At 40.9% G+C, this 72089-nt stretch overlaps 1 protein-coding gene across 1 annotated transcript; it reads right to left on the reverse strand.

Moving 5' to 3' along the window:
* Positions 1-25590: 25590 nt before the first annotated feature.
* Positions 25591-52907, reverse strand: TBX18 (T-box transcription factor 18). The gene is made up of 8 exons (XM_042937347.1): positions 52601-52907; positions 51229-51433; positions 48954-49055; positions 45565-45736; positions 37269-37436; positions 34224-34288; positions 27862-27956; positions 25591-26315 (listed from the first exon to the last, which is right to left on the reverse strand). The coding sequence occupies exons 1-8, from the start codon at positions 52905-52907 to the stop codon at positions 25591-25593; spliced, it is 1839 nt and encodes a 612-aa protein (XP_042793281.1).
* Positions 52908-72089: the final 19182 nt, after the last annotated feature.

Here is a 72089-nt window from a genome sequence, read left to right on the forward strand (position 1 = left end):
AGCCAAACAATCAAGAAGAGGTAATCAGGAGAGGCCATTTTGTCCTTCATTCTGTTGGAGGCAAAACCGTGTTGACGTATAAATGTGCCTCCTGGTTTCCAACTGTTGTTCTCACTCAGCAATGAGGCATGAAGCCTGAGAAACCACAGATATTTGGATCTAAGAAGGTATTTTATTTCCCCCTCTCCAGGGCTGAAGAGTGGAAAATACACAAGGGCACTTTATCTTAGTCTTACAAGGTCTCATAGACCTATAATCCTCTTCCTCTGAGCTCCAAGTTCATCAACTTGATCTGTACATAATTCTATTATCAAAAGAGGTTCCCTGGTATATACATCCCAGGCCAGGAAGAAGATGAGTGGATTTCTTCCCTCCTCATAGACCATACACCTTACCCATCTAGCTCTTCGGTTGCCAGAAACAGACCATCTTAAAGCAGCAACAATCTCTTTGTCTAGTTATTTAGCCTTCATATGCCTTGTTTAAGTTTCTCACTGAAAAGAAGAAAAATGGTCCTCACCCCATCTAACACACATTCACACACATGCGCGTGCGCGCGTGCACACACACACACACACACACACACACAATTTTTCTAAAATCTCCATATCATCTTAATTCCTTCAGGACTAAGTCAATCCCAATCTCTTCCAGGGGGCCAAGGGGCAAGGGAGTGAGATAAAGCAATGAATTCAGGGTTTCCCAGCATGGTTTTTACTTTCCTGAATCCTTAGAGACCTCCCTCCCAACTTTTTTCCCAGCTGTAGTTGGAAGCTGTAACAGATCCAGAGACCATTTTAGAACCTCATTTGTATTGTCCTGACACTTAGGAATCCAGTTTCTGTTACAGGGATGTCATCAAAGTTGGTGGGCTCAAAACATGACCTACTTTTTAAAACCCATCTGTTAGGAGCCGATAGATTTTCTTGGTTTGTTTGTTTCTGGCTGTCTCCAGAAAGAGCAACAGCAATGTTCTTACTTTCCAAGCCCACCCCCCAAATAACAATCAACTGAATGTGTACCACACGGAGGTAAATACCTTCCAAATATGCAGTAGGCAAAAAACAAACAAACAAACAAACAAACAAAAAACAGTGATTTCCCTTACTCTGGTAGGTGAAGAGTAAGGGCAGGAGGTAGTGGTCAGTTTAATTTATGCACATCTAGGCTATTTCCCATTAAAAACTCACTCCAGACCAGACAGCAGTATTAGAAAGCAGAACACAAGTTCTACCACTTAGCCTGCCAAGCTTTTGCCACTGTTGGGGTCATGAGGTTATGGTGCCCTCTAACAATGAGGTTTGCAATACCATGTGGCCAAAGGAGAGGGATTTGGGGACTGTAGGCTAAAGTTAATGTACTCCTTCACATAAGCCACTATTTCCCTCTGATAGTAGCTCTTAAATTGCTCTCTCAATTGATTTTACCGTAGCTCAATGGCTAAATGAGTGCATGTGTGAACACACACAAAATGAAACCTCTATGTTTCTCAAAGATAACCATTCCTGGATTGGAATAAAGCTATAAATAGGGAAGGTGAAAGGAATGAGGGAGGGAGGGAGGGAGACAAAGAGGAAAAGACACAGTGGAAGAGGGAGGGGGGTAGAAGAAGGGGAAGAAGGAAAGCAGGAATTAAAAACAGGACATTCATACATAATGGCTATTTAGCTAAATCCTGCATCTCTACCTAAAATCAGATACCAGCTTCTATTAATATTCAATTTCATGTCAAGCAGACCCCAGCCCAGTTTTAGTTACTGACTCAGTAGTTCACTGTAATATGGTTCAGGATACCATTTTACAGTCTTTTGATTAAAGCCCAGCCTCCTCACGATCCTGTCTTTAATTTGCAATTCTGTAGAGAATCTTCCTTCTCTACAACTGACCCCATACTCAACTCTACTCTTGCCACTCTTACAATTAAAACCTGCCAGTGGCTGGCTCTGCCTGGACCACTGGAAAAAGTTCAGAGTTCATGGCCTGACATACAAGGTCCTCCGCATCTGGCTCAAATCTTCAATTTCAAACTTATCTTTACTATGCCTCAATGTTTGTGCTCACAAAATGGCTCTTCCACCTCTCGGATTTTATCTGTATTTTAAGTAAGAAGAAGAAAAGTAGAAGGGAACAAGAAGTGAAAAAAGTTTTCCTGTACCAGGAAAATAAAAACTTTTTAAGAAATCCCTAGAGTACATCAATTTATACCTTACTGGCCTGAAGTGTTCACAATGTCACCAACAGCTGCAAAAGAGTTCAGGAAGGCAAATAATTCTCAAAAGACAACTGAAGTTCTGATAGCAAGGGAGAAAGGAAGGATGGTTATTGGGTAGGCAACCTGCAGAGCCCAAAGCCAATAGTGTGAACAGGTTACAATGTATTTTGGTAACAAAAATTAGACAAATACCTAAGTGGTGCAGGGCCGAGCTCTCCATAGTAGCGTATGAAGTTACATAGGTTTTTGTTATAACAAGTCAACTCTAGACAGATGGGATATAAAATTGTTATATCTAGGTATAAATATTACACCTAGATATTACATCCAGATATAAATATTTTTATATTTACTACATCTATATGTAAATTTTTTATAATCTTTTTGTTCTGAGTTCTGAGACCAAATTATGAATTGTTAAGAAATAGAAAGTGATGTATCAAAAGGGTTAAGTCACCAGAACACTGACTCCTCAACTATTCTTTCTAATTAAAAGAAACTTAAGGGCGCCTCGATGGCTCAGTCGGTTAAGCGGCCGACTTTGGCTCAGGTCATGATCTCGCAATCTGTGAGTTCGAGCCCCACGTCTGGCTCTGTGTTGACAGCTCAGAGCCTGAAGAGTGTTTCAGATTCTGTGTCTCCCTCTCTCTGACCCTCCCCCGTTCATGCTCTGTCTCTCTCTGTCTCAAAAATAAATAAACATTAAAAAAAAAAAAAAGGAAACTTAGTCCAAGGGTAAAACTGAATATCAAAATTATCTAGCATTTTAGCAAGCAGCTTGAGCCCTGGCACATTAAGGTGACTGATATTTTTGTGTTGAGTCAACCAAAAATGACACAAACATTTACATAGCATTGGTCCAAAGGGAAAGAATCAGAACTGGTATAAATCAGTTTCTACTTGGGAATTTACATTAAAGTGGAAAATAAACACATGGGTGGTATTTCTATTTTATTTAAAGTTTATTTACTTATTTTGAAGGAGAGAGAGAGCAGGGAAGGGGCAAAGAGAGAAGGAGATAGAGAATTCCAAACAGGCTCCATGCTGTCAGTGCAGAGCCCACCATGGGACTTGATCCCACGAACCATGAGATCATGACCTGAGCTGAAATCAAGGATCGGGTGCTTAACTGACTGAGGCAGGGTAGTATTTTTAAAAAATTATCCTTAATCGCTTTCAGACAGATCAACTCTAGGGATGAGGATGGGCAGGAACAATTGTGTCTGCAATCCAACTGGCAAGTCGAGTGAGTCACATTCTCTAAGAACTCTGGTAAATGACGCTGAACTGTTGCCAGGTGAAGGAAATGGAGTTTTTTCATAACTACACTGAACTGTGTGGCAGAGTTCCTTTAAGGAACTAAGGAGAAATCTCTCCTGGGCTTGGCACCATCAAAGAAGTCTCCCTTCTTTCTTTCACTCTAGTTGAGTACTGATTTGGGCAGGCATCACTTTTTGTCATTTTACTTTTGACTTCTGCACTATCTTCTCTTTAAAACATAAGCTCCCAGAGTTCTGAGGTTTTTGTTTTAATTTTAGCATGCTTCTGACCAATCCCAAAGATAAGCGTCCCATGCCCAAACCTGAAGAAATAGTAGAGTTCAGGGACAGTTCAGGGGCTCAGTCTTCCAAGTTGAGACTGACTTGCCATGTGGGCTTCAAGGCAATTCATCTCTCTCGTTCCATTCATTCATCTCTGAAGTGGGAATAATAGTAGCCATCCTCACTTACAGCACCGTTTCCTTTGTCATTATTTATTAAGCATCCACATGCATGACACAAAGTTGTATAGGCTAAACCGGACAGATGCTCTCTCTGGCTTTAGAGAGCTCTCATGATGCAAAAGATAGGCAGAATCTCAGCACCTAAGTCCAGGGCAGGAGTGTGAATATTCACGTGAGTGAGTGTGTGTGTGTGTGTGTGTGTGTGTGCGCGCGCGCGTGCACTGAAGAACAAAAGCTGGAACCACATCTTGTTTGTCATCTTTATAACCTCAAGCATTTGCCTTGATTTTAGGTTATCTTTAACCATTAATATTTGGAAATACATTTGAATTTCAAAACCTTTGGGTTTCACACTACAGCATAACCAGATTATATCTCCTTTTCTATTTGCACAAAGGGCAGTTGCTACCACATGCCCAGAAGGTATTCACGTAACAGGTACACAAGATAATCCCCACAGAAGAACAAGGAGCAAACATTCATAGCACCAATGAGATTCTCATGCATTGGTGTTACATGCATTCTCATAGCACTAGGGCATTATTCTTGATGGTAGAGGTCAACACAAGACTGAATTATAATGGTTATTTCTGCTAAGAAAACACTTTCTCCGGGAGAAGAAAGCATTGAGAGAAGTGGTAACTGAGAGGGTGCAGAATGAAAGTTACTGTGTATAATATGCATCCAGCTATGAAGCTCCAGCCCTTCCCATTAACCTTGTGTCAATCTGTATTATTAAGAGACAGTCAATTAGGCGAGGTACATTATAATTTTTTTTAAGCAAGCAATAGTTGGACGTTTTCATCTGGGCCCTAGCTGAGTTTCCCTTGTTTGCTTAATCTGGGCTTTCGGTCTTCCTGAAAGATGAAAGGCTGCCATTTTAGCCTCAATGCCTCATAATATGTGCGTTAAACTCAGCACTGCCTCATTATTTATTAATGTCAAGTTATTATACTTCAGGGGAGGATGGGGGCCAGAGCCGCAATGGTGACAGATGTTCCAACAGATCAGCTTATATAATGAGAAGTTGGGCCAAATCTGTCGAAAGAGGTGTTTTTTTAAAAAACACACTGACTTCAAAGAAATGAGTTGTGGCATCTGTAACATCTATGGAGCAGTGCCAGTGAAGGCGAGTGGGTCTGCAGCCGGGGGGCACAAGTCATGCGATTATTGGAGCTTGCAGTGCAGTGACTGGAACAACATCTGGGCTGCAGCAAGCTGGCCAGGACATTTAAAAAGAGCTCCTGCGGTGCCTCAAACTTTGATTTTACAGAGCTGTGGGGAAAGAAACAGGCTGCATTCAAAAGCTCATGTGTTTTGGCTCACACATTTTGTCCTCGGTCACTGTGGAGGGCCCCACTCAGCTGGGGGATCTCAGGGACATTGTTGGACAGTCATTCTCTATCTACTCCACTAGCTCTAAGGGTTTGTGCTGGGGTTGGGCAGGTGATCCCCAAAAAGAGGATAAAATAAGAAATACCTCTTGCCAATCCATGAATATGACACTTATTCTTTCACAGCAAGAAACTCTCAAGGGACGCATTTGTGCAAGAACTTGACACTTATCAGTTGGTTTTGGATAGTATGTCAGTTGGAAACTAAATAGCGTAGCGTGTGTGTGTGTGTGTGTGTGTGTGTGTGTACACACGTGCATGTGTAGTGAGGGAGTGAGATTATATACTATAGCTAAATATTAAGAATATCCATTTCCAATATCACAAGGTTCAAAAAAACTTTTTCCCTTTCCCCTTCTAGAATATTCATTTATTCAACAAATATTATTGTGAAACTACCATGTGTGACATAGAATAGACAGAGCACAGGACAGAGAAAAGGTCTGAGAATGAACTGTAGTAAGTGAGCCTTGCTTACTGCTCACATGTTTGGAAAGCATTTATGAGGTGCTCTGGAAACTCTGAAGTTCTCTAGCACAGTGCAGGAGGCGGGGTAGCAGGGTGACGAGGAGCATGGTTTCTGGAGCCAGAACCCTTGGGTACAAATCCTGACTTTGCCACTCACAAGTTGTGCTACCTTGGGTACATTATTTAATCCCTCTTGGATACTCAGTGTCCACATCTATAAGATAGGGGTGATAATAATAGTAATAATAGGTTTGTTGTTAGGAGCAAATGTGTTAAAATAAACATGATGCATTTAGAATTTTACTTGGCACATACAAATGATAAGTAATTGCTCCTTTAAGACACGCATGTGCTCACACACACACAAACATGAAAGGTGTTATTTCAGAACTGAAGCCATCAAATGTGAAAACCAAAACCTCCCACTCTCATTTCTGCATCCTTCTCTTTTCAGCCCTCACTTGGCCAAACTCTGTCCTGGACTTCCTGATTCCCTTGTTTTTCCAACTTTCTGTGTATGTCTTTTAATCAACGTAAGCTTCCTTTGCCAACCTTTTATGTATTATAAAGTTTGGAAGCTTTCTACTCCCAAAACACAAGCAGCAGCAGAGCCCAAAGGGCGTGTTGTACATATAAAATAGAAAAGGAAAAGTTAGCAGGGGAGCCTGGAGAGAAGTCACTAGGTAGAGGAAAGCCTGGGGCTAAGGATTCTGAAGTTAAGACTCTGACTTACTAGTGCCAATGAACATTCAAGAACCCTTGATAAAGTGGGCTTTGGAGCAAATCAGACCCGGTATGAGTCCTGCCATGAGTACTCACTAGCTGTGTAACTTTGGTAAATCACTTAATCTGGTTGAAACATAGTTTCATGTAAAATGGGGATCATAATATTATTTCCTTCCTAGCACATTTACATAGACAATATGATATAAAGTAGGTAAAGGATTTAGTAGAGTATCTGCAACATCGTAAGTGCACAACAAAGAGCAGTTGTGATTATTACCACTGGCCACCCACTAGTTTGGGAGGAGTGTGGGGAAGGAATGGCCTGCACCGGAAGAAGGAAGAGAAGAAACCTCCCAGCTCTCTGCCTTTCTTCCTTCCAAGTCACAGATGCTTAACAGTGCCTGACAAAGCCTACTCCTCACTGCTTGATAGAAAAGGGGATGCCAACAAGAAACCCGAGGCTGTTTACTCAGGAAAAGAGACATACCTATAACAGAATCAACACGAAGACCAAATATCAAAGAACTTAGGAAGAAGATGCCGTTTTTTAAAGGTCAATGAGCACAGTTCTCTGTACCTGAAAAAAACAAGGCAAATACACCAACAGAGCTGGAGGAATTAAAGAATAACTTTAATAGGACCATAATCTTCATGGGCTAGTGCATTTGTTCCGATCTCTAAAAGTGACATTCATCCTGGTGGAACAGTTCCATTCACATATTTTAGGAACTTTCAGAATCCTCTCAATGTAGAAGCCCATAAATGAGTCACTTTCAAAACAGCACATTTTTTTTTTCTTCAGCACATTTTCTTTTCTTCTTATAAATTCAGTAACAGCAGAAAGAGATCATATTCTCTGGAAGCCACAGTGATAATCCTCCTTATCCAACCTATTTTCACTTTGGTAGGAAAGATGGTGTCAGGGCCCAGCAGATTTTTCTTGAAGTTATGGTGGGTCAGCTAAACAGACACTAAGTCCAGCTTCCTCTTTGATAGCTCCCTTTTCCCCTTATCTAACGCCAACTCAACTTTGCTTTTTATTGGATTTCCGTTACTTCAATGTTCTTCATGGAGACTCAGTTTCTGTAACCATTACAGCTGATGGTAGTTTAGTACTTTAAACGTCGTTAATTAACTCGCTGCATCACACAGGCCAGGCACATTTCCATCAAAAGTTGCTATCTTGTCCTTCCAGCCTAGAAACCTTGGCAAGGTGCCCTCTTGGAAAGCCTAGATTGCATCTAAAACCATGTGGCAGAGAGAGAAGCCAAAGATGTCCGTCCTGGGAAGACTCAGGCTGGGAAGCAAGCTATACTGTCCAAGCAATAGGGGACCAGCCACACTCAGAACTGCTCCACTGGCCAGCCCACAGGTCTCCCCACTTCTCTGATCAATTTTACTTGCCTCCACACCGCTTGCCCCATCCTGACCCCCTCCACTTCTATTGCAGTGACAAATAAATCTAAAATCCAATTTCAACTGTGTCTTGTTTTCAAAATACATGCAACTCCAGCACACCAGGTCTACCTAAGGCTCATCATAAACCAATAATCATTTTCATAATATATAAAAGAAATTCCTCTTTTCTCCAACAATTATCCAATGATTGTCTTTACGGGAATTCATCTTGAGTCACACCATTAGCTGCCCTTAAGGATAAATAGACTTGTTTTTATCCTTTAACTGATTAAGTGTTATATGGCTACTACAGTGGATATGAGGAAAGAAGTAAAAGATGTTAACACTAAGTACCTGTTATGTGTTAGTCCCATTATGTGACTTCAAAAACTTTAACTCATATCGTCAATATAAGGCTAACAAGTTCATAACAATGGCTGCTACTTTTTTTAACTGATAAATGATATTTAATGATCTCTGAAGTAATTTTTAACAAGAAGCTAAAGATGTACTAGCAATTAGTAAGTATGTTGCAGTAGGTGGACTTTTGCTGTTTTATTCCTGTTCATTGCCCTCCATTCTGCTGATGTGTTCAACAGATTCTGTTCCCTCTTACTCAGCAAATACTCCCAGAAGGGCAGCAGAATTTCTGCTAATATCCCAATTTGTCTTTAATTTATAGATAAATAGTACTTTTTAAGAGATTATAGTGATCCCGTGTTCTGGTTCTATGAGTTGCTCTTTTCAGTCCTTAACTTTCCTAAACGGAGGATGTCCTTTTACCTCCAAGTCCCACACAGGTCCTTGTAAGGATCTCCATGCTCATACTTCTCCTCTTCCCGATAATTCTAGAGTAAGACTGCATATGTTCAAGTGTTTAATAGAATTCAATTAAATCCCCAAATCACGGGACTCTGGTTCTCACGGATTGAGAGCCACGCTAATGTTGATAGCCACTAGACCCTTGCAGCCGAGCACTTGAGATGTGGCTGATGTTATTGCAGAAGCTCAAACTTAACCAAAGTTTAAATTTAAAAACAGAAACAATGTAAAATATTTTTCCATTAAATAAAATTTTATTGTTTTGGAAGGACTACGCTGAAAATTTGGCATCCAAATTGAGATGTGCTGTTAAGTGTAAAATCAACACTGGAGTTCAAAGAATTAGTCAAAAAATGTAAAATCTCCCATTAATAATTTCTATATTAATTATGGGGCTCCTGGGTGGTTGGTTAAACATTGGACTTCGGCTCAGGTCATAATCTCACAGTCTGAGTTTGAGCCCCACATCAGGTGAAGCTCGAGCCCTGCTCTGTGTGAGCTTAAGCCCCACTCCAGGCTCCACACTCTCTCTTCCTCTCTCTGTACCTCATGGGATTCTCTCTCTCTCTTTCTGCCCCTCACTCTGTGCTCTCTCTCCCAAAAATAAATTAATTAATTAAAAAATTAATTTTTATGTTAATTACATGTTTAAATAATAATACTTATGGGGTGCCTGGGTGGCTCAGTCGGTTGATGTCTGACTTTGGCTCAGGTCATGATCTCATGGTTCATGAGTTCGAGCCCCACGGGGAATGTGCTGACAGCTCACAGCCTGGAGCCTGCTTCAGATTCTGTGTCTCCCTCTCTCCTGCCCCTCCCCCGCTCGCACTCTCTCTCTCAAAAATAAATAATAAAACATTACAAAAATTTAAATAATACAACTTAGGATATATTGAGTTAAATAGAATATTTTATTAAAATTGAGTTCACCTGTTTCTTTTTTTTAATTGGCCACCACCCCACATTTAAATTTACATGTGTGGTTCATTTTATATTTCTATTGGGCCGTGATGTTCTAGAAAATAATTATAAAGAGAATGGAGAGTAGTTTCTACACTGAAATGCAGGGAGAGAAGGATAGAGGAGGGAAAGATGAGAAACTACTAATTTAGCCCATCTAACCATATGAAAAGAAAATAATTTTACCTGAGATTAAATCCCTGGCCTACAATTTCCTATAGGTTTAGTTTTCCACTCTGTGTTCCTAATTAAAACCCTGCATGGGCTACTTCCGAGTGATGAGATTGCTCTGTGAGACCCTGGCTACTCGGTGGCTGGACATGACACACACCCCTTCCCCGTACGAAAGTGCTTAAAAACGGTATAATAAATGCAGCTTACAGCAATGTCATTAAACGTTCCCCTCCATGGTATCTGTGTGGAGCTTAATTAGATGGAAGGATTACAGAAAAGTTTGTGTCATAATGATTCCTTAAAGTGAAACTGTAGATCAAAGTTCACCACTGCCAAATATACAACTTGAGAACAAACTCAAGTGCTGCTATTAATCATGGTTTCTGGGGATTTGATGACACAGATTAAACTGCTGTAAAGAATACTGCTGTGCATCACATTCTTGCAACTGTCATCAACACTTCTGCCAAGTGTTCACAGAGCAGGAAGGAAAGCTGCTCAGCATTTACTGGAGGTGCCTCTTTCTCCGAGCTTAGTCAAAAATCTGGGCACCAGGTTTAAGTTCATGACAACACCTCCGAAGTATCTGTAAAGCCTCTGTTTTCTTAGAAGCTAAGGGACGTCTTGGAGAGACTGAGAGAGCATGGGTCGGGGGGAAGTAAATTGAGAGCAGATATCACCATTAATTTCATTTCCATTGAACTTTCAATCAGATATAAGACTTTTCATAAAGATTCTGTAAAAATATTTTAATAATTTATAATATACTGTATTTCAAAGATTTGAGGATATGTGACTTTTTTGTTACATTTTTAACATCTTTCAAACAGAAATGTTTCTTAGAGTTGATGGCATCTTACAGGGAGTGGCTATAATAATAAGGTCATTGCTGCCTGCATGTTGTGTGCCCATTTAGCCATGCTGCTCCTACTTTAATCACTTTCTTTGAGTTCTGTGCACTGTTCGAACAACAAAGGTCAAGTTTAACTGCAAATAAAATGTCTTTAAGATTACATAGGGATACAACATTGAAACAAAAGGCTATTGTGCACACAAAAAGTCACACAGACAGAAAGGTGGGGCATAAATTTGACATTAGTAAAGTCATCACTGGAAGAATGACATCAATTCCACCTGTCCTTACAAAGCAACAACCAAGTGTTTTATGGGACTGAACAAGTAGAAGAAGCCACCTTATAGTATGTCGAAGACATGTTAAAAAAAAAATAGCCTATTGCATACCAAACAAAGCAATGGACAGCAGAAGAAACTGCCAAGCAACAAGAGACTGGTGTGATCGATTCATGTGTTGTACAAGACTGTTGATAAGGCCTTGTCTCAAGTTTCATTAGCATCATATTTTTGTTCGTAGTCATTCAAACACTGACATGTTAGATTATGAAAATTTAGATATAGATTAGATATAGGTATAGATAGATATAGATATAGATATAGATATAGATATAGATATAGATATAGATAGATATAGATATAGATATAGATATAGATATAGATATAGATATAGATATAGAGGTAGATGGGGGCAATAGTAAAGAGCTTGTGCCCTCAGTTTGGGCCCGAGTGATATGCTCATAAAGGACTTATTGTCTTTGGCAAATAATAAGTTGTCTCCTGCTCTTCCTTCTGACACAGAGGATGCTTGTATGAAATTTATGTATTTCCTTATTTAAGTAATTATTTTAAAATATTAATCATGTGGTTTTAAGTTTATTTATTTTTTAGAGACAGAGCATGCATGCAAGTGAGGAAGGGGCAGAGAGAGGGGGGAAAAAAAGAATCCCGAGCAGGCTTTGCACTGTCAGCTCAGGGCCAACACAGGGCTCCGACCCACTATCTGTGAGATCATGACCTGAGCTGAAACCAAGAGTTGGACACTTAACTGACTGAGCCACCCAGGCACCCCTGAATCACTTGGGTTTTTTATAGGTGAGCAACACTCAGTTACAGAAATGATGAAACATCCTGTGCTCTCTTGCCAGTAAATAAAATAGTCTTCCTTTCTTCCTTACTTAAGATCTAATAGACCATAGAAACTTACTAAATAATCTTGATAAGCTGTCATGATTGCCAGGAGAGTCAGATGCTCGCTAGTAGATGACAGATAAGAATCAAACACACACCAGTTGCATGTGTGTGTCAGGCTCATTTGTTCAGCCGGCTATATTTGTTTGTTTGTTTGTTTTAAATTTCTTTAACATTTATTAATTTTTTTTTAATGTTTATTTATTTTTGAGACAGAGAGAGACAGAGCATGAACGGGGGAGGGTCAGAGAGAGAGGGAGACACAGACTCTAAAGCAGTCTCCAGGCTCTGAGCTGTCAGCACAGAGCCCGATGCAGGGCTCGAACTCACGGACCGTGAGATCATGACCTGAGCCGAAGTCGGACGCTTAACCAACTGAGCCACCCAGGCGCCCCTAACATTTATTAATTTTTGAGAGACAGAGCTTGAGTGGCGGAGGGGCAGAGAGGCAGAGAGAGACACAGAATCCGAAGCAAGTTCCAGGCTCTGAGCTGTCAGCACAGAGCCCGATGCGGGGCTCAAACTCACAGACCACGAGATCATGACCTGAGCCGAAGTCGGACACTTAACCGACTGGGCCACCCAGGCACCTCATCAGGCTATGTTTCTAATGCCACACTCTGGCAGTCGCACAAGAAACATTCCCCATGCTTTCCTAGTAAAGCAATTTCACAAATGTACTTGGCTTGCAATGAGACACTTGGGAAACCAGTGCAATCCCCGTTATGTGAGGGGCAGCAGTATAGTGTGCCCAGGATGCAAGTGAGTGTGTTTAAGTTTTAAACTTAAAACTTAAAATCAAGACCACTTGTCTTCCCTCCTTCAATTACATTCTTCCTGGTTATGCTCTCAGAGCACCACTCTTTTCATGGAGAACACTTACACTGTGGTGATTTTTATATTTATTTGAGTTGATTAATGTCTCTTTCCTCTGCAAGGTCATACGCTATGTGTTCAGGGCAATTCTGTGCCCTATTCACCACAGTATTCCTAGTTCCTAGAATGATGCCTGATTCACTAATGATGTCCAATAAATATTTGTTAATTTGTAAATTAAAATAGCTAATGGAGTTCTGAGGCCACAATTCATGTTAAAAGAAGATCAGGCAATGACATCAACAATCTCAAGATTTAAATTTCAAGCTGGTGGAATTTTCCTTCAGCTAATACAGCTACAAGATTGGACAACTTTGGCACTAGGTATTTTCCTTCAAGAATCATGTTGATACTGGGGTGCCTGGATGGCTCAGTTGGTTAAGCATCTGGCTTCAGCTCAGGTCATAATTTTATGGTTCGTAAGTGTGAGCCCCCACTGGGTCCTCTGCTGTCAATATAGAGCCCGCTTCAGATTCTCTGCCTCTTCCCAGCTCAAGTGCATGAGTGGACTCTATCTCAAAAATGAATAAACATTAAAAAAAAGAAAGAAAAAGAAACAAGTTGATACCATTCTTCTCTGATTTTCACTATCTCAATATATATGATCCCTCTTGTAAGAGGCGTAGAAAAAATAATTTTCTCAAATGAAGACTTGACCATTAATATTATTTCCCACAGAATTTTGAAGAACATGAATACATGTTTCCAGGGGGATCATTGGAGGGACAGCTGGAAGATGCATTTCTCTTCTTTGCTAAACTCTGCTAACTAAAGAGGCCACTGGACTAATGTGGCTCGAAAGCTGTTGTAGCTATACACGTAAACCAAAGTCTGAGCCTGTAAATGCTCTAAGATTAGGAAATCAAAATGCTAAGGACAACCAATCACAAACAGCCAACAAGGCTTTAAACTATATTCAATCAATAATTTCCTTTCTTTGCCTCTGCCTCTTCTCTATAAAAGTCTGTCCCTAAGTTCCCATCCACAGAATGCTCCCAACCGTTTCTGATTTGGTACTGCCTGGTTAGAATCGATTTTTGCTCAGATAAACTCAAAATATTTAATATGCCTCATTTTATCTTTCAAATGCTCTTAATATAACCAAGACTTTCCCACTAGCTTTGCCCTAGCTCTGAATCTCTCAGCTACCAATTCATGATGGCTGTTCATGGGAAGCAGGTGGCAAGAGGAAGTTATACTGAAGGATATGTTTTGGTGATTGTTCCTGTCAACCGACTGCTTTCTCTAACAAGAGCTTTGTGTTTTAGTTAAAATCAGCACGGAGCACCTCCTTCTTTCCTCTTTTTTTTCTTCCTTTCCCTTCTCTTCTTTCTTCCTCCCCTCCCAGTCGGGAATTTATCCTCAATCATTATTACTGCCCTAATCGCCTTTCTTCCATGTTCTCAGACACAATTTAAGCATCAGAAGACTAAGGCTGAGCCCCAGCCTGTCGCCTGATGGGGGTGACTGTGGGCAGCTCCTAAACTTTTATGAGCCCTAGTTTCCTCACTTACATATAACGTGAGAACCAAAGCATCTCACAAGATTGTTGCAAAAACTAAATGAAATCATGTATGTGAATAGGCAGTACGTATGCTGCACAAACTCTAGTTGTCTTTTTATATCTCACGTGAAGAAAATTCTGCATTAAGTTTCCCCATCTTCCCCGGAGAGTGTCTTCTTAACCCATCTAATGGAAGTAAAGCAAGAGAAACAATCTCATTCACCAGTAAATGATTATCCGGGTACTGCACCAAGGGTGGGGAAGTAGAGCAAGAAGAAAGGAGTGAGGGTGGCGGAGTGACCCCAGGCAGGAAAGTTGCCACTGATCCTGCAAACCACCTTCCCTGTTTCAGACTTAATAACTGCTCTTCCCTAAGCAAACCTTGTCAAAATGAATTACAACGTGTATACTCCCCAGAAAATACCCTGTTTGTGTCTGCCTAATAGAAGGGAAACACCCTGAGGCCTGGGTCATCGCTGAGTGATTATACAATAAGACCAATTGCTTGGAGGACAGAAGGAGAACTGCAAAGGTGTTCATAAATGAGTTGCCTGACAGAGTCACACAGAATTAGTCAGCTTTTAGTGACCATAGTGACCACAGAGTCATGACCTACTCATAATAACCCTCCAGAAGCATCATCCACACAAGAGGTGAACTACATACTGAAGAAGCTATTATGTCCATTGCCCACGATCCATACTTCTTTGAGGACATGCACTACTTTCTGCTTTGCAGAATTTCCTGGAGCTTTGCTGTCCAACATGGTAGCCACTAGCCACATATGGCTATTTAAACTTGAAATAATTAATATGGAAGAAAATTTAAAAATCAGTCCTTCATCATATTTGCCTCACTTGAGGTGCTCAGTAGCCACATGTAACTACTGTATGGGACAATGCAGATAGGTAACATTTACATTATTACAGAAAGTTCATTGGACTATTTGAGTATTCTGTTCTAGAATACTCATCCCCCATTTTTCCCAGTCCTCCAGGCCTTTGTCAAACAGAGCCTCACCTCACAGCTTTCCTTGATCCCTCTCCTCCCACTGCCACCATATAATCTTAATCACATCTTCCAATGTTCCCTTGGAACTTGGTATTACCTCTTGGTACTCTTGATACTACCTCTATTTTAACATTTACTGTATTGTGTCTTGACTGTGTATTTGCACATGTGACCCGGTGATGAGGCACCCCCAAAAGAATAAATTTTTCTTGCTCATCATCACATTTCTAGCAGCAGAATCAGTCATGTGGCAAATGCTTAACAAATTCTAAGTCCAGAGATGAATGAATGCTTGAACTTCATGTAAATAATCAAACACATGGGTTAAGAACTCAGGATGTCAAAAAAAAAAAAAAGGGGGGTGCCTGGGTGGCTCAGTCGGTTAAGCGTCCGACTTCGGCTCAGGTCATGATCTCTCAGTCCGTGAGTTCGAGCCCCGCATCGGGCTCTGTGCTGACAGCTCAGAGCCTGGAGCCTGTTTCAGATTCTGTGTCTCCCTCTCTCTCTCTCACCCTCCCCTGTTCATGCTCTGTCTCTCTCTGTCTCAAAAATAAATTAAAAAAAAATAAAAATAAAATAAAAAAAAAAAAAAGAACTCAGGATGTCATGCACAACCTTCTCCCTGGGGTTCTGAAAGATGCATCACACACACATGGAAAGTAGAAAAAAAAAAAACAGGCAATTAATACAGAGTACAGTTTTATCAATCTGGGCACATATCTGGTAGCCCCAAAGCAGAGCTATGGTAAAAGATACTTCGTGAACTCAGTAGGGCCTCCTTCTTTATATATATTCTTTCCCCCTATATATTACTATTTCACCCCCAAGCTCTTGGTGGATCTTACCACTAGACTATGAAATCAAGCAAACCAACAAGCCAAAGTACTATCCTAAATTCCAGAGATAAAGGATTCAACAAATAGCAATAAGAAGTATGTGTGTCCCAATATACAGTGACCCACTCATCTAAGATGCTTGCCCCTAAGATGGCACCAGCTGCTGGGTCAACAGCCATCATTATGGTTTCTCTCATACAAAGATTCTCCCCAAAGTGTCCTGGGTCTCCACCAAGAAAGAAAACATTTTTTTTCTTGACAGATCACCCCTAATCCATGGTAGATGGAGAGATCTCTAGGTCCTCTTCTACAATTTTATATTTTTATATTATAAAATAAGTGCTGGGGCGCCTGGGTGGCTCGGTCGGTTAAGCATCCGACTTCAGCTCAGGTCATGATCTCGCCATCCGTGAGTTCGGGCCCCACTTCGGGCTCTGTGCTGACAGCTAAGAGCCTAGAGCCTGTTTTGGATTCTGAGTCTCCCTCTCTCTCTGCCCCTCCCCCACTCATGCTCTGTCTCTCTGTCTCTGAAAAATGAATAAACCTTAAAAAAAAATTTTAAAAAATAAGTGCTTTTTCTAGATGAAATAATGTTTATTACAATATCAACTCACTTGCACAGACATACAACTAATAACTTAGAAGTCAACATGTTAGTAAAACCTAATACAGCAATCCCTTTAAAGCCACTGGGCCCATAACTCCCAGGATACAATATGCCCATCTCTTGTGAAGCCTGGGCTGCTCTATCACCCTGACTATCTCGCTACAATCAACAACACGTCTGTGACTAGCTGGATGACAGGATGTAGAAAGCCTCACTTTCCCCCCTGTTATTTCTAGACTAGACTCTAGGAGGTGCCTGCAACAGAAACAGTCAATTCCTGAAACCATAACTTCAGCCCACTGAAGCTCCATACACTAAATGATCTCCAAGTTGCATGTAACACATTATTCCTGTAGTAGTGTCTCCCCTTTGAATTCACATAACATCATAATAGCTTTCAGAGATATTCATAATAAAATACCTACAGTTTGGGGAGGAGCATCTTATTTAGGTGTTGGCCATGACTCTCTCTTCATACAATTCAGTTCAAGGAGAGGAAGGAATGAAGGGAGGGTGAAAGGGAGGAGGGGAAGGAGGGAGGGAGGGAGGAAGGAAGGAGGGAGGAAGGAAAGAAGGAAAGGATGGAGGAAGAGAGAAGGGGTGGGGAGGAGAGGGGAGGGGAAGGGAATGGAAAGGAATAATAGAAAGAGAGGAAGAATGGAAGGGAGGAAGAAAGGAAAGAAAGAAGAGAGGAAGGGAGGGAAGAAGCAAAGAAGGAAGGGAGGGAGAAAGGAAGAAAAAAGAAGGAAATAGAGAGAGGAAAGAGGGAGAGAAGTATTCTTTACCCTATCTTTTTATGAGGAAGCTACAGTCCTCTGTGTCTTCATTAATAATGGCAAATGGCAGCTCACCAGGCAAAACCTCCAGACTTACCAAATTTGAGGTCCCATTCTAGGCTTACAAAATGCATTCATTATTTTATTCATTTATTGACACATTTATTCATGTATCCACTCCTTCATTAATCATTTTTTATCTTTACCATATGCTGTGGCAAAAATAAATGAGATACAGCTCCCTCCCTCACAGATCTCCCATTGTAGCTGAGCTAGTTGACCTACATGAAAAGCATATGTTGAGGTATATTCCTTTAAAAGAAGAATGCAAAGTACTGTGACAGTATTTTAGAGGGAAAGTTTATTTCTACTGGGGAAAGGAAAATGGAAGGAATGTAAATTATTGAAGTTTCATTGAAGAAAGACTAGAGTAAGTTTTGAATAATGAGAATGTAGGTTTGAAGGACATTCAGGACTGAAGGAAAAACATGAGGAACGACAAGGAAGTTTGAAAATGTCTGATGTCATTGGAGACTACCACCAAATTTGCTGAATATCTTGTCCAAAGCTTGTGGATGAGTCAACATGGGTTACCTCTGAAGGTCACTTGCTTCTCCAAAACTATCCTACTTGGTCTCTTAGGATCTTCTGGCTCTAAATTGTTATATTTCCTTAAGGTAAAACGGAGCAGATAGCAGACATTTAAACATATACCATTTCCAGTTCCTTTCTTCCCCACACACCAAGGTTATCACATTTGGAAAAACAAAATGAGCAGAAGCTATAAGGGACCCACCATGATGTTTGTTCGTTCTGAGCCAATCTTCCCTAAGGCAAGGCACTACTGGAAGCATGTAACATTCCTTGATAGATGTTCCTTTAAGATTCTCTTTATTGTTGCTGAGTGAGAGATTCTATTTTGTTTGAAAAATGTAGTTTAACTAATTTTCTCTTGAAATTCATTTAGACAAATTAATAAAAAGGAATCTGCAAATGTCCTGCAATCCATTTCATCAAATGCCTTCAAGAAAAATGTGCAGGAGTTTTCCAAAACCCTAAACAAGCAAGGTTTTCCCTTCCTGCTATTAATAGAGAAATATCTTATTACAGTTCTATAAACAGAGCCAAATTGAAAAAATTGCATTTAAATGATGTTAGGGTTTCCAAAGAAAACCACAAAACAAACTCCAAGTTAAGGCGATAATGCATCCCTGTTGTACCTTGGCACAGGAGCAAGCATTTTGCAGTGACCATCTGGGATATGTAACATCATAATAAGGGCAAGGGCACCAACTCATAGAGAAGCCAAGAGGCAACACTTTTTTTCCTGCCAACTGTGATATATTCTAGTATGAAGGTTTTTCCAGGAAACCAACATTTCAACTTTTACAAGACATTTGAAGACACCAAAAGTTTTTTCACTGCTATACCCCAAATATTTAATGCCAAGCAAATAGAAGATGCTCAGTAAATATTTATTGATTAAATAAAAATTGAGAGTGCAAAACTTTTTCTATGATAATAAAAATTTCATGATGCTTTGGGATCCTTTAACCTTACCCTTAAGACCCTGAAGGATGTAGGGGTTCCTGGGTGGCTCAGTCGGCTAAGCATTAAGACTTTTGGTTTCGGCTGAGGTCATGATGTCATGGTTTGTGAGTTTAAGCCCCACATCAAGCTCTGTGCTGACAGTGTGGAGCCTGCTTTGGATAATCTCTCTCTCTCCCTCTCTCTGAATAAGTAAGTTTTTAAAAAAGACACTGAAGGATATATCATTATCTACCTAAGAACACTCCAGGTGTGTTGGGAGGAGGTGTAATTTAGCAAATACTATTAAATTTGTAAACCCAAAAATCACTTTAAAATGCTACTACTACTATTTCTACTAACAATGTGAAAAGGAAAATTTTAAAAGTTCATTAAAATGTTTTGGCCCTCACACTAAAAGCACAAGCAACAAAAGAAATAAATAGGTAAATTGGATCTCTTCAAAATTAAAACCTTTTGCAATGCAAAGGACATCATATGTAAAGCTAAAAGACAAAAAGACAGCCCATGGAATGGGAGAAAAATATTTGTAAATCATAGATCTGATGACTCTAAAATCTAGAATATATGAAGAACTCCTATACCTCAACAGTTAAAAGACAACCCAATTAAAAATGAGTAAAGGATCTAAATAGGCATTTCTCTAAAGAAGATACACAAATGGCCAATAAAGCACAGGAAAAGATATTCAGCATCATCAGTCATCAGGGAAATGCAAGTCAAAACCACAACGAGATACTACTTCACACCCAGATGGTTATAATCAAAAAGACTGATAATAACAACTGTTAGTAAGGATATGGAGAAATTGGAACCCACACACATTGCTCGTAAGAATGTAAAATGGTGCAACCACTTTGGAAAACAGTCTGGAAGTTCTATGAAACATTACAGCAGGACCCAGCAATTTCATTCTTAGGCATATACCCAAAAGAAAGGAAAACATATGCCCACATAAACACTTGCACACAAATGTTTTAGCAGCATTATTCCTAACAGCCAAAAAATGGAAACAAGCCAATGTCCATCAGATGAATGATAAATATAATGTGAAAAATACCTACAATGAAATACCGTTTAGCAATTTAAGATATTTAAATATTAATCCATGCTACAACACGAATGAACTTTGCAAACATTGTAAGTGAAACAAGTCTGTCACAAAGGACCATATATTGTATGTGGTCCATCCATTCACATTAGATGTCCAGAACAAGCAAATCTATAGATAGAAAAATAGCTTAGTGGTTGCCTAGGACTTTGGGGTAAAGAAGGGGTAGAGGGAAAGGTGGGGTGATTGTTAATTGGCACAGAGATTTTCGCAGGGTGATGAAAATGTTCTAAAATTGATTGTGGCAATGGTTGCACAACTCTGAATATACTAAAAACCATTGAATTTCTCACTTTAAATAAGTGAATTGTATGGCTTGTGAATTGTGGCTCAACAAAGCTGTTATTCAGAAAAATATTTCGCCCTTATTAAGTTATTCTAGGACCTGATCACTATAATGTAAAATGTGGACACAGGATGTGTATGAAGATCCAGCCTTGTATAAATTCTATGAATTAGAGAATAATCAACTGTTTTATATTATTGTATGTGAGTCTCAGCATGAATCAAACCCTTCAAAAAGACACATTCAAGTGTTTTCTGGATGATGATTTAAATTTATTTTGAATGTACTTGAAATGATCTCTAGATATTTTACTACTTATTCCAAATTGAAATAATTTTATGCCATTCAATAAGAGCATCATGAAAAAGAAATTTTATTAACATCTTTTTCTGTTCACTGTAAAGTAGCAAATACCTTAAGTTCAGATTCTTTCAAATACTAAAACATTAAAGTATGCCCTACATATTATAACTAACAAAGGATAGTTCCATTTAAAAGGTAAATTCTAAGTAATCCAATAAATTTAAAGTAATCCTGCCAGGGGCGCCTGGATGGCTGAGCGTCCGACTTCGGCTCAGGTCATGATCTCGCGGTCTGTTGAGTTCAAGCCCCACGTCGGGCTCTGTGCTGACAGCTCAGAGCCTGGAGCCTGTTTTGAATTCTGTGTCTCCCTCTCTCTCTGACCCTCGCCCGTTCATGCTCTGTCTCTCTGTCTCAAAAATAAATAAACCTTAAAAAATAAAATAAAATAAATAAAATAAAATAAAATAAAATAAAATAATCCTGGTTATGGTATGTTCTTTGTAAAAATAGATATACACAAATATGTATTTTTTTCCAAAAGACCTATATAAAGATATATTTTTATAAAACTATTTTCCTATTATACAGCTGAATGTTTTCTATAAACTGTCATATGAATTTAAAACTGAAAGGAACAGTAAAGTTCCTCATTTCGGCTACCCCTTTCACACATAAAAAAACTGAGATCTGAGGTGATGAAGTTTTTGTCCAAAATCATGACTGGGAAGTCCATGGTTTGAAACCAAGCTCCCTAATTCCCAAGGAATGATGTTCTCACCATATCAAAATTCCAAAAAAAAAGAAAATTTATTATTTGAAAGTCTACCAGCATGTAGAAGGACACTATGTTTATATATGTCTTGGATGTTTTTATGCTTGAATATCTATTATTTGCTCATTTCCATCACTAATGTTTTTAAGCTTTGAGCTCTTAGAAGGTTGCATTCATGTATGTCTACCTAACTGTTCACATAGTCAACCTTACTCTCAACTCAGCATGTATTTTTTAAGTTTATTTTGAGAGAGAGAGAGAGAGAGAGAGAGCACACAGGGGAGGGGCAGAGAGAGAGGGAGAGAATCCCAAGTAGGCTCCGTGCTGTCAGCACAGAGCCCAATGCGGGGCTCTAACTCACAAACCATGAGATCATGACCTGAGCTGAAGTCGGACACTTAACCAACTGAGCCACCCAGGCATCCCTCAGCACGTATTTTACAGAATGACTGACAATCAAGGATATTAAAACATAATGTGGTAATAACTTAATAAAATTATTTAATTTCCAATGGAAAGCTTTAGAAAACCTCCATGTAAATGAGTCAATAAACTCCCCATGAGGAAACCCGGCATGGTTGCACTTTGAAAGGATTCTTTACAAACCTGTCTAATTAGAGACAGCATCAGCATAGCATCCACCAGCTCTGCCATGACTCCTGAAAGAAGCTCATGAAATGATTATTTTTAATGGCTTTACACCAAGTTTGGTTAGAGAGCCTTCTCCTTGCACCTTCCTCTTCCCTTCCAAATCTTTCCAGAATTGCCCTACTCCAAAAATTGCTCTTTTCTTCTAATCAAACTTCTGGCTACCTCCAAAGCTTATGTTTATCTAATTCATAGTGAGGTGCAAGTTGCTGATTTAGGTTTAAATCTGGGGAGTGATGTCTCAAGAAGAATTCACATTTTTTTAAAATGTTTATTTATTTTTGAGAGAGAGAGAAAGAGAGCGGGGGAGGGACAGAGAGAGAAGGAGACATAGAATCTGAAGCAGGCTTCAGGCTTTGAGCTGTCAGCACAGAGACCAATGCAGGGCTGGAGCTCAAACTGCAAGATCATGACCTGAACCGAAGTCGGGTGCTCAACCAACTGAGCCACCCAGGCACCCCGAGAGGAATTCACATTTTAAAGTGAGGTTTCTTTTGCTCAAAATTCCATTAATTAATGTGAAGAGTGAGGGTGATCCTTTGCTAGATCAGCAACCTTGTGCTCCAATCTCTTCTGGGGACTGTGGAAGTCTCCTGACCCCCTACATTCCAGAAATCAGGGGTCAGCAAGTGGGTGCCCTGCTTGTGAAAAGCTGTTGACCTCTGGGAAGGAGCTTGTATAGAAGCAAGTGTTAATTTTCAAAATGTGACTGGCTGTGATAGCAGCAGCATCACCTCATCACAATGTCCCTTGGAATGTTTTCCAGTCAAGGGGTCTAGAAGTGATCTGTCATCACTGGTCAGTGGTAAAAGCGCCTCATTCTTGTATGCTTGCCCTTCTCCCCTAGACCAGAAACAAAACATACCACCATGTCCTTCTCTTCTTACATTTGAATTTTCATGTGTTCAACATTTGTCAGGGCTTCACCTTCAATGACATGGTCAGGGCACCAAGAAATTATATTTAACATATGAAAAATGAATGCCAGACCCATTTTGCCATGCCTTGTAATCGAAAGCTACAAAATTTGTGTTTGGGGTGTTCATATGTGTGCTTGTTCTTGGAACAACATTTATAGACACTTTAAATGATTACCCTCCAAAGTCGTAAAAGGGTTTAGTAACACACTTTAATATATAATTTCTTAAGCACTTTTTTAATAAAATACAGATATATAATTATAATTATCAATGCATGTATGTCATTTAATATAATGATAAAAGGCTAGTCTTTGAAGTGACATGGTGATTAATATTTACAGTAAAGCCTAAAGGAAACAGCAATTTGTACAATATTGCTAAATCAAAAAAAATTAATAAAAAATTCTACTCGTATTGTGGTATCATTTCATATCACCAACAGCAAAAAGGAAAATGCTCTCCCTATTAGTATATATGGGGATGGATCATTAATTAATTTCCATGTCTTCTTAAGATAGAAAACTCTTGTTCTTGAACTGTACTAAGCATTAAGGCTGGGATGTACTCATGAGGACTTTTCCTAAATCTCTGTCAAGCAATCAACACCACACACAAACATCTTATACAGATCTACCTACTGGAAATAGTTTGTGTCCCTTCGTGCTAATCTTCAATTTAAAAATCAATACTAATTTGATGAATTGTTACAGAATCCATGGGGAAATTTATCAACATCCATAAACAGAGTCATATCCTGTGCAACTACTTTTCAAATAGTTATCAGCCTAAATATTTAACAGCCATGTTGTGTTAAAGTAAAGAAGCAAATCAGGAACTACACCCTTTCCCCATCTAAACTAGGGAAGAGTTAAAGCAATTCTGTTTACAAATGAAAGGAAATCACACTGCTTTAGCTTGACAAATATATGAAAGGTCGTTAATGAGTCAAGGAACAGACGTATTACTTTAGTTTCTCAACAGACAGATGGTAATGCTCCTCACCATGCATTCTTAGCCTTTCTGATTCATCTCATAATGTGCTATCGAAGTTACTTGTTTTGAAATCTTCAACCATGTATACATTATTTTAGGGATTTTTCAAAAACTAATTCTGTTTTCATTTTTCCAGTTTTGAGGTCGAAAATGCTGCTGAGGTTAAAAGTTTTATAGATCCTTTATCATAATTAGTATCTTCCTCCTTTATCCTGTAAGAGGGTCTTTATAGTAATGGGCTTTGGCCTTTGCACTACAACCCCCAAAAGACAGATTGCTGGAGATAACCCCCTGAAATTCCTCACAGTGTTATTTAATACCATAAAAGCCTAGAATCTGTTTCAGGAAAGACTCAGAGAAACAAAGTTAAGGAGGAAGGGAGGTTTCAATTTGTAGGAGTTACGAGACGTAAATAAGTAGCATAAATGCCTTTTTCCTTATAGACCATGGATCAGGAATCTCAAAGCAAAATGGAAAAAATATCCTGAATGAAAAACCACACTATAAAAATCTAAGGGACAGCTGACAACATTATTCCTCTTGATTTAAAAAGACAGACACTTCTCATTTGAATCAAAGAATTTGAGGTGGATTTATTTTCTTTTTACCATTCCACTCATATCATGTGTTCCTTCCCTGGCAAAAACTGGAATCTAAAAATGTTTACTAGAACATTCTTTAACGGTCTACTTAAACGAAATAAAATGAGCAAAAAACCCAAAATACTAGAAATTTATTCTCTGCAGATGAGTAAGTACCTCTTATATACCCAATGGAAAGTGAAAAGAAAGTACAAGCCTCTCTTCCACTTTACTTAAGTGAAAAATTATCATAGGTCATGGATTTTTACAGAACCAAGGTCATCTACTATCTGTGACAAACAAGAGCAAGCAAGAACACAAAAGCTAATCCTTCATGATTACAAATACCTCAGAACTAATACCAAGACCTCAACTGGCTTTTGCATTTTAGGTTCTCACATTGTGCCCAAGAATAACAGAAATCACAAGACTCCATGTGCTGGTTACTGTTAGTTATCAACACTCAAGTATGAAACTGTGTAGAGCATTTTTCTGATAAATTAAGTTATAAGTCTTGGTCTGGTTAGTATCACTGCCAAGTTTTAAGTTTGCTGTTTGGTTTTTAAAAGAGTCTGAGAATTTTGGTTAAACATTATTACTTATGCCAATACTCTGTGCAACTAGACGAAATGGGTGGGGAGGGGGGAGGATGTGGTTTTGTAGGCTGCAAAACTCCACATGCTATATACGGTATATGTATATACCATAGATAATTACAATCTCACCATGAGAAAGTCAAAACACTCAGTGAGCCTTCACTTCCTATTATATGTAAATCTTACAAGCTACTGATAGTTTCTTTTCATATCGCTTTCAAAAAAAAAAGAAAAAGAAAAAGAAAACAAGAAAAGAAAATACATTAGACCAATCGGAATATGGTTTAAACTTCAAGGATTCATCAGACCATATGTGCAGACACTTGAGATGATGACAGAGTTAAGCTTCCTAGGGTCCTAGAGTCAAAGAAACTCTGCTGACCCCCACTGCTAAGCAGGTGCACTCCTTCCACAGGGGGCAACATCTGCCGATCGGTCATGGTCCCACTCGGTGAGGACCCCAAGAAACTTCCTTGGGAAGAAACAATTTTCTCAGGACTGGCAGCCAGCTTGGGGGATGTAGAGAAATTATATCCATACAAGGCACAGGGGCTGTGTAACCTGAAAGTGTTATAGGAACCCTGATGGGTCTGGTTAGCAGCAAAGGCGTTGCTGGAAGGTGAAGGCATGATGTATTGGAGCTGGGGGGACATCCCCGAAATCTGCATGGACAAGCTGGTCTGTGGGCAGCTGAAAGTGTCCCCATCAGCGCCGCCCATGGACATGTTCACAGAGGTGCTGCTGCTCACGCCCACATAGGAAGGAGTCCTGGGCGTGGCGAAGGTCTCGCCGGTCTGGTTGGTGAGCCTGTTGTAAGTCTCGGCCAAGGATGTGCTGTATCGGTTGAGGGTGAGGCCAGAGCGGGCACAGGCAGAGTAGTCAGCTGGGGCCAGGCTACACAGCTGGCTGGTGTTGGGCCCCAGATGGAAGGCAGGAGAGGAGCAAGGGGAGCCAGACAAAAGATGAGGGTGGGTGGCAGGGACACCACTCCCAGAGCCTTGGAGCAATGTGGAGGAACTCGTACTTCCTACAAAAGAAGTTGAAATGTAAAGAGCAACGACTCTACAGCCATGTCTGCCTTTCGATTTTGTGAGCATGAGCGAGACACAGCTTGTCACAAGGAAGCCTACACTGAACAACGAAAAGGAGATGCTTTTGTCTCTCAAGGAATTATAACTTTACTGAATTCCGACAGCAACATGTTAGACACAGATCCTCTCAACATTCCCAAGGCAAATGATCTCCCCAGGCAATAATTTTTTTTTTACTGCAGAGGATATTAGGACACTGCCACATAGAATTTTCACATTTCTCCCTCCATCAGCTTTCCCAAAGGCTTCAGATTTTTCTCTAATAAATATTACGAATACTGACTTTTCTGGCAACTTTATAAATTTCATCTCACTCTGTATCGTCTTCAGAGAGTATAGTTATCATCTGTCTTCTTTCCTTATTTTACTTTTTCAGCAGACCTTGCTCTGGGTCGATATGTTTTCTTGCAAGAAAATAGAAGTAACTTAAAGGAAAGAGCCAAACTGGTCAAAGACACATCCTGCCTCAAACACATCTGCAGCTTCCCACCAAAAGCTTGTGTGCATCAATGGCTGTACCCCAGAGGGCTATTGCAAGAAGACAATAGTCTAGAACTTCAAAAATCTTATTTCCAACCAGAAAACAGGTTGGTGACTCACATGCTAACACGAGAGCAAAGGCCCACCATAGAAACAGTCCTTTGAAACAGAGAGGGTGGTTAACCCTGGGTCCAATCAATAATGGTGGTGGTGGCCCTCTTCCCCTCTCTGGATTCGCTGGCAGATTGATGTTTGCAAACTTGACAGAAGTTAGGGGGAGAGAATTCAAACAGGCTGGACAGGTTGTAAAGCCTTCATTGCTCCAGCAACAGTCTTTTATATAGCTTCTCAAAATAATCTAAAAGCCCAAGCCGGTCAATGATAATTATCTAAAACCCAGCATGTTAATTGTCACCGGGTTGCTGGGCAGGATCAGGCATAAAAAGCCTGAGTGCAGGAGTGGGCTGAGAGTCCTACCTACCGAGCAGAGAAGGAAGCATCATTCCTTGGCATGCAGCTCTCCATGAGGAAACACTAGCCTGAGCTTGGGGGAAATACTCAGAGGTGAGCCAGAGGAAGTCTGCCTGAGTGTGCCTGATCTTCTCAGCATAAATCCAACAGGAGAACTGTGTCTACAGGCAATGCTGCTGAAGGAAGTGAAGAAAGAAGCTGGCAAGAAAGGGTGAACTGGGACCACCACTGGCGACTCCCTGTGCAGTGCGCCTGGCACAGGAGCTCACAGTCCAATGCTAATTTTAACAAGACGTTTAAGAGTGACATAAAGGTCGTGCAATATATAAACAGCCTAAAACATCCAAGACTTCACCTATAACCATTTTTCTGGTCCCCATCCTCATTCCACACAGAAGAGATGGATCCTGTCACAAGAGGATGTTGGTAATGAGGTCACCATTGTAGATGCAATTGACTCATTCATTTTTCAGTGCCCGAGCTTCCAGTCAAGAACTGGCTGTATCTATGACCCAGGAGACTTTGTTTTACCTTGCTTGGGAATTCCAGGGATATCTTCAAAGGTGAGAGTCCGCAGTGAAGGTCTCCAGAATGCGTATGACTCCACAAGGGCTTCCAAACCCATTCTAAATGGAAGGATCGGGATGGAGGCGGACAAAAGAAGCCTAGTTAGGAGCAGTTGGAGCTTTCGGCAGTAATAAGCAGCTCAGAAAACATCACCGGTGTTGATGGTGGCCCCCCCCACATTGGTAGGGTAGGAGTTTGGCACAGGCATGAAGAAATGCTTCAGAGATGGGCTACATTCTGTCACCAGGTGCACAAGATGATGGAAACCACCCAAGATGTCCTGTTAACATTCTCAGAAAACTAAGCCGACCTCGGAGAATAAAAAGCTGTCCCTCTGTGCTAAGGAACTGAGGCGAAGAGGTCCATCCTAGCTGATGTGAGTCCAAGGCCCTGCTGGGATCTGGAATCCACCCTCTTTCCCTGTAACATTACTTCTCCCTCTGATGAGCAAGGCTTTGAGACAAAAGCATGACCCTGTAAAGCCAATTTTGCTGAAGAGGCACTTCTGCCCATCATTCAGTGCCTCGGTAGCCAACTTTAGAAGAGCACTCATCCAAAGAAAACTGACTACTCTCTGGGGGGCGCAATCTCCACCACACCCAGTAGAGCCAGGATGGGCTCCCCTCCAGCAATAGGGAGTCCAGGAAGGTAGGAGGCAGCACTGACCTCTCAGCCCAACATGCAGAAGGAACACAGGAAGGTGATCTCACAGGCTGGTGTAGTATCTGGGGCTAGTATCAGCATCATTCTTTTCAGGCCTTTACATACACTTAATGAATGGATACTTAAAGACACAGGACAGGTTGGTTGTAAACCATTTACATGAAATATGTATATTTGAAAACAAAGGTAACTACTCTAAATACATACATAAAGGTATGTATGTATCTCCTACCATAAGTGATTCAGAATCTTCTTCTCCTTATATCAGATAACTAAGTCCTCTATGTTCTGGAAATGAGGCGCTTCACTCACCCATTCTCAAGACCTCAGTCTTCCCTCAACTACCACAGCCCTAAGCGATTTGTAGGAAATGCCTGCTTTCTGAGTGTCCAGCAATACTCAGACATCTCTTGTGATTGTCAAACACACTTTTATTTAACACAGATAATCTATATTTAATGCAAATGTTAAAGATCAGGTCTTTCTCTAATAGCTTGTGCTCAACTTGCTACTTCCTCTGGACACCTTGCATCCCCAAATAAGAACTATGAACAAAGACTACAGGACCCCCCTCATCCTGGAGTCATATCACCTACACGACATGGGGAAAACTCTAAACACTCATAGTGAGTGCTATATGCAGATAAAACCATCTTATACAACTTGCCCTACTGCTCTAAGGTTTTACACACTGAATTTACTTCCTTAGAGTGTTCAGAGTATAGAATCTATTAATTTGTTGACATCTATCATGACTCCACGGAGCATCACTACCACATCTTAGTGACAGAAGGGACAGCGATATGTGTGTGGATGGGTGGTGTGAGTACCCATCACCGGTTGTGTGTATGAGCCATCCTCACGTGAGCCCAAGCATGGACCTGACTCATCTCTCAAGTCATAAGTTCAGGGGGTGCTGCTCTTAAAGCACTTCAAAGAGCCATCACCAGCCCCACACAGGTGCTAGTACTGGGCTGCCAAAGGGAAACAGAGTGGACCCTGCACATGCCTTATACCTGGGCTGCACTGACAGTGAAGGGCAGAATCTGGCTTTGGATATAATCAGTGTTGCACAGAGAGAGGATTATTTCATGGTAAGAACACTGGATTGGGGGTCAGGAGAATTGGGCTGTGGCTGCAATTCATTAAAATTCATTGTGTGACCCTAAGTAAATGTTTTAACCTCCCTGGACTTCAGTTTCCCACAAAGTGAGGATTCTTTACAAAAGCTCTGCCTCATTTCCTAGCACTAAAATTGTTTGCTACTAAGTGATTTTTCCAAAACCAGACATCATATCTGTGGCTGACTACAAGCCAAATGCAAGATCACTCTACTCAGTAATATTTTACATACATGAAAGTATTGATTTGGGGGCAGTTTGGCAGCTTGGTCAGTCCCAAAACCCATGTAGCCTGCAGGCTGCATTTAATACTCAACTAATGAATGCTGGGGACTACTTATCTGATTCATCTATATTTAGCTTGTACTCAGTTTTTATGACTTTCTAGAAACAAGCTTTTTTTTAATCCTAAAGAATGTTAGGATGCAGTTTTGTACAAAACTGCTTTTTCATTACCACATGGATGAGTTCTAGTAATCACAGTTCTAAGTACTAAGGATACCAAAGTGGTCACGGAGTGGTCTCAAGGGGAGTTTGCTAAGAGGTAATTAATAAGCATCCACTGGACTTAGACATGTATTAACTGCAGAGATGTGCATTATTGCATTATCTGTTTTAGCCGTGTAAACTTTACTATGCTTCAAATACAAATCCATAGACCAAATTCTTGGGGAGATGTTATTGATCATCACAAACATATAATCCCAAGCTTTAAAGGGATGCTCTGAAGGTGACATATCGACAAGTCAGCTGACTTGGAGCTATCGATATTTTTCTCGAGGCTGCTGTTTCACACTGCAAGTTCCAGAAAGGATTTCAGATATTGTGCAGGAAACAGTTATAAAATATTTATTAGCTGAATCTGGACTTTTTAAAAAAGGCCTTCATTTTCTCTAGTAATGGAGACTTTTCCCATCTAGTTAAAGAAAAGATAAAAGCACCTCCTGCAGGAGTGTAGCCAAGGCGATAATTTATACAAGATGCCTTTGAACAATTTCCACATTTTATCACCACCCTAATTTATGCTATCAAATGGCCAAGTTTATTTAGTAAAATGGTTATGTTTTTCCTGAAGTATTTAAAGCAGAGAAATTTCTGTACCTTCCTGAGTAAAAAATTTTATAGGGTCAAACCCAAGGCCTAACTGAAGAATGAAACTATTCTCAGCACATAAATTCTCTTTCACGTAGCAAATGTCTTGCAGGAGAGCTTTTAAGGGTTGAAGCTACTGATTCCTATAAAATAGGCTGTGGAGCCATAAATAACCAGGAAGGGATAATTTTTAATTAAAGCAAATTGTTTTATAAAGTTTAAAAAATCACAAGTCCATGTTTATTTCTTGTCCTGCTTAATTTGTTTATTTCATGTGTGGGGAAAAATAAAAACAGAATTTATGTTAAAAAGTAGTATCAACAAAACAACACAACCAGGGGTATTAAAGAAATATAATTAACTTTTTCTCTTGGGCTTTCTTCTCTATTTCTGTGAAAAAAATATCACTCCTTCCCCAAGCCCTCAACACCAAGGCACCCTCCAAGTCTTACATATAACTTACTCTTTTTTAAACGAAAATAATAGGTAAGTTAGAAATCTTCAAAGCTGACCAAATCCGCTCCTCTATACATGTGTTTTTGCATTTATCAATAGAAAATGTTAAAATTAAATTTTTAAAAAGAGGATATTGATTTATAAATATTTAGCATTCCAAAATAAGGACTGAAGAGCTATCTATCATAAGCAGGAAAACTAACTTTAATAAGCTAAAAATTAAAATTATTTACTTCACTAACAAAAAGCTATAGATAGGCTCAACATGTTTTTCTTGTACTGCGACACTGCTTAAATAATTGACGCAAACAAAAAAAATTTAACAAAGTGTTAAAACTTAAAATTTAGTAAGTGTTAAAACATAATTCATTATGTTCTGTATGTCCTTTAAAAACTAAAAATTTTAGGGGCACCTGGGTGGCTCAGTTGGCTGGGCATCCTACTTCGGCTCAGGTTATGATCTCGCGTCGCGTCGGTGAGTTCGATCCCTGCCTCAGGCTCTGTGCTGACAGTTCAGAGCCTGGAGCCTGCTTCAGATTCTTTGTCTCCCTCTCTTTCTGCACCCCCCACCCACACTCTGTTTCTCTCTCTCTCAAAAACAAATAACATAAATTTAAAAAAACTTTTTTAAAAACTAAAAAATTAAGAGTCAGTAAAGAAATAGGAACAAGCACTAAGGATGCGACAACTCTATACTTGTAAAACAAAGGGAAGGAAAAAATTCATATCAAACCTAGTATTTTGACTTCATGATACCAAACAAAGACTTAGTTTATTTTCACCAAACCCACAGATTTTTTTTCACTGACCAAATTTTAAAAACCCAATGTTTTTCATTATGCTGATGTTTCTAGAATTCTTTGTGAAAACTTGTCATATGCATCTTATCATCTCACTTCTATTTGTAGGCTCATTCACTATTGTTATCTATCCAAAATACACCTTTAAAAATATTTTTAAATGTATTGCTTCAAAAATGAACCGACAGTATACAAGCAGTGTGATTCTCCCAGTGTTGACAGCAGTGATGTGTTTGGTAGGTTAGTCCTATAGAAGCTGGACACAGTTCCTGGCTATATATTCTTTACGCCTCAATGCTGCCTTCCTGGAGTTTCAGCGAGTTTTAATAAATGTATTCTCTGCTTTAAAAAAATGAATTGGGGGGCGCCTGGGTGGCGCAGTCGGTTAAGCGTCCGACTTCAGCCAGGTCACGATCTCACGGTCCGTGAGTTCGAGCCCCGCGTCGGGCTCTGGGCTGATGGCTCGGAGCCTGGAGCCTGTTTCCGATTCTGTGTCTCCCTCTCTCTCTGACCCTCCCCTGTTCATGCTCTGTCTCTCTCTGTCCCAAAAAAATAAATAAAAAACGTTGAAAAAAAAATTAAAAAAAAAAAATGAATTGGAAGTAATGTAAGACTCTTAAATGGATAAATACTATACTGCTATAACCAAAACCACAAGAAGATTCCATTAAGTGCTTGTCAAGGTAGAAAAGAAGTCACCCCAAAGGCTCCCTTCAGTCCCTCACCAGTGACCACCTCGGTTACTAAATTATTCAGCTTTTAAAAACTCCTCTGAACAGCAAAGTTAACTAAGAACTAATGTAACAGCAAAAGCCAAGCAAAGTTTTCTCCACACTGAAACAAACATCTAAAAAAAGACAGAATAACTTCAATATATCAGACAACAGGTATTATAGGAATACCTGCAAATCTTCCTACAGAATGAAGAATTTCAGAGGGAATTATTGGCCAGTCCTGTTATTCGTCAGTCTTGTTGATCTACCTGCACTAAGTTAAAGGCTACTCCACTCTCAGTGCATTTCAGCTGCATTTTAGTCCTCCCATTGCACGGTGTTTTAACAATGCCATTACATATGAAGATGAAACCAAACCTCTTCAAGCACTTGAGTGTATTCTGAGAAAAAAATCTCTGTCTGCACCAACTTTGCCTGATTAATCAACTGGAAGAATGAAATATCTGGACTACTACCTGATTGTTTCCTCTCAACACTTTTAAATCAAACAGTCCCTAAAACAAGATAATTGGGATTTTGACTTCCTATAGACACAGCCTATGAATACCAAGTTTTCAAGAAGTGTTAGAATAATTTCTGGAGTAAAATTATAAAACTTTATCAAATATTTCTTTCTAAAAGCAAAATGCTTTTAAAAACATTTAAGGCAAAGCCTTACCCTGAAAAGGCCTCTGGAGAACGTTAGTCTATTATTACTATCACTATCAATACTTATCTTAGAAAATGTTGCACCAAACTGTATTGGAATAGAGTCATATCAATAAATTCAAAAACCCTTGGCACACAGACTAGGGTGATCTGCTTTTTGATAAAAGTAATAGAGTGGAATTCATTATTGTAGCTCTCCCACTTAGTACAAACACCATAAAACACGCCACAGAAAAAATAAACAAGTGTGTGGCTGTCAGCGGAGCCAAGACAAATTTGGAAACTAAAGAACATCAGCTCTCTTGGCAAAGGGGAGTAGTTTCATATTCTAGTTGGAAATCTGAGGGAAAGAGAAACCCCACCATGTTCGAAAAACAGAATCAATAGATTGTTGTGATATCACTAAGCAAATTCTAAACCGTGAGCAGATGCACAGAGGCTACTGACTTAGAATACTGAAGCCCCAGGGCCTGAAAGGCAGGCTATTGATTTGAGATACTGAAGCCCCTGTGCCTAAAGGGCAGGTCTCCTCAAGCCCCCTTCAGAGGTGGCCTGCACTGTGCACCCTGAGAACTTCCATTTTTCAGCCAGCATCACACATCAGAGTTCACCTTAGGAATGGGTAGACTCCAGCACTAGACCCAAAAATAAGTTACCTCCAAGGCCCAGTGTTAGCGACAAATTTTAATCCTCATCAGAAAATGATTTCAAAATCATGTCAGTAAATTTAACTCTTTACCTTGTAATGGAAAATTCACAATAAAAAGTCAAATATATTTATCAGAGCCAAAATGCTCTTCACTAAGACTTACCGGTTACGCCCAGAGTCTCGAAAGCCTTTGGCAAATGGATTCCTATCTATCTTCAGGCGAGTAATCTGCAGAGCAGGAAAAAAGTCATAACAAATATTAGAAATGTCAAGGAAGGTTATTAAAGACAGAAATGGTAGAAGAACTACAAGCAATTCCAAAATTGACTGTGTTCCTCTCCCCTATTTCTCAGGTATTTTATTATTTTAGCTGCAAATCAAAAGAAAATTTCAGAAATCACCTAGACATTCATCTGCTAAGAAAAAGACAATCCCCATCCATACTCAAACTCTGTAAATAAAATTTGTTTTGCTTTTAATATCACTAGAGAAGGAAATTCTGAATCTTCTCTTGATAACTTGTCCTTTGTTTTCAATCCCTCTGAACTAAAGCACTTCCCTTCAACTCTGTGGTAATGGATAACAGCTAATATCCAACTTCTATTTATTCAAGTTATTTATATGCTTGAATGCTATTAAGCTTCAACATATTCCTCTCTTCTTCTGAAGGTAATATACACTTCTTTAACTTTTCTGCCTTTGTATTTTTGTCTCTCTTTGAATCATCTTTATGGCTCTCATCTTAAAGTTTTATTCTTTCCTGTTTTTTTTCTGTTGAATCCTGACCTGGTCAGAGCAATATAGTGAATGTCTAACCAGAGGTAACCACTACTGGAAGACTCTAATGAGATTAAATCCTATTCATGTAGTAGAAATAAATGATGCTTTAATTTTAACTAAAATTTGGGGGTAGAATTTTTACAAATGGCCTAATCATTTCCATTAAACATATTTTTTAGTTATACCATCTTGTAATTGACACTAATAAACAACATCTCATCTATTTCTTAACAGATCTGCACCTTGCCCAAAGGAATTTACAGCCTGTTTTCAAAGAAGCACATCATGCTTTGTTTTTTATGCTCTTTGGTTTAGTGGAATCTACCAAGTTAATGAACATACTTCCGATGGTACCATTTTGGCTAAGGACAAATGAAAACTATTGGATAACACTAAGACCAAAAAAAAAAAAAAGGGGGGGCATCTTTGAAAAGTCTTCTGCAGTCCCCTATATTGTCCTCTGTGTGCTCTGTGCAGTACCTGAGATACATGTGCTCCACATGATACTGTCTTAGTATGTGGATAAAACTACCTTATAAAGGATATAATGTAAAGGTTTGCTAATTAATTCAGCATGACTGCCATTCTGTCATTGATGGAGTTCTTTATAATTCATTATGGCTTAATTCTTTGTTCTTTGTTTTAAATAATATTTAAATAACATTAAATAATTTAAATGTTCATTTAAAGTAGTATTTCAAAAAAGAGTACAGATTTATATAATGGTGCCTTGTCTGAATAGAGATATACTACTATTATCATTATTTTTATTCCTGAGTGCATACTATGTATGCTGTAGTGAGAATTTTATACACATATTTCATTTAATTCTCATGGCAACTTATACATAGTTATTATCCCAATTTTATGGTTTTTTTTTAAACTGAGGCTTAAGTTTCCTATGGTTTCATAAGGTTACTTGGCAATAGAATTAGGCTGGGACTCTAGGCTTCAGAACCCATGCTAACCACCAGGCTAAGCTGCCTACCAATTTTCCATGAGTTCTTAAAAATAGTAGCCAAGAAGATAAAAAATGAACATCACTGCATTTTGTCATTATCAATTTCCTTTTGAAGTTTCTTACCCTATTAACTGATCGATTTGTCAATGTTTATCAACTGGTGTTAGTCACCAACATGTACCAAAAGCTTATTGTATCTTGTTTATTGTATCACAGAGGCTGGGAGAATACACACATTTGACATGGCTAATTTGTTTGTGCTTGAGACAGAGAAAGAGGCAGAGAGAGAGAAAGAAGATAACTGGGGTTCCTTAAAAGGTAGTGAATATCTCAGCTCTTTTTCTCCTTATGCATTTTTCCTAAAACAAAAAAAAATTCATTCTCTGCACCTAACATATTTTAAGAATATCTTCCTAATAATCTCCAGTCCTTCTAAAGATTAATTTCATGCTTGTTTCTAAAAGTCTATATAAAAGCATGACAACGTGAATGAGAGAACGGGACATCTTCAGCTGTGGGGCTGGCGTCTCCCCATGGATGAGAGGGGATGAGCCTCCCAGCCCTAAAGTAAGATGCAGAGGACAGGATCCAAACCTCCTCATAAGCTTTAAAACAACAGAAACCACAACAGAGTTTAACATCTAACTGAGATGTAAATAAATGTAATAAGTGGAGAGCTAAAATAATTCTGTTGATCACTAAAACTAAAGAAGAAAAAATCTACCACATACCATATCAGCCTCAACTACATCACGATTTTTTACGAAAACTCGCCGTAACTGCATGGACTAAAAAAATTGCCTCAAATCAATTTTCCACTTACTTGACACAGCCTTAAAGAAATACATACACTTACCAATATCAAAAAGAAATACTTCACCTCTGAAATTATTACTAATTTTATGAAAAGATTACTCCACAATTGATCTCTCAACTTATAAGCCTATGTATCACCTTCTGTCACAATTAAAGCCTATCTTGAAAGAAACAGCCCTTTTTGTATATGTACCAAAATGACTATATAAGATAAATGCCTCTGAAATATTTCCTATAATACATGGATTATAGTTTTAAAATAATGTGTTATCTTTCAAATTCTACTTGTTTATTTCCTAGGCAATCTTTCATATTCTTCTTGTCTATTTCCACATGCTTTTTAATTTTAATTATGACTTTATGATTCCATATCTCAAAATGGAAAGTAAACCTACATTGCCAGTCATGAGACACATTCTTGTCTAAAGAAATTCTCACGATAGTAGCCTTACTTGGAGAATCACAGAAAAAGATTTTTATACACACACACACACACACACACACACACACACACACACACACTCTGGATGTCTTATATGGCAAATGCTTTATGACAGTTGGTAACACTGAGATACAGTGAAAAGGATAGCTAGCTTTCAATTTACCCCTGAAACGAAAACTCTAGAAAGATACAAACTCTGAGAACAATACCTGCTGATTCTGATAGGCAGTGACAGTCGTGAAGACAGTTTCTGGGAAGGAGAATGCCTTTACTCCGTCCCCAGATGGAACAGGCTTGATGGGAGAAAGATCATCCCCGCAGTCTTTACGGATGACATGGACTCGTGGTTGGTATTTGTGCATAGAATGAAGAATAATCTGTATCAAGGGAAGAAGGCCAAAAATATCAAGAACTTCTGCCCAGTCTTATCACCATGACTAAATATTTAATGTGTAAGAAAAATTGGCAGAAGTGCCAGTTTAATAAAGTATATCAAAAAAGTAAATAAAATATATCAAAATTGTAGAGGAAGGGCTAAGAAGTTATTTGTAAAATATGCATAAAACTACAAAAGGAAAAAGAGAGTCATAATTTTGGTGGAACCTTGTGAATAATCATGAACTTAACATCTAATTTTCTGTTTCTGAAAACACAAGAATAAATTCATCAACATTTTTTTTTAATTTTTTTAAATGTTTATTTATGTTTGAGAGACAGAGACAGAGTGTGAGTAGGTGAGGGGCAGAGAAAGAGAGAATCTGAAGCAGGCTCCAGGCTCCAAGCTGTCAGCACAGAGCCCAACGCGGGGCTCAAACTCACGGACTATGAGATCATGACCTGAGTGAAGTTGGACGCTTAACCAACTGAGCCACCCAGGCGCCCCAACATTTTATTTATAATGAGCCAAATGGAACACAAAACCCAAATCAGTAAAACTAAAAATGAGATTTAAATGATTATTTAAATTCAACCACAGTCATCCCCTAAAAATAAGTATTTGCACACCAAGGTTTTTCTTAAGAGAGCATTTTTCCTCTATTGGTGATGACAACGTGCCTATTCAAGGGCAAAAGGAATTTTAAGAACACCCAAGGGTCTGCCTTGTGTGTGGCTTGCAATATCCCTGGTTTGCCCAGAGAACCCAGTGTCTACACCTTCATGACAATGAAACTTTCAAAACCCAGGCACCTGGGGATGGAAAAGCTAACGCACTCAGACTCTACTAGGGAAATCTGATAATATGGTTCAGCTACCTTCTACCCAACGATTTCACTTCTGAGAATTTATCCTAAGGAAATATTTCAAATCCAAAAAAGCACTTCATGTAGAATAGGCAGTGTGCCATTTGTAACGGTGGAAAAACAATATGCCACATGAGCAGATTGGTTAGGTCAATGAAAGTCTATACAATGGGATAGGTGTTATTCAGCCATTACTAAAGCCTGTTTAGGACATTTTTAACCACAAAATAAAATGCTTCAGTTTAAACATTAAATGTTCCAAGTTTATAAACTTATCACAATTATATGAAAATAGAAAATAAAAAGAACCCACCGAAAGCTATGAACAGTGGTCATGTTTAGATGATGGGATTGTGGGTGAATTTTTTTCTCCTTCTGTATACGTTTTATGCTTTCAAGGCATAGGAGGTAGAGTAAAGAAATATCCTTGTCCAGTGAAATTTTTTATTTGCTGCTGAGAGTCCAGTCAGGTATTCATTAATTAGTTCAGTTAACAAAGCTATATCTTTCCTGAGTTACACAATTTGAATTCAGACTTGGGGGTTTGGGAGTTAAGAAAAGAAATACTTAAACTAAGTCTTGGAAAAACACAGTGATTGACCTGCCTCATGTTTTTCAAGACGCAGACAGTTTAATGAAGCCAAATTCAGAATATTCGGTCAGCCCTAAAACAAACAGCTCTATACCTGGAAAGCATGTTTGCTACCATAAGAGGATGTCTCTACTCCCAGGCAGTAACGAGCACAGTGGTCAATTTTGTTTTGTTTTTCACCCTAAAATTTCCTCTCAGGAGAGGAAATGCCTGGGTGGCGGATCTAATGATAGTGCCTACCAGACCCATTTGATGGGGAGGCGATTAGGAGTATAAGGAAAGGGTATGGGAATACAATAGCTCTCATGGTCACGTGTGGACACACACATGAATCTGCAGCCTCTGGAAAAGTCTCTTTCCAGATCTAAAAAAAGGACAGAACTTCAATAACCCATTAGTGGCTCACAAAAAATCAATTTAAAAGGTCTCAACAAGAAATTTTTTAAATAAATAAAATTATAAAGTAGAAACATCGAGTGTGCTCCTTATAGTAAGGATTAAGTACTGTTTTGCAAAACATTGTTCACTTTGTGTGTGTTTACTTACACTAGGTCATAATGTAACATGTGCGTGTGGTTGTGTGAGCCAGGTAAAACACAAATGCAAGATTTATTCTAATGATTCTAATGATCAGTAAATTCCAGAGAAGAAAAAATGGAGAAAGCTACCTCACATCAAACAAACAAAAATAAATACATAGCTAATTTTGGAAGACTAGAATAAACTAACTTGGAATAAAGGAAACTAAAACTGATTTGGGTTTCTGTTTACTAGTCAATGAACGTAGGTTCTGATTTTATGAAGTCTTTGTTCTCTCAAGCAGATTTCTCCATATTGCTATATATACTTAAGTTTTATTTCCTTCTTTATATCCTCACAGCATTTCCAAGATGACCTAAGGCGGGGTATACTGGAGTAAGGTATAGAAGTAGCTGATGTATGCCTATGTTTGCACATTAAATGGCAACTGCCTATAGTAAACTGGAGATCGATCATTCAAGCAAAATAACATGTTTTCAATATTATCTATACAGATTTAGTATATTCCTGGACGTTTTCAGGTAATGCTAAACAAGCCTAGCTCTTCTGAATAAAATAGCATTATTTGCTTTTTAATGATCTATCAAACTTACAATGATGAGTGGTCAATAACATTTTGCTTATTTAATAGAACAAATAAAACCAGGAGAACTATTGGCCTTATAAACAAGGAGCCCACCATGATAATGCTGAAACTTAAATAATTATATTGGATCTGCATGTACCATGCTCTCTGTTCTGTTTAAATGGAGGATTTTTTGGTTTTCTTTTTGGCATTACCTAGTAACATAGTTACATGGACTAATGTTCATAAACACAGTTTTCTTTGATACACATTTTTTCCACTTTAAAGACACTAGTTCTGAGTCATAAGAAGCATGATATTACTTATCTCTAATATGAAGGGCCTAAAGTGCCTGAAGTTTGACAGACAGGCCAGCTGTGCCTTATAAAACAGCTCAATAAGGAAACATTACCTGCTGACTCTGGAAATTTTCTAGATGACCTAAATGCCAGTGTTGGAACAAGTCAAGCAAAGGGCCGAGGAAGAGCAGATACTTAGCTCCCTGCATTATTGGTGATCACTGGTACTGACTCATTTTAAAGGTAGGGGTCAAGACAGTAACATCGGATCACAAGCTCCATGGCAAGATGACCTTGGTTTTGTCTCAGATGTGATGCTGAATATACAACACTCCTTACAAATGTGTACTTTCAAGTTCATCAGCTCATCTGATTCACTCAAAATCCTCTGGTTCTACTAAAACACATGAGAAAAGCCTCAGAGCGCCAAAGTGACATGCTCATGAACATGAACATGTTGGATCTCCAAGCTGTTGCAAGTTTTTCTCAAGGAGATCTTGGCAATCTCCCTTGTAATACCTTGCTTCCCTACCTGAATCTCAAGCAGAAATGAAAGAGGGTGAGGACAAACTTAGAGCTAGGGTGACTATGTCACCAACCCTTTGGCAGCTGAGAAAGAGACCCTTCACAGGTCTCCTGACTATGGCAGGCTGGCCATGCTTCCTTCCAAAGCACCCCAGCACTGTGGGTAGGAGTCCTGCCAATGTTTAAAGACACCATTACCTGTTAAACATCTTCTAATTTTTCAGAGATGTCCGTGTAAAATGTTTCCCTCCAGACAACAAACTCCAGATGAACAGGGAACCATGCACATGATGAGAAGGAAATACCTTACCCAAGCATGCTAACCATCTACACATGGGTAGCCCAAGGACCGGTCTTGGCTGTATACAATCCAATGTAAAGCTGGCTACAGATTCGCCATGAAGTAGAGATTATAAAGTCTTTACAACATTCAAGGATTAGTTGTGGAGGGGTAGGACATTCCAGTCTAGATTCTCTTCAATATTCCTCTCTAGATAATCCCTGGTATTTGGAAAGATGAAGTCACATTGAGGAAAACCTAGTAGCACATAACCTCATGTCTCATGCAGTTCTAGGTTCAGTCACAGCCCTGTGAAGATTTGAGTCCTATGTTAAACACACTGTGTTTAATAAAAGTCCCAAGTCTACATGCAGTTCTCAGGTCACTATGTTGAATGCTTATATACTTTTAGAAGAGTAAAACTGGGAGGTGAGAGGCCAAAAAAGGTAAGAAAGCAAAATTCACCTCTAATTTGTGTCTACAGCTTGATTAATTAGAAATTAGTATCACTTCCTTCAGAATTTGCAGTTAGGGGGACTTTCACCATCTGATGACAGAGGGGTGAGTTCCTAAGAGGTCTCTGAGTCAAGAAAAGGGCTACTGAATTAGAAAGTTCCACCATAATGGTACTACTATACTCTTAGATGCTGAATCACATCAACAATAGAGTAAGAGGGGCACCTGTGTGGCTCAGTTGGTTAAGCATCTGACTCTTAAACGGTTTGTTTTTTTGTTTTTTTTTTTTTTTTTTTTTTAACGTTTATTTATTTTTGAGACAGAGAGAGACAGAGCATGAACGGGGGAGGGTCAGAGAGAGAGGGAGACACAGAATCTGAAACAGGCTCCAGGCTCTGAGCGGTCAGCACAGAGCCCGACGCGGGGCCTGAACTCACGGACCGCGAGATCATGACCTGAGCCGAAGTCGGACGCTTAACCGACTGAGCCACCCAGGCACCCCTTAAGCATCTGACTCTTGATCTCAGGATCCTGAGTTCAAGCCCTGCATGGGGCTCTGCACTAGGTGTGAAGCCTACTTAAAAAAAAACAAATAAACAATAGAAGGAGGAACAATTTCTTAATCTCCAATCTAACCTCACCTGGGGTCATCAAACTGAGTAAAAAAATACAATAGACACCTTCTTCATGAAGCCTTCCCAATCTCTCCTGGCTGAAATAATGTGGCATCTGTATTTCTCTGGGCAGACAGCATGATCATCTGTGTGCATGTCTTCTCTCCCCATCTAGGTTAAATCACTGAAGGCAGAGACTATGGCTTTCTACATTATAATACATTTTACAAAGTCTTAAAAAATATTTTTTTAAGGGGCACCTGGGTGGCTCAGTAGGTTAAGCATCTGACTTCAGGTCAGGTCATGATCTCATGGTTCGTGGGTTCCAGCCCTGCATCGGGCTCAGTGCTGACAGCTCAGAGCTTGGGGCCTGCTTCAGATTCTGTGTTTCTCCCTCTGCCCCTCCCCCACCCATTCCGTGTGTGTGTGTGTGTGTGTGTGTGTGTGTGTGTGTGTGTCTCTCTCTCTCTCTCTAAAATAAACTTGAAAAAAAATTAATAAAAATAAATTTAAAAAGATATAATTTTTTAAAGATAAACAATGGAAAAGAGCATCTTCCCTCCTACATTCTCCTCTAGTATCAACTGATTCATACATTTTTACCATGTACAAAGGCAATTTTCTTGCTTCCAAAATAGGTACATATCTTTATCTCCCTGTTTCCCACACTCATTAATTACCTACCCTGTATTAAAATATTACATCCTGCCATAACCTTAAAAGAAAAATTTCACTGATAGATGACACATTTCTCTAGATTTTTACTGTTTTCTATGTTTTTGTTTTTCGTAAAAGTGAAATATTATAATTATTTAGGTATAAGCAATTGAATTTCAATTGCAATGTATTCTTTTGTGTTTAAACAAATGCTATGTGATGATTAATTTTATGTGTCAACTTGGCTAGTCCATGTTCCCTAGATATTTGGGCAAACACAGTCTGGATGTTGCTATGAAGGAATTTGTAAATTTTTTTAAGTTTATTTATTTATTTTTGAGAGAGAGAGCATTAGGGCAAGTAGGGGAGAGGCAGAGAGACAGGGAGACAGAGAATCCCAAGCAGGCTCCATGCTGTCAGTGCAGAGCCCAATGCGGGAGTCAAACTCAAACTCACAAACCATGACAAGACCTAAGCCAAAATCGAGAGTCAAACATTCAACTGACTGAGCCACCCAGGTGTCCCAGTGAAGTTATTTTTTAGACAAGGTTAATATTTAAGTCAGTAGACTTTGAGTAAAGCAGATTACCCTCCATAATGTGGGTGGGCTTTATTCAATCAGTTGAAGGCCTTAAAAGAAACAGACTGAGGTCCCCTGAGGAAAAAGGAATCCTGCTTTGAGACTGCCTTCATGCTTGAGATGCAGGATCAACTCTTCCCTGGGTCTCCAGCCTGCTGCTGTAGTTCTGGGACCTACCAGCCCCCACAATTACGTGAGCCAATTCCTTAAATAAATCTCTCTCTATGTATATATTTATACACATTCTACTGGTTCTGTTCCTCTGGAGAATACTGTTTGACAGAAAGTCTAATGAGATTACAAACTTTAAATTATATAGATAAATTACCATATCTACATCAAATATTGCAGATACATTAAGTATTAGATATAAAGCCAGTTACCTGATGTGAAAAATTTAGAATTAGAAAGTGATTTAAATTACTGAAAGAAGTATGTACTTTATATATGACAGTGTATAGTTTTTAGACCCAATTATCTCTTTAAAAGATATATTCTTAAACTGTAGGACTCTGAAAAGTAGAAGATACTTAAGCTTTTGAAAACAAGTCACACTTAACAGTATTATTTTTAAATTAAAAAAAATTGTTTAACGTTTATTTATTATTGAGAGACAGAGAGAGACAGAGCATGAGCACGGGAGGGGCAGAGAGAGGAGACCCAGAATCCGAAGCAGGCTCCAAGCTCTGAGTTGTCAGCACAGAGCCTGACGCGGGCTTGAACTCACAGTGAGATCATTACCTGAGCTGAAGTCCGACACTCAAGCAACTGAACCACCCAGGCGCCCCTATTTTTAAATTTTCTATTCCAAAAACAAAAGACCCCTCAATGAACAGGCTGGCAATATTTCAGTCCGCTCCCTCAATGAGACAGAAGAAACTAGTGTTCCTTCCCTGAAGTCAAGTGAAAACTGTTACAACTTGACTGTGTAAATAAAGAATAAAAACAGAAATAACTACTGCACTAAAATACAGAGCATGAAGTTGGATTCAGAAATGAAATCTACTATGTTGCTTTTCTGATTTTTTTTTTTTAAGTAGGCTTCACACCCACCACTGTGGGGCCTGAACTCAGAACACTGAGATCAAGACCTTAGCTGAGATCAAGAGTCAGACCAATGAAGCCCTCTGATTTTGTTTTCAATCATAAAAGGCAACAAACAAACAAAAGCAGTGTAAAATAGATGTGTCTTAAAAATCTAGATACTGAATTTGTACCACAATGAAATTTATACTTGAATGTTTTTAAGGTCATTGCTTAAGATACTATCTAGCAGTTTACAAATCATACCCCGTCATAAGTGTATTACTAGGTTATGACAGTTTGCATTTTTGTTTGAAAAGATTTGCTTATAAATATGCTATCTTTATGTTACACTTTGAGAAATGAACTAGTTGATATTCGATATTCCTTTTATGTATGATGTGTTCTTCAAAAGATATTTCAATCCTGCCTCAATCAAAACCCTCTCAAATAACAAAAACCTAATAGAAATGCTAGCTTTTGATGAAAATCAGCATGTATCCAGAGTTACTTATTTATTAAAATAATAAGGTAGAAATATTGCCTACGAATAATATTGCATAACAATAAGGCGTTAAAAATCACTACATTATTGGAATGACTGACTTTGATTTACATATGTTTCAGCAATTTTAAGACTAAAAAGAATTGTTACTGTAACATTTTGACACATTAGATGAGATTATAAAAATGGGACACAAATAGTGTAAGCCTAGACCATTACTGAGAAGCAATAAGCTTCAAGAGGGAAAAGAGCTAGATGCAGGCAGGACACAATAAACCATTATCCCTGTTGACCCAACTCCTAAGTATTCATAGTCAGACCATAATAATTAGCACCTTATAGGGTTACAAACATATGTTTTGGCTAAAAAAGTCTGCCTGAGATTCTTTCATTTTAATACAAATGCAGTATCTAGTTTTAACCTATTAAATGTTTCATAGGATATGCTTCAGGCCACAGGCGTAGTCTCTGATGCAAATATAACCTTGATTTTGCACAGATTAAGCACATGCTGACCAACCAAGAGAGGAATATTATGATCTGAGAGAAGTTCATGCCATTCAGTCAGACACAGTACATATATGTCTACACCACCAATGGTGGCACCTTAGGGAAGCCATCTACTCACATGGCCTTGGTCATCCAGTTCATTGTTGGTGAGCTTCAGCTTGTCAAAGCTGATCACTTGTCTCATCCAAGTCTCCCCAGAGGCAGGCGAGTCCGGATGAATGTACACCCGTGGTGGCACAGGGGAGTCAGCATTACCTGCCACCATCCATTTAGAGCTGTGGTAAACATACCTAGAAGGCAATGACAAGGCTCAGTATATAGAATATTGCTTTCTTGGAATTTACAAGTCAGTAGAATCAGACAAACTGAATATCTTATTTTTTTTAAGTCTAAAAAACAATTTGCTCTTTACATCCAATACACATAAAGTAACATTTCAAGGGGCGCCTGGGTGGCACAGTCAGTTAAGCGTCCGACTTCAGCCAGGTCACGATCTCACGGTCCGTGAGTTCGAGCCCCGCGTCAGGCTCTGGGCTGATGGCTCAGAGCCTGGAGCCTGTTTCCGATTCTGTGTCTCCCTCTCTCTCTGTCCCTTCCCCGTTCATGCTCTGTCTCTCTCTGTCCCAAAAATAAATAAACGTTGAAAAAAAAAATTTTTTTAAATAACATTTCAAGCACTTTTCAAAAAACTCTCGGAGGCAGCCGTGGTTTACAGACCTTTCAGAGCAAGTGATGTGTTAAGGCTTTATGCACACTATCACCACCATAAATTCAAGTATCTTCATTCTTATGATTCACACTTATTCACACTAGACATTCCATCTGCATACTGATATTTTCCATTTTTCACCTGGATATTCATTTGACATGAAGAAACTATTAAGTTGTCAAGCTCACCTTTAAGTGAATCTCAAAACACCTTGAGAGCTATACCTTTAAAGTGCCCACTTCGTTTAAGACCACTTCCCATTTTAGGAATGTACAGGCTGATGAGGTCAATGGTGGAAGGGCAAGGGGAAACTGTCAAAAGTTCCATACTTTCATTTTCTTAGAAAAAAAGTTTAGCTATTATCATTTAGAACATTTTTCTAATTCAGTTAAGCTAAAAATTGCAGATAATGTATTAAGTTTAACTTAAAAATTTTGTATAATGAAAAAATGTAGGTCTTTATAGCCTATATTTCTCTTTCTCAACCCTTATAAGAAAATTCTTCAGTTTTCAAATTCCACTAATAAGAATATACATCAAACTTTGAAAATAAGGGCATATCTAATTAATATTACTTTTCAAATTAAGAGACCAAACATCCTCTTCTGTTCATTTAAGTGTTTCAAATATATTGACTCCATAAGAACAATACATTTAAATAATAATGTTTTAGGTAATAAATAAGATCATAATATTCAATCCTATATTCAGATTATCATTTATTAATGTTAATCTAAAATTCGCTAATTCAAAAACTAGAAACTAGTATATGATGATTCACTTAGAAAAGGGTATAAAATGAAATTACATACTTAGGTGTTTTCCTTCCATTTGTATTTTAAAATATGACATACAATTTAAAGCAATAATTTGTGAATAGTCTCAGAGAATTCTACCGGTGTTATATGCAAATTTCTTTTAGAAATAGCATGACAGATTTTCATAACATCTCTGGTAAGGCTCTCTGTTTCACCTAATGTCATATATTTTATTCTCTTTTGAGCTCAATATGCCTTCTATTCTTTAATTCCTTTCCTTGGGGAAAAAATATATAATCACAAAATTAAAAATAATTTTTAAAAATTTCCCTGAATTGGTATAATGAATTAGGCTTTTGTGAATATTAATTTTACATTACAATAAATCACAAGTATTTTTAACAATCAAATATCACTCTTTGATAGCAGAAAATAACCAAAAAATTTTTTCTACTACTCCTAAAAAAGTTAGAAAATGCAAATCTTAGAAATTCAAGAAAAAAACTGCACTACAGTTATTCCAAAAAAATCCACACCCACCAAGAGAATACACATTACATGTTACATATTCTTTGTGAAACATTCTTAATACAACTGCTAAAACCAAACTTATTGGTAAGCATTGTAAGTGAAAACAAATTAATGATTTACAATTTGATCTTTCAAAATTTGACATCTTAATACTATACTTGCAAATACTATCCTAGCAAATTTTCTTGCTTTATGTGAGAATAATAAGAATCAATTAAGTCAAAGAAACCCCCCAAAATACATGAAAGATATTTGGAGAAATAGGAGAGAAGTTTGGAAGAGAAAGGAATAATTTCTAAGCTCATTACGAATTACATTATCTTTCTCAACACAAAAGCTAAATTAGAATATGGATTTTTAAACCAAGTATATTTAAAGACTAAATGCCTTCTAGCTTCTACCACGTAGTAGATAATTTTAGCAAACTCCTTAATGAGTTGTTTAATTAAAATCAGTAACAATACAAAACACAAATAATAAAACTGTCTTTTTTATTACCCATTCTTTTAGCATTCCATGTGTGCCTGTACTAATTGAATCTATATACTTTTGACATGATAAGCCTGTTTCAAAAAAGTACTCCCTAAATTTTAAAAAGTGATGAAAACCAAATCTGACTTCATTAAAAAACTTACTAAATGCTCTAGCTGTTTATAAAAATTAAAAAATACATAGAAACAAAGAAGAACAAAATTTAAAGCAGCATCTTCTGATCTTCTACTCGAAATTTCCTTTTTTAAATGTTAGCATTTTTAACTCCTCAGGAAAGTAAAAAGCATTGTCATTGAAAACTGCTGACTGGCTTATTTGCAGAAGAAAAAGAGCAGAGGTAGGTTTGAAACTGAAGAATGTGTATCTTTTCCAACTTTACCTGATATCCAAATAAATATATAGTCTTTCAAAATGTAAATATTACAACATTCTTTTTAAATCTACTGTGTTAACTACTAACCAAAAAACAACAGTTAACAAATTCATTACCAGTTTAAAGATGTCCTAATATCGTAATGAATTAGGAGATTCTATTTCCTAAATTATAAAAATCCTCTAATATTAAAGGAAAAAAAGCCTACCAGCAATTATGATTTTGAACATAACAAGGTAAAGGGAATTTCTTTAAAGATTGAAACAATCACAAAGAAAATGAAACATTTCGCTGAATATTATGTATACCTACAAATTTAACATTTCCTCTCAAAATCCTAATTGAAAAGTGAATCATTATAAAAGACACAGTTTAGCAACACTAAACTAGCCCTTATTTAAAGTTATCAATACTTAAAAAACATTTCTTCTATATCTGTTAAAAGCAAAACAAAAATTAAGTTTCCACATTTACTGTAAGAGAAGGCACCATCTGGGCTACTGGAACTGTCGGGAGTTGGGTTATAGATCTAGAAATTCTACAGGCTTCTGGAAACAAACATCATAGTTATCACAGATGAAACAGGCATAGCCTGTAAACTCCTAGCATTTTCTTATCCTCTTGTATCCATCTGATCACTGTACCTGTATCTTTTGTTGTCCACTGGCACAATGTCCATGGCAATGTAATATTGCTGGTGAGGATCTAGTCCTGAGATCTTCACTCTCATTGCTGGAAACATGCGCCTATGCATACGGAGGGGAGGAAAGAGGTTATGTGTTTTGTTTTTGTTTGTGATTAGGCATGGACAATGAATAAGCCAAGAAACCTAGGGAAACCTCTCTGTTTTTCATACGGAAAAATTTATAGCATTCACTTTGGTAATGTAATTCAAAGAATCAGAATACAGGACACATCAAAACTGAGGCTTTTAAATATAATTTGTTGTACACTGTCAAGCACTGTGTTTACTGAAATGTCAGTACAGCTTAAAAGGAAAAGAACTGTACACTGAAGGAGTAACAGCACTAAAAAAAAAGCAGCTTATGTCTTAAACAAAAATCAATAAGCATATTTACTTTAATAATACGAATAATAAAATGTTCCAAATGGTAGAAATAGAAAATCTGAATTTGTACAAGTGATAAAATATATTATAATGTGAAATTTTAAAAGGGTTATAAAAAACCACAAGGAGCCAATGTGCCATGCTATAACCAAACAATATGTTCTTTATTGAGACAGGACTTCCTGTCTGCAGCATGGTAAAGGTGAAGTGCAAAAGTTGCTCTAAATTTGAAAGGTATAGTAAAACTTCTTTATTGAAAGCAGAAACTAAACACAATGTATATTTACCAAATCATTCCTTCCCCCACTATACCCTGGAAATACTTTCCTATTTAGCTGCACTTACTCAAACTTTGCTAATTAAAACAAATGAAAATCTGCATTTCTCTAGGCTTCCCAGAGATGCATATCAGAGATGCATATCAGAGATGCTAAAGTACACTCAGCTATCCTTTAAAAAGGATACAGTAGCATGAGTATAACAGTAAATTATTGTATATTAAAAAACAAATAGAGCAGTTCTCTTTTTTTAAACTTTCATCTAGAGATTTATGCCTAAGACCCTGCCAGTTAATCTAATTTTTGCTAATTTAACCTTGTAACACAAATTTTAGTACTGTTATTTACTAAAAACTTTTTCTATAACACTAATGCCATTTAAGACCACTTCCAGAGTAAAGAAAGTCCATTATTCCTAACTAGGCATGAGAACAGTTTAATATGCTGCTGTTTTAGTGTTATTTCAGTGCACCTGTAAGATAAAGAGTAAAGGTCTTTAACTACATCCTTTATAAGACAACTGTTGCTTTGTGTTGTTGAAGACTGAATTTGGATCATTAATAAAAGCTCCGTGAAAATGTAGAAGGTAGCATATGGATTCAATAAAATATGTTTTTGTAATTTCTAATAAGTTTGGATACTTTTATGCTATCCAGGTTTTTGCCATGTGTATTCCCTGAAAGAGTTGCTGTACTTTTTAAAGTTATTTTTTAAGAAGATATTATTCATAGATTTCACTGCACTAAATGAACTGAAAACTTTAACATGCAAAGACGTCTGTGCTTCCCTCAAATTAATGGTATCTGCCCAACAAAACTATTTATTTTACTGAGTGTGCAAATTTCACATTTTCAAAAAACAGATATAACTTCTTACATTTTTGCGTGTGTGGTATCCTTCAACAAATTTAGGCGAATGTGTTAGATTTCATTTAGAAAAAAAATGGAACCATGTAACTGGATCCACCAACAGAATGGTTTTTAAAAACCGGGTAATTATTTTTGCAGCGACTGTACATGTATTACTGATAATTCCAGTAACTTTTCACTCTAATATAATATCAAAATAGCACAAGACGTTCTTACATTGCTAGGAAATCTTTTGATAAAGAACCAACTTGGAAGTCCGGAATCTTTTTTAAAAAAGAAGCAAATTATAGTTTTCTAAAGAGTAAACTGCGCTTTTTAAAAAAGGACGGGTTAAGGAGAGTCGTCTGTTCCGTAGTTTCGGAATCGATAACTAGAGCCTAAATAAATGCATGGACAGACGTAAACAGAACCACGAATTTGGAACTACCCAGCACACGGAGTATCAACCGCAACAGCCACCGCTTCGGCGGGGACGGTGATTTTCTCCCTAACATCCAAGAGGGCGGCGGGGCTGTGCCCCTCACCGACTGCACTGCGGTGTGGGCAGGCAAAGCCAGTCTCAAAAGTGAACCACAACCCGGGCCTTGTCTTGTCCGTACAAAAGTGCTAACCAGAGACTCCACAGCTCTGCAGGCCCTCCTATTTCCTAACCCATCGTGGGGTGAGGCCAGGGCCGGGGCGTTCGCGACAGATCGCCCTTTACCTGCCCGCCTTGGTGATGATCATCTCCGTGCCGATCTCGTGAAAGCGCTTCCAGAGCTCTGCTCCCTGCAGATCCACCCGCGGGGCCTGCGGCGAGGGCAGCGGGGTCCCCGGCCGTGCCAGGGCGGGCGCGGGGGACCCCTTCGGGGATCCTCCGGGGGACGCCAGCGGGGAAGCGCCCTGCAGGAAGCCGTCCTCACAGCCGCCTGGGCAGCAAAGGGCAAAGACGGGTAACTGGTGAGGGCTTTGAGAGGGGAAGTCGAAAGGGGAGACTGACTCCTGGAGGGCGGCTGGGGAGACCAAAAGGACCAGGAAAAAAGGGGGAGCTTTCGTGCCTTCGGATTCTTCTAACAAACTGGTCCACGAGTAGACAACCGCTCTGCCTACCAAAGGGACTCGACGTGCAAGCGGAACCCCAGAGTCCCAAGGCACGAGGGCCGCGTCCACTCCTCCCTCCGGGCCTCCGCCTGGTCAAGGCCCCAAAATAAGTTTCGCGCCGCTGCCAGGGTCTAGATAAGTGCCCAAAAGAGTCTGAAATGGGTTCCGGAGTCCAGACCCCCAGTGCAAACCCCGGCAAACCCGAAACGCACGCTGCAAAACCGCCTGGCGTCTGGATCCCTGGTCCGAAGTGCCTGGGCCTCCCTTCCCGTTAGGCTTCCGAGGCGGCTCGCTTTGGGCCCGGCCGGAGGCATCTTCTAGAAAGCTTTTCAGACTCCACTCCCGCCAAACTCCCCGACCGCCCTGAACTCCTTAGCCAAGCAGCGAAGGGATGAGAAGGGAGCTAAAAGCCAGCCCACGGTGTCCGTCGGCCTTGGTGTCGGGAATCCAGAGGGGAAGGGAAGGGTTCGGCTACCCCTCGGGAACAAACGTGGGCTACCCCACGTTTGCAAATACACCGCCCTCTTCCTGGTTTGCCCAAACTGTTTAGGGCATTCGTTCCGGTTTCGGGGGGGGGTTATGCCGTCGCTCCCCCCACCCCCTTGTTTTTAAAAGTTAGGAAAGAAAAAAGAGCACCCATTGGCTGGAACCCCAAGGGAGGCAGATGCGGAAGGCAAAGCCCTACACCGCCAAGAGCCGAAAAGAGCAGCGGCTGAGGGCGCGGGTCGCCAAGTGGGCTGTGGCAGCCTGAAATGCGAAGCTAGGAGCGGCATTTTAACCTTCTGGAGGGCGACCAGAGTTGAATGGCGAGAGCAGCCAGGGCGGCTGTGAGCTTCGCGCCGGGACACCCAAAGCCAACGCGCTGGTGGCAGAATTGCCTCAGGCACGGACGGGTACCGCGCGCGCGCACTCCTACTACTCGCCGAAGTTCAGATTCCCCGCGGGACCGGGAGGGACGCGCGGGGAAGAAGTTAGGCGGGAAAGGGCCGACTCACCCACGGCTCCCCGGGAGCCGCAGCTCCGTTCCAGGTCTGCGCAGCTCCGGGCGGGCCCGGATACCGCCCCGGCCGGTGGCGGGAGTGCAGCGTTTTCGTCTCCCTCAGAGGATCCCTTTTCACCGGCGCCACTGCCGCGGCTACAGCCTCGGTCATCTACGGCCCCCGCAGCCTCTTCCGCGCCCAGCTTTCGTCGCTTCTTCTGAAGCTGTTGCTGCTTCTCGGCGCCTATCAGCGCCTCCACCGAGAAGGCGTGCGCCTTCAAGCTTAGCATGCTGCACGGCGAGCCCCTCCGCTTCTCGGCCATCCCCGCCGCCTGGCGCCCGCCCGCCCCTCGCGCATATACACTCAAGCGGGCACACGCACACACTCGCTCTACTCCCCCACCAAAATTTGAACGGCTCTCGGGGCCTCCCGCAGGCCGATCTGGCCCCTTCCCCGCCGCGGGCAAAAACAAATTTGGCGTTTCCTCTTTCTCGCTTGGGTTGGGATCCGAGGAACCAGCGACGCGCCCGCCAAGTTTCCTTCCCTCGATCTCTCGCGCGCGCTCTCTCACTGATGCACTCCTTCGCTCCCACCCCCTCCACCTCCTCCTGCTGCTCCAAGATCTGCTTCGACTGATGCGCCAGAGAGGACTACCATGGGTAAAAAACACTCTGCGGACACAAATTAGGGATTGTAATTGAAATTTGTTGCCTTGATCTGTCAGCACTTCCAAGCAGGAGAGCGGTGGGAAGAACTTGCTCATTAGTGTCAATAAAGCGGCAGGGGTGGAGTCTGAGGCCATGTCAATCATCTGGCAGCCCAACCAATCAGGAGGTGCCGACTCCGCGCAGCCCGCGCCCACTTCCTTACAAGGTTGCAGGAGGAAAAAAAAAAAAAAAAAAAAAAAGAGTGAAAAGCGCCGCCGTCTGGCTTGGAAGTGCCAGCCGCGGGCGCTGAACCCGGTCTTTCTGGCTGCCTTAACCCATTCCAGCCCCTGAGTCTCTAGTTTTCCTCACCTAGACCTGGAAAATGTGAGGCTCCTGGCTTTAAACCGAGTTGGTCACCAAAGTTAGAATATCAAGACTCTTCCAAAAAACCTTAAACTCCAGTCCGACTCCCTTATCACTTAATTTTGCTACAACTCGCAACATTTTCGGGTGGAGACAATTCACAGCCACGAAGCCCGCCTTTTCTCATTTAACATTCCTCATTTAAACATTCCTGCCTTTAGTAGCGCCCATTCTGTGCCACGAATGGCACTAGGGTTGCTTATTTATGTTTGTTTCTTTACTTGTGTTTTACTTAGCGGATTTTTTTTGGGGAACGTGTGGGAATTCAAGATATATTTAAGTCCTTTATATTTAAGAGAGCGAACTTTTTTTACATTATCGCTTAGTCTCTCATATTTACTAGTCTGTAAAAGCACGCCCTTTCTGAAGCCTCCCTTTCCTCTCAAAGTATGATAATTAATTTCAAAACGTAAGTCTTAGGATTTTAATTCTGTGTGGCTTCAATGATAAGGACTTAGCTTCAAAACCCCAAAACTTCGCACGATGAAATGAGTTTTAAGGCACGATAAAATTTCCATTGCAGCTTTTTAAAAAAGTTTCTATAATTTAACCTAACTCCATATTTGTCCTGCTTTAGAAAATTTGCCACTTCTTTTTTCAGTTTTTTAAAGAGTCAACTTGTTTCTTCAAGACAAATTAAAAAAAAACAACGCTTTTTAATTGAATAACACCAAACATGCATCTGTACTGTTTGTACTTTCAACTCGATTTTTTTGTCAAACCCCAAATGCGTTTGGTGTAAAGAGAGCAAATTTCGTGTAGAATAAAATTCCTAATACATATTGCTCTTAAATCTTTGGTATAAAAGACACAACAAAGGGCTGTTGTTTGCTCGCTCGCTCAATTCAACTTCTACAACTGCTGGGTTCCTCATTATCTCCGACTTCTCTCTAAACTTTCAGTAGAGTAATACAGGGAGTAGCTTTCGCCACTGAAATCTTTGTACCGTAGCTCCCGGGAATATGCGGTTCCTCTGAGGTAACCTTCTAGAAGAGAAGGAACCTGAGCAGGCGGTGCCCTCGGTTATCCACGAACTCGCCGCCCTGCGGGGCCACAGCAACCTGAGTCAAAAACGACTCGGCAACACCCTCGCGGAAGAGGGCTTTTTTAAATGCTTAAGAAACCGATTCAAGTGGAAGGAGATGTTTTGCATTTGTAAAAGAAGTCTTTGCACAGTCTGGAGCAGTGCAGACCCCGGAGGGCGCCCCAGGCGGGTAATACAGCCTAAAATGTAAGCGCTAACCCGATTTCTGAAGCCTGGCGGAAGGGGAAGCGGGCCTGGGAGAGCACAAGGTTCACCTGGAGGGCTTGGGCTGGGAGTGAGGGCGGAAGAGGGGTGCGCAAATGCGGCTGGAGGCTGCTCCGGGAGCTCCGCGCACTGTGCGTCTGAAGCCGGCATTGGCAGCGTGCGAGGTCCGAGCGCCCAGCTCCAGGCCCAGGATCTTGATGACGCGAAGGAGCGACCCACGACTCCTTTGAGCAGCCCTTGAGACCTCGGAGGAGTGTTTGAGGCCCATGGGTGGAGTCGCCGGGGCTCTCAGGCCTACTCCAGCCCAGTGGCCCGAGAGAGTGGCTCATCCTGAGAAACCTGAGGCCGCAGGAGGAACGCAATTTCCAGACGCGAAGCTTGCTTTGTAGACGGGTTCTTGTCCATTTATATGCTCCGAAGCTCAAACTCATGTAGGAGGGACTAGAGCGCTTGCAAGGGCGCTCTCCGGATCACGCAGCTCCAAGGCCTCCACTATCTCTCTGTCCCTTCTTTCACCTTTACCTGGGGCAGAAAGGGACACAGACCCCGGAACCCACAGACATGGGAGAACTTGCGTCCACATAGACGACCAGCTGGAAAGATGGACCTCACAGACACCCAGGATGTCAGATATAGATAATCCAGGTGTGCGCTGGGCGCCGAGGGCAGGAGGAAGCGTTGGTCCCTTTAGTCTAGGTCCAGACTGGGCTTTGGGAACCATAGCGGTAGAGTCCGCACTGCCGCTCGCAGCCTGGGAGTCGCGCTGAAAGTGGATCAGGCTTCCGGAACTAGCAGGACCAGCTGTACTCGACCCCGCAAAGCAGCAAGTCGCAGACCCCACCGCACCCGGACCTTTGCTCCGGGAGAAGGGACGCCGAACCTCTCCCAGACGGGAGGAGGAAAGCAGGCCAGAGTCCGCGCGGGGAGGGGGGGGGGGGGCGTTCGCGGCCTTCCGAGGGATGGCGAAGCCAATGCCCTTACAAGGCGTTTTCTCAAAAGCGTGGCTGGCGCGTGCCAGGGCCGAGCCAGGGCCTTGCACGTCGCGAGTCTAGGGAGCAAAAGAAACGGGGACAGGATGCGAATCCTCAGAAGAAAAGCTCGGTGGAATAGGAGTGCGCGTGTGCACATGTCTGTATGTGCTTGTGTGCACGTGAGTACGCCCGTGTGCACTTGTCTATACGTGCCTGTATGCGGATGCGCGTGTGTGCACCTGCGCGCGTGTAAACGTGGGTGAGAGCCTATGTACAGGGAGCGTGCGCCTCCTGTCACTTTAAGAGAGAAAATGCCTGTTCCCAGGTCGTGCTATATTAAGGAAATGATTAAAACTTAATTAAACCGTCAGGCCTCTGCCAAGACTAGCCAGGCTCTATTTGTAATAAAAGTCATCCAGGGAAGAACATTATCAGCGTGGGTCTGTCTCTGAGACTCGGCGAGAGGGGAAAGGACATAAGAGCCTTGAATGTCCAGGTTTGGAAGAATGGTACCTAGTGGAATCTGTATCCAGCCAGAGAGCAAAACTAAGGCAGGAGTAGGCTAAAAAGCATATCTGGTTCGTCCCGTTTCTTTCTTTCTCTTCCTTTTCTTTTCTTCCTTCCTTCCTTCCTTCCTTCCTCTCTTCCTTCCTTCCTTCCTTTTTTTTCTTTCACAGTTTAAAATTGGATCCTTAAGAAAGATTTTTTTTTTTTAGCTCACTCTTTCTGTAGGCTTCTGCTGTGCTTTTAGCCAAGACTTGCACTGTATATCTATCTCTATACCTGTCTATGTTTGGAGATAGCTTGCTGCTGCTTCTCACCTAAGCTACTATTGTTTATATTTTTGCATTTCGTTCTGTATTTTATATTTTTGTACTTTATTTATAAACAACTATTTTTAATTCCAAATTTTAAAACCCTATGAGCCAGGATTTCATTCTCTAAATAGACTTTTTTTGTTTTTGTTTTTGTCTTTCTTTTACACTTGACAATCGATGTAAGAGTTTCTAACCTCATGTTTGATTTCCCAGACTCAAGATCTGACACAGAGAGATTTACCCTGGCATACAGGAGAGTCTGTTTTTTGCCCTGAACTCGAGGCGCAGCACGTTGTCTCCGAATTTCCAAACAGGCAGGATCTGGACTTCCTTCCCATGCATTGAAAGACATTTATTATTCGCTAAAAGACTAGCCTAGCAAGAAATAGAGTAATAGAGGGGAGAGTCGGCGTGAGGGAAGGCCCAATCCAATTACCAAGAGGGATTCTTATTTGGCTGCCTTACTTTTTGTAACTTGATCTGGGAAGGAGCCCTATCCTAATTGGGGGCCACGGATGCCAGAAGCCGCCCAGCATCACGGGACTGTGCCACACACTTGGGCAAGGGCTCCCTCTCTCCTCCATTCCTTCCCCTACTTTCCCCACTCTCTTCTTTCTCCTTGTACATACTCTTCTTCTTGCCTCTCCCTCTTATTTGGGTTAATAAAAATAATAAGTTGCAATCTGCCAGCTTCCAAAGTCTACAAGAATAAATTCAGGTGGCCAGGGTCTGTCTGGCTGCTCCTTTGCCGGCTTCTCTGTGGAGTCTCTGGCTACTACTACAAACCCAGGCCCCGCGGAGAGAGTGATCCAGAACCGCAGTTCCTCACTGCTCCCTCATGGCACACACAGACAGGCACCTCTCCGTGTGTTGAGGACTGTTAACCGTTCTTCTCTTCCACAACGAGTCTCTTCCCAATTGTAATCATCTGAGACAGAATGCGTCTACAAAAGAACTCCAGCAGCCTATCCAAAGAGCCCTTCAGGGCGCCTCAGGGCCCAGAGAGATTGTCTTGCAGTGTTGGTTTTTAAGTCAAGGATCATTCTCGGTGGGGCTTAGAGGAGTACAGAGTTTTGGTAGAGCCGAAGGAGAGTGTGTTCTGAGGTTTAGCTTCCTTTCTCCATCCCTCTCCATCTCCAAGCACTCCAGAATCCAGAAGGAGAAGGAAGGGAGAGAATGATGCCTCTGACCTACCAAGTGGAGGGGTTGGACCTGTGATGTGTCCATAACAAGACTCACTCTGCTAGGCTAATGAGCTTCCCCATTCATGCCCAATTTCCAGCAGTATCTGCTCTCTGTCCACAGAGGATACTACAATTATTTTTCACCCTGTGCTAGAAAAAAAATCGCTGCCTTCACTTGGTCATTCATTGACTCACACTCCTCCCACAACCCTCCAGTTAGGGGTTAGTAACAGAAATGTCCGAGAAAAGCCACACTTTCTCTATCACTAAGACCTGATTCAAATATAAGATGGCTTGAAGGAAGTAATGGTAACATCCAGATGTAAATGAATACCTAAAGATGGGTAGTTGGATGTTGCTGATACCAATATTGCAACAGGTCGATTTGGATATAAATCAAACTGAGACAATGAGTGGGGAAATTAAATAATATCCTCTAAGTAGTTAGTGGCCATTTTAGTAGCTTATGCTATATAATACTATGTTTAAATTGATTTTTAAAATACATACCTTCATATTCTTTCAATTAAATATTTAATATTATTTCCCTATAATCCAAGATTATCTTGAATCTTCTGCTTACTAAAATGAATTGAAAATGTAACTAAGTATCCCTGTCTAGGCTCCATGTAAGAAATACTAGGTATGGTTTTTAGCTTTTTGTAAAAATTATTACATCCTCTAATTGGCTGTAAATTGGGGCCTGTTCTCATATTTCACAACTGCAGATACCAAAGTTCTTAAACAGTGGAAATTTTGTGCGCATTTATATAACCTGCTGAAAGTATAAATAATGAAGAATGTGACTGGAATTTATTCATATTTTTCTACTGACAGATGAGACATTTCAGTTTCAGCTGAATGAAAAGATTTTTACCAGAGCAATTTAAAGTTAGCACAGGAATTGCACAAAAAGAAGTAAACTATAGAAAAATATTAATAGCATTGGGAATGAAGCCTGAATTTGAACACGTGGGCAAAAAGTCTGACAACAAACTGACGTTTCTGCATGACTTTTGGTTTTGTTTTCTTTTCACTTCTAATTGTGTGAACTCTCTCATCCTTTAAGAAATGTACCATGAACAATCGAGATAAATGAAAAATGAAGAGGTTAGAGTTCTTTTTCCTTTAAAAATATAGGGGGAAATACAAAAATATTAAACTTTGCATTAAATAAAATAAGCTTACTGGAATACATTTCCAACCTGAGTTTTCAGGAAGAGCCAAATGAGAATCTTCAAACAAAAGCCTAAAGAATGGTAATAACAAGAGGAACTCTACCAAAACATTTCGATGTTTGGGAAATGCTGCTTGTAAAGAATCCTCAGAGTATACAATACTGCATTTCCAAATCCAGCCTCATGAAGAAAGAGGGAGGAAAAAAACCTATCTCAGGCCATTGGTAATAGGTGATGTAAATTTAGAATAACTAGCATTTCTAGAAAGACTTCTGCTTTTTTATGTTAACCTCTAGTCTTTGGTGCGGGTTCCTTCTCATATTACATAAAATGTACTTTAAGAAGCACTCACTACCTGCTACAGATGTCCAGGAAAAAACTGAATTATGGAAGTCGGAAACATATGGCAGTTGCCTATTGCACAAGGAAGGTACATATGAAAGTTATAAATTTCTTTCTTTAAGTCAGCATTGTAAACGCATTTTATAGGGTTCACAGTATGTATTACATCTGTAGATTTAATTTTTGAAATATACATTTTTGGAGATATTTGTGGTTTGGGATTCTATGAGAAAGAACTCATCTTGATGTGTTAGGAATAAAGGGGGAAAAACCCCAATAAATAAACATGTGGAGAAGCAAACATCCGTCTTTTAATTTCCCAGCTGGTTATACTGAAAAGGACATCAGACCATCTATTGGCAAAGGATGACTCACAACAGGGGTATTGCCCGGCAGCATAGCGGTCTGAATTTATTGAGAGATATCCCTCTTCGAAGAAGCAGAGATGTCAAGTTGGGGAAAGCCAGCTTGGGGCCGGTAGAAAAACCACCAGATTAAGAACTGGATGCCACAAATGTCAAAAACGCACCACCAGTTCACTTTACTGTTGAGGGGAAAAAAAAATGCCCACCAAATCGCTGATCTTTTTTCCATCAAAAGATTAGATTTAATTTTATTTCATTTAACACCTTTAAAACTACATATTTTGATTGCAATCATAATATTATATATTCAGTATTATCGATGGATACCAAGTACTAGCAACTACCAAGGTATCTTTACTTAAACCTTCAAAGTGATTTTAAAATAATCCCACCAATTTTCTACCTGAAGCCCCCTGTGGTATCTTTAAGTTTAAATTTAATTTGTGGATTTTAAGAGTCACAGCTCTCTTGTTCAACTTTATTTGGAGAAATGTTAGAAGCAAGTTATGTGAAAGAACTTGGTCAAAAAGGAGTTTAAACAAATATATACTTGTTTAAACACCCTAAAAGCAGAGCGACTGCCTACAGGTAAGGTCGCTGTGGGTTCAAGTCAAGAAAACCGTCCTCAGATTTGCTCTGTGAAAGCCGGAGGCTGATCTCCCACTTTGGTGTGCTAGAATGAAATTTACCTGGGGTAGAAATAATGCAGAATGATAGCAGATGTGCCTTTTCTGGGCATAAGTTTTATTTGGTTGTGTTTTGAGTTTCCCTTTGTGATCAATTGTTGAGTGGTCACCTGCATGGATTTTCTCTCTTTCTCTCTCTTTTTTTTTCCAGTTCCTGCCTTACCGAAGGCTAGTCCTGGCCAGACTTTTAACCACTTGGTCTATGTGGGGCGGTAAGAAATTGAGCTTTCATTATTGGGGGCTTCCACTTAGGTGGAGACAGGAATCGCTGAGGCGCAGAAAACAATACCAAATTCTTTTCTATCTGTTCACAGAACTTTGTGAACAAGGCGAGTGCCAGGGCAATTTCTGATTTCCTTCTTTTCCAAGTTTTAGGTCACTTTCGAGCTCCCATCCTTTCCTTCCCAAACCATTCTGCACCCTCTCCTTAACATTTATAATTAGAGCTCTTCAAGGAGAGCTCCCCCAAAGCATTTCTCATTCAATAACAAAAACAGCAGTAACAATACGAAATGAAACAATCAGTTCAGTTTCCGGGGAGCACCCTAGGAATTTCTGGGACGGATCTGGCTGGTAAAACATTTAGGAATTCACATTCCCGATGAGGTTCCACGTCTAAAATTAAAATCCAGTCTGGATTTCTGAAGTTCATTTTTCCTTTGGTCAATATGTGCGTTTTCTTTCATTTTATTTGTGTTCCCTTCTGGATTTGGTGCCTTCCCCCCCCCCCCCCATTGCCGAAGACAATCTGATTTACAGTTTGACTGAGACTTGCATTTCTGTTTAGAAGGTGAAACGTCCAAGTCAGTTAGCCAAATTATTCCCCGACGGCTCCAATATTGCGCCAGAGTCCCAGAGTCAGTTATTTTTATGTCTGACTGTATTTCAAATGTGCAGGGTGATAAATAAGACCCGCCTCAAGCTGCAAACTATCTCAGTGTGATGAAGAACAATTGACAAAAATTAACCCAGCCAAAGCGTTGGGGTTTTCGCGAGCCGCTGGAGCATAAATCAGCGTCGCGGGCGGCTTCGGGAAGCAGCGCGCTCCGAGCCGCGCGCCCGCAGCAAGCGGCAGCGACTTTCAGCAGCCGCTGGGCTCGCCTGGCCCAAGTGAATGGGGCTTAGTCTCGGGGATCCGAGCGACCCGCTGACTCGGTCCCGAGTTCAGAGTTATCCTAGAAAGGAACACAACACGTTGGGGGAGAACGGCATGGCTACGCCTTAGCGACCCCCCCCCCCCTCCAATTCACCATCGAGAATTCTCCAGTGGGGTGTGTGTGTGTGTGTGTGTGTGTGTGTGTGTGTGTGTGTGTGTAAAATCAAAGAGGACTAAGGGAAGCAAACTTGACGCGGGGTGGGGTGTGGGGGGGGGGCGGTGATGAGCATGGAGTAACAACCTCCACAGCGTCTGGATCCCGGAGAAGGTCCTCTGCTCAAGTCACTTGAAAGGGATATTCGTCTTAGCTATTCACAGTTAACTCTTCTTACGGGAAATCAAGGGTGGCTCCCGGGGAAGTTCTCTGCGGCGGCGCCGTAGTTGTTGGCTGTCCGGCGCCCGCCTGCGCATTCGCTTCTCAGTGCACACGCCCCATTCCGGAACCCCGGCTCCCGCCAAGCCCTCGCCTTCTTCCCGGGAGCGAGGCGGCTGGCCACGGCGCCCCGGGACCTGTAGGTCGGATAGGGCAAGGGGCGCCCCGACCGGCTGCCGCCGGCCCTCGCCACCTGTTGGAATGGTGAAGCCCAAGACCTTGCGCTGCCTGTGGCGGCGGCGACGCGCGGCTGCAGGCGGACTCGCGCTTCAGCGGCCAAAGGGAATCCCAGCCGCGGGTTTCCGTTGATAAGTGTAAAGAACAACCCTCTCGGTGCTAAGTGCACAGTAAGTGCGAACAATAAATAGATCATTTCCCGGGGCATCTGTCTTGAAAAGGCCCCTGCTGTTCAGAGCCCGTAGGGGGTTATTGATTAGTGTGGGCGCCCGCGCCCTTCCCCCACGCCCCCTCTCGCCTGTGAGAGGGCACGAAGCCTCTGTCACCGCCTGGCGCGGCGTCTGGCTCTTGCTAGGGGACTGACAATAAGGACCATGAAGCCTCTCAGAAAACTCCCCACACCCTTAAGGCCACACCACCCTGCCGGCGGAAGCCTTGGAATCCATGAAGACCCCAGGCTTAAAGAGTGCGTGCGTGAGAGTGCGCGCGTGTGAGGCTTGATCTGCCTATCTCGGTTACCACAGTAGAGCCGAGGAGGGAAACCAGTGGGGAAGAGAAGACGGTTCGTGTCTTGTATCCATTTGAATTTAGAATTTCCTTTAAAAACTAGGTTACAGAACAAAGTGAGTGAAAACTTAAGACCCCCCTCCCCCCCCTCTCGCGGGGAGCTCTAGTTCCGGAACTGCACGGGCCTCACTTTTCTGCGGGCAGCGCCAGCGGGTAGGGTGCACACCGCGCTCGCAGCTGAGGTCCCGCAGCCGCGGCCGGGGGAGCCGGGGCCTCATTGTGGCTCCGAGGCTCGGCGACGCACGCCCCCTCTCGCGCTCCGCCCCGCGCGCGGTCCCGGGCCCTAGCCGTCCTCGGCAGCCGCGCCTCCCACCGCTTCCTCACCCCGGGGCGTAATCTCTAATCCACCCTGACCTCAGGCCTCGGCCTGCGCCCCGGCCAGTGGTCCGCCCTTCCAGAGCACTCCGGGACGGGGCGGGGTGGAGGTGGCAGAACAGACTGCGCTTGCGACGCGATTCCGCACGGGTTTGTTTCGTGACCTTGATCACGTCCCCGCCTTAACCTCCTCAAAGTTACAACTGGGATAATCTTTGCCGGACTCGCCCGCCAGGTGGTGGGGTAATAGATTGCGGCGGGGAGGCAGAGAGACTGTCAACTATCCCGCTGTGTGCCTGTTCACAGCCCGCCCCAGATATTTGGAGGTGGAGGTTGAGGTATTCAGGCCCTGGCCTGCGGCCTCCGGGAGGAATTGGGCTCGTGGACGTTTAGGCTCCTTGGGGCCCGCAGCGCTTCCGGAAGGCGGGCGGGCGCGGCCGGAGCGCCGGGTTGGGGCACAGGGCGCCCTTGGCAACGTTGGCCGCATTGCCCCATCCCGGCCCGAAGCAGAGCTGCCGGGCCGGCACGTCCCGCAGACTCAGGCTTGGCCCCGCGCCCCGTACTCGGCTCCGGGCTGACCCCTCCACCTCGTCGCGGCAGTGGGCAGCAGCCATGGGACTCCGCAACCCGCGGCGGGAGCCGAGCGTCGGCCTCCGCAACCTGGGCTGAAAGGGAAGCCGTGTGCGTTGTCCTGAAGCGCAGACGCGATGGAGACCACCCAGAGCCGCGCAGGAGATCCAGCCTCAGAGAAGGCATTGGTTTCTGACTTTGCCAAACCCAGGCGGAGAGTCTCTCCAGGAAGAAATCAACTTTTTCTCCCAGAAGTCTCCCAACCTTTCACAAAAATATAAAACCATCTGGAAAATGAAGCATCTACCTGGACGGAGGGACACAGTTGAAAATAAAAGGTAATTAGAAGGAGGAACCTGAAAGGATTAGTAATACACGTTTTCTTTGCTCTTGAATACAGGCAAACCCTGTAATGCAACCAACCCTGAAACAGAAGACTTAAGTCTCCCCAAGCCCTGGGCCAACCGGCGGCCGGTTTTTTCTCAGCTTCCCACACGACCTGTTACCATTATCATTGCCCCAGATATGGGTTAGGAATAAACTTCTCCCCCATTGCCATTGCCATGTAAAATCCCAGGGCGCACCACCTAATAACTTCCTTGATTTCTCTCATTAGTGAGGCTCTCTTTTTTGTTTGTTTTGTTTTATTATTGTTGTTTAGAAAGACACATTTCACAAGTTCTTTAAGATCAGCTGTTTCAAACTGCCCCACCTTACTTCATAGCAGACCAAACAATGAGTGCAACAAAACCTGTGTATGGAGTAGTGATCTAACATGGTCATGAGCTCTCAGATGCATAGTTATTTCTAAGAAGACTTCATTTTTTAAAAAAATGAAAAACATTTTGGGGCAGTTACAGTTACATTAGTACATATTGTGGAAATAAGCTTGCAGTTAGAGAAAAATTATTAGAAACAGCTGTGACGTTAATGTTTAAAAACCCAGAGTACTCAGTATGCTCAGTATCTACTTTTCATCATAAGTTTTTCTTGTGCATCCACATAATGCACTACTCTCTGTGTATAATATAAGACACTTGTTTAATAAAGCAAGTGATTGTCTGTGTCAGGGAGATTTGGTCCTCTCTGCCTCTCTCAGTCCATGTGCAGAGCAGATCAAAGACCTGAATTACCTCTGCCTTTCCAAAGACAGCCAGATGGTGTCTTGATTTTTTTTTCTTTTTTCAGATTTGTTAGCAATAGAATTCAAAGGACGAAAGAATCTGTGTGATGCTACAGATGAAAGCTCTACCCAGGTAAGTTAAGTTATTTTTTAATTAACATCATGCATACCTTATCTTATTTCACGGAAGTTTTGAGGACTCTCACGAGAGTCCACCTAATAAACATGAAAATGATGAGTAAATGAGTAGAACAAGGTAAAATAGAAATCACATGCTGGAGCCAAGGTAAGAAGAAAATAAGAACCCTGATATGTATGTGGAATACTAGACAGTTATTAAAGAAGAACTTTAAATTTGTCTCTGAGCCTCCTAGCAGGAAGAGTGAAAAGTGAAACATGATCCTCAATGAGCAGAAGGAGAAATCATATCAGTTTCTTACAGTAAGCAGCGTTATTCCTTGTGGTGGTGGTGGTGGTGGTAATGCTAACCATGACATTCCAGGCACCATAGCATGTTTTACATGCTGCTCTATTTGTGAGACCAACTGCTCCCCTCCCCCACCGCTTCCATTGTGATACTCTTTTTGGGATATTTTTACTTTGTTATGGTTGATATAAACCTGTTTTTCAAGCCACTTGGGTGGCTCCGTTAGTTAAGTGGGTTGGTTAAGTGTCTGACTTTTGATCTCAGCACAGGTGTTGATACCAGGGTCATAAGTTCAAGCCTCTGAGTTGGACTCCAAACTGGATGTGGATAAATAAATAAGTAAATAAGTAAGTAAGTAAATAAATAAATAAATAAAGTTGTTTCTCTACATAGAGGCAGTTTGATGTCTGGAAAGAACTTTGGAATTAGAGAGACCTAAATTCAATGCTGGCTTCTGCACTTAGGGTTCTGCTGTAACCCTTGGCAAGGGTCTTAATCTCTCTCTGAGACCCAGTTTTCTTTGAAAAATGGAAACAATCTATCCCATAGGTTTATAGAGAGGGTATTCCAGAGTCAGGCACTAAGAGACTTTTTTTTTTTTTTTTATAAATGTTAGGTTATTACTGCTGTTTTTTATTGTCATTAACATAATACAAACGTTAGGTTCCTTTCTATTTTTCCACAGCAATGTAATATTCAAGAGTACTTGTACTTTTGGGTTTCAGAGCAAATGAGAATACCAAAGTTTGGACATGAACATCTTTTAGTACAGTTAAGTGAACAAGGTTTCTGAGTTCCCTTACCCTCCTTTCTTGCCCATAGTGGTTAAACCTCTGGAGACACAAGAGGGTGTTGGTAAGATAGGCCTTGTGCTGAACCAGCAAGGGTAGGACTGGGTCCAGAGGCTGCAGGTCCTCTGGTGTGTTCCATACAGTAGCTCCACTCCTAGTCACCAGTGGATGGCAGCTGTTTGGATCACCTTGATATTGGTCACTGCATGAATGAGTTCCAAGAGGAGGCTGATAGACCTCTGAGTATTATGTTGGATGGGGGTGGAAGCACTAAGGTTTTACAGGTCACTACAGAAAGTCAGTATTCTATTAAATAATGGGGATTTGGGCCAGGAACAAAATACAAGGTGATAGACCCCTTTACCCCACTCACTCTGTCTCTTACTGTGTAGAGCTTTTAAACTGAGTACTTGCCGAGGACCCAGCAGTGGTTCTAGGTTTTACGGAGACCAATTCTCTGTCCTGGACCCACCACCTTTCTTGCACTATCCGGGCAAATGGCCTCTGAGATTTTCTCTTTCTGTCCCTCTTCCTTTTTCTCTCTTTCACCTGCTCAGTACCCACTAACCTCTCACCCTTCTCCTCCTGCTAAATCTTGCAGGTTGATAATGGGTTAAATATATCAATCTAGTCCCTATATTTGCTGAGGTTGGTTGTATCTTAAAAAAGTATGGAAACTTATATGTATGTGTTTGACCTGTTTTGCTAGATTGTAAGCTTCCCAAAGTCATGAACTTCATGCTGTTTATGCATTGATTGGCTGAATCTAGATCAGCAGGTAATTTGTTCCAGGCAGCCCCATGACTAAGCTGCTAAGAAGCAGCGTGGCATAGCAGGGTGGGCAAAAAGTTGGATTCAGAAGAAAGGGGCTCAAGGCTTCGTTGTCTCTATCACTGGCTCCATGATCTTGTGTAATCATCTAACATCCTTAGCTTCTACCTAAAGTATTTACATGGGGTGAACTCAGTGATGCCACATAGCACCAATACTTTATGATAGTGAATCCAGCTGAGAGTAATCTCCTCTTTCTCTGAATTAGCTCTCGTGGCATTTTATTTCTCCATCATTTAGGCACATAACACATCCTTCCTTACATTAAAATTATTGCAAACTATTTCTTATCTCTATCATGCCATAAGCCCCAGGAGTGCAGAAACAGTCTGCATCACTGTTTCCAAAAGAGCTATTCCAGTGTTTTGTACCACTGTACTCAATAAATATTTTTGAGTGAATAAAATCTTACTCTTTATTCATAACATCCACTAATTTGGTGTAAAAAGAGGGAAGGCTAAAATTTGGGAGGGCTGGCACACCTAGGCCTCATTCTGTGCCGAGTCCTGCTGTCTTATATCCATGTCAGCCAGGGTGCACAATCAGGCTTGTGTTTGTTGTTTTGGGGTACAGGCCAAATGATCTAGAACAAATATCCAGCTCCTTTCTTTAGCAAATGCACAGAATGTGATAGAAGGAAAATAGGCCTTATGATGGCAGAAGAGAGAGGCACATGAGGAACAAGTTTTTTCTCCTCATGAGTGTAGATAGTGGGTATTGAACAATGTGGTATGCAGCCAGCAATGGGGTCCATCCATCTCATGAAGGGAGTTCAGCGAGGCCTACCTGTTACTGTGGCATGATTTTCTTGGCCATGTTTGCCAACTCCCTGAAGCTCTTGCAGGGAAAGGGAGGTGGAAAGGAAGAGTGAGAAGACAGCCATACTCTGTTAACGGGTGTGCATCTGGATTCCTCTCCTGTCTTCAATAGATTCTGGAATATGGCTGTAGGCAGAACCAGTAAACTCTTTTCTAGACCAGTCCTGGTGGGAGAAGGATCTAGTAAATTCTCACAAAAAGGCACTTCCTTGCTACTTCCACCACTGGGGTCACTGCGCCTGCAACCCTGCCCCTTCCTCAGTCCTTGGTGCTCACCTTAAACTGAAGCCCCTCCAAGCAGCCCTTCATGCTGTGGCCCTCCCAGAGCCTCAACCTGCCCCAGCTGGACAGTCTTACACTTCCACTTTGAAGACTGGTGCTTCTGGAGCCTCTGCTGCTGTTGTTCACTGCCCTCAAGATACTGATATGATCTCCATAGTCATCCCAGCTTCTCATTGCCAGGTCTGGGCTCACTGTTGGGACTTGCATGTTGGAAGCCCTGCTGACATGTTGCCTTCTTACCTGTATCGAGTTGGGCTGCGGTGGTCCAGATTACTTGCCTTTTCCTCCTGCTGATTCTCCATTCTCCCTTTCCCAGCCCCACCCCCAGACAGCAGTGAAGGTCCCTGTTAGTGAGTTAGTGCACTCCGGCTATTCCTTGAAAAGGTCCGATTGGCAGGTCCCAAGGGTGTGGAATAGTACTTCCTGTGTACCTCTCCTCTTATGCACCTTTGTAGTGCAAGAAGTTGCCATGTACCCACATATGAAGGCTGGAGTCTGTTCTCCTTTGGGCCAGCTAGGTTTCCTTGAGGTCAACTGGCTGCATATTCATCCCCATCCATTTATGGTGCATTTATTATGTAAGTCTCAGACTTACCTATTTTAGAAAATTTCAACATTCTAGAAGTTATTTTTTTTTCCTTTCTTTAGCATGTGAGAGAGAGAAGGGGAGGGGCAGAGAGAGAGAGAGGGAAATAGAGAATCCTAAGCAGGCTCCATGCTGTCAGCACAGAGCCCTATGTGGGACTCAAACTCATGAACCATGAGATCAGGACCTGAGTTGAAACCAAGAGTCAGAAACTTAACCACTTAACCAACTGAGGCACCCAGGTACCCCTAGAAGTTATTTGTTAGTCATGGAAATTAATACTAAGTGCAGTCTCAGACAATCTCTGAATAACAGTGGAATAACCCAATACTAGTTTGCTTCTCATTTACTTAAGATCCCCATGTGGGTCAGGTGGCATCTTTTCTCCAATTGTTGACTCAGGGACCTAGGCTGACCTCTTCTTATAGTTATGCCATTCAGAACTTGACTTCCAAGTTTGATGTGGAAAGGGAAGAGAGAATGTGTGGGGAAAGCATGCCCATTCTTAATTACCTCAGCCTGGAAATGACACGTGTGACTTCTGGTCACATTCTGTTAGCCAGCAATCATTCCCAAAGCACCACGTGCCTACGGAAGAATATGGGAAATGTGGTATTTCCTTTTTCCCAGGAAAATGGAAGTAAAACAATTTGATGTCTGAGTAGCTTTTTCTCTGTCACAAATTTTGAGGAGAAACTCTTCTCTTTTCTGGACAAGGGAACCTCCAAGCTAGTATGACCCATACTGAAAGGACAAGGAAAATAGAAAACACTGTTTAATCAGGTACAAAAGCTAAGATGATTACTATAGGCCAGTAGTTGGGTTTTGCTCTGTGGAGCTAGTTCAAGGGCAAAGTTCTCTTTGAGGTCAGGGGGAATTACATTCTGTGAAATTGAAACCAGTTATCCGGAGGAAGATGAAGATGTGAGGAGCCAAAGGATATCCCCTTATTGTAGAAACAGCCATATCAGTGTGAAAAGCCCTAAATCCATCTAGTCCAGATTTCCATAGTCTTTTTATTACCAGAGTCATTTCCAGTGTCTTGAAACTTGGGAAGGTTTAGCCAACAAGCTCTAGTGATATTCCAAAGTCCAGGAATTAATCACATCTTTTCTGGCCTTTTACTTTTAGTCCTAATACATACTATCAGCACTCTGCCTTCCTTCTCGGTCTTGGTTAACATTTTATTTGTGTCTTTAATGATTTAACAGATGTCAAATTTTGTTATGGATTTGACAAGGGCTGACATTGCTCAAATGTCTTTGCCCAGGTCTGGTCCATTTATAAGGGGCTAACAGACCACTGATGTCATTTTCATGTGCTTTGATGGAAGTTTTAGTGTCCCAACTCCCCTGTGGAAGGAGTTTTACACTTCTAAAGTGGTTGCAGCCTTCTTGTTAAGTTCTTTACCCAACACGCTTTTGCATTTTACCTTCTTACTGAACAGTTTTTGTAATAGCATTTTAGGATATTTGGTTCAACACTAGTCAGCTCAAATTTTCCAGATGAGATGGATCGTTAATAGAAGAAAACTTGAAATCTTCAGTTTCTGGGAGAGATGATGGGCATTGTACATTGATCTGTATTTCTAGTCTTCAAAGAGACTAGAAAAAAAAAACCCTTTGTGTTGTCTGCCCTTAGAACAGTTGCATTTATTGTTTAAAATAGCCTGACATATTATTCTCATTCCTGAACTTATATGTGAGTAGGTCTTAGAAGTCCTGCCAGAACCTTAGAAACTGCTTGATTGGTTAGTATCCACTGGCCATTAAAGTACCCAAAGAAGCTCTGGCCAAAGAGAGAAACTAAATGGAGATCCATTGAATGCCAGAGACATATGTTGTGAACAGTGCTAACCATGGAGAAGATCTGGCCTTCACCTTCAAGAGTTTATAGCCACATGAACTGTGTGAAAAATAAAAAAAATAAATTAACTGTATTAATAGAGCAGGAAAAGCATGGTCAGAGGCAGACCAATCATACCTGAAGGAAATATAGGTAAAAGTATTTGGCTAATATCCTTTTAGGTGGAAGTATAAAAAACTGTTCACGTAGGAGTCAGGACCAAATGAAGGAGTAAGAGTTGAGAGTTTTATTTCTGGTGCAGAGCCCTTCCCTTATTGCCTGTGTGACTGTGGGGGGAGTTCTTTAACCTTTATAAGCCTCCTTTTCCTCCACTGAAAAATAGAGCAGTGTGGATCCTGGCAAACACATTAACTGATTGTGTGGATCAGATGAAACAGTATATTTGAAAGTGCTTTAAAATGGTGAAGTGCTACATCAAGGTAAAGGCAAAGAGAGGCCTTAATTCTGTACTCTCTCCTCTCCTTCATCTGCCCCCCACCCTTCATCCACACACAAACTGCTGGGACTCTTTATTGCAGTGCAAGAAACACTTCTGGGTGGAGGTGGTGTGAATGTGAATGTTTTTTGGTATGTTATTTGGCACCACAAGTATATGTAAAAACAGTGATTTTGGTGAAGATCTCTTTCTTCCCTAAAAGTTTGCTTCCAGCTGCTGAAATCATTTACTCTGTGAATGGAAACACAGTTTAACTCCAGTAGGATGTGGCACTTGGTGGTGACACTAGACCAGTTCTCTGAAAATCAGTTTGCCAAATTACCAATGGCAGGAACCCAGCAAGCATATATCTTTTACCAGGTGGAGGAGAGTTTGTAAAGAACCTTTTTCACCCGCAGAGGTAGAGACGGGCAGAGCATACACCTGCAGAAATAGAAAATCTGTAAAGTGTGTTTTAAGGAAAGCTCATCCATTCACATCTCCATGTTGAGTCCTGGAGAATTGCTTCAGCAACTGAAATGTGACCTGATAACTGAGCTACTCTGTCAAATCATCTATGAAAACTACTGGTGTGAACAATCACCAAAACTAAACTTTGACAAAAATTCAGCAGCAACTCAGTGAATTCAACAACTTGGTCAGACTAGTAGAGAGTGACAATTGATTTAAAAGAAAATGGGTTGGGTCTACATTGCTTTTGCCACTGTGTGTGTGCGTGTGTGTGTGCGTGTGTGTGTGCGTGTGTGTGTGTGTTTGTGTGTTGAGGAAGAGTGCTGTAGTGGTGGCTTTTAGGTAATGGGGGTTTTCAAAACTGGGTGAGAGTTAGGATCATAGTTTTCTGTAGTTTATGAACTTTGGAGCAGAATCTAAAATGGTGTTGAGGATAGGAGGGGAATGGAGGCAAATGCTCAGTGTGAAATGTCCAGCAGAACCCAAGTGTACAGGGCCTGTCCCATGAATACTGGAATCCAGACACAGAAAAGTCAATCAGGTTTCAGAAGCATCCATACCAGGTTTACAGCTCTGGTTAGAAATGGCTCTGGGGCTCCCCAGGTGGTCAGAAATGTGGGTTGGATGGCATCAGTGCTAGCATCTGAGAGCAGTGAAGGACCAGGGTGGTTCATGCTGGATCAGAAGCCAGGAACTCCATATTCTGGCCCCATTGTTTCCCTTAAACTGATGTATACCAGTGCTTCTCAAATTCTCTATGAAGGACTTTATTTTTAAATTTCTAATCCATTTAGGACCAACACATGGTCCCGGTATCCGTGACATACACTCAATTTGTGCCGCATGTGACTTACCGAATAAATTAGATGATAC

The sequence above is a fragment of the Panthera leo genome, chromosome B2, assembly GCF_018350215.1.
Source record: "Panthera leo isolate Ple1 chromosome B2, P.leo_Ple1_pat1.1, whole genome shotgun sequence".
Lineage (NCBI taxonomy): Eukaryota > Metazoa > Chordata > Mammalia > Carnivora > Felidae > Panthera > Panthera leo.

What these genes read in the sequence shown, in the direction of transcription:
- TBX18 (XM_042937347.1), bottom strand. Translation starts at nt 52,907, where the DNA reads ATGGCCGAGAAGCGGAGGGGCTCGCCGTGCAGCATGCTAAGCTTGAAG. An exon ending in CTGCCTATCAGAATCAGCAG is followed by an intron (nt 34,289 to 37,268) that starts GTATTGTTCTCA and finishes CCTGCTCTGCAG; the next exon opens with ATTACTCGCCTGAAGATAGA. An exon ending in CGAGACTCTGGGCGTAACCG is followed by an intron (nt 27,957 to 34,223) that starts GTAAGTCTTAGT and finishes CCTTCCATTTAG; the next exon opens with AATGGGTTTGGAAGCCCTTG.